Source organism: Cavia porcellus, unplaced genomic scaffold (genome assembly GCF_034190915.1).
Source record: "Cavia porcellus strain 051 isolate PalLab524CR breed Dunkin Hartley unplaced genomic scaffold, mCavPor4.1 scaffold_2, whole genome shotgun sequence".
Lineage (NCBI taxonomy): Eukaryota > Metazoa > Chordata > Mammalia > Rodentia > Caviidae > Cavia > Cavia porcellus.
In genome coordinates, this window is record NW_026947485.1 from 131,077,507 (window position 1) to 131,149,595 (window position 72,089).

Sequence of the window (72,089 nt, forward strand, 5' to 3'; positions counted from 1 at the left end):
CAACCTCCTCAAAACAAACTCCAACCTTATCCTCTGCTTCAGAAATTTACAACCAGAGAAGCCAGACAGACACACAGACAAATAAAGTATATAATAACAGTGTAGTGTGAAAGTAGTGTAACAGAGAAACACACCCAAAAGGCCCAGCTAACTCTGCCTGGGAGATTCAGTAGAGATGGCATTTAACTAGTTCTTGAAAAATGAACGAGCACTTATACTTTTAAATTGAGACATTTATTATTAAAAAAAAACCCATGACCCTAAATTATAAACATTCTTCATACTCCTGTCAGCAGTGCCAATTCATCCACTGGCAGCATAAATATTTCCCTGTCTCCAGGCAGAAAAGTAGGGTTGTAAATAATACCTTGTAAGCCAGAGAGGGAGGAATAAATAAATTGTCACATTCCCAAGTTAAAACGACCTGTAAACAATGCCCTGTTCATAATAACCTGCAGTTTCCTGAACTTAACTAGGTGTGAAATGTGCCAGGTGCCTTCAGGACTTGTCAACCCCTCAGCAGCTGTCACTTATCAGTTGGTTAACTTGAAGGTGAGAGCCTCTGCTAGACTGTACTACTGGCTTCTCAGTGAAGGGGCTACTTATGTATTTAGCGTCATATTTTGGTTAGAGTTCATTTGAATTGTGTGTTTGTGTTTGTAAAGTGTCCAGATTTCAAGCTTCTCCAAAAACTCAAAGGAGAAAGAGGAGTAGAGTGCAAATAATTTCTTCAAAATTAGTTTGGATAAGAAGAATTTGATCAAAATAAGATGATAAAGCTTCAGCAGTTAGCAGTCCTTCTTAAATGGAAAAATATTGCCCATGTTTATTGTAATAATAGTATATTATCCTGTGGCAGAAGGAATTTCTTTTAGGGGAGAGTATCAAAATGAGATCTTCACATGTGCTAGGAAAGCACTCTCCTACTTCCCTACATCCCCAGTTTACAAGTAGGTATTTCGAAGTGTTGGGAATTATACGTGTATTTTTTCGCATGCTGTAAATGTTTTATCTTATTGCATTGCATGTATCTCTGTAAATTATCTAAGATCACCTTTTAGATCAAGGTGGGAAACCAAAGAGGATATAAATGATTGAATAAATAAACAGCTCTAAAAAATAAAATCTATTTTAAGAATTTCATTGGTTATCTAACTTGAGTTAATTAAAACTGTGCAAAGTCCCATTAGTAGTTCACCATTGTTTTGCCCCAGATAAAGTAGTCATTGGAACACTTGAGCTTTGTCTTGGTTTTGCTTCCTGTCTACCTGTATAAGTCTTTTAAAAATACTGCCATGGTCCTGGAGCATTAATCCACCTCCATGGTCATTTTGACATGTGATGGTTAGTGACTCCCTTTCAAAGGTTGCATAATGTTATCAACCTACCTCAGGACTTTCTGCTACTTAAAGTAAAGTAAACCTTGTAATCTGTGAGGTATTAGTGCAAACACATTAGGCTGTGGTCAGTTTTCATTTTAGTAAACATTCCTACTCTATTTTGTTTAAAATCTGTCAGGCAAAAAAACAACTCTAAGGCAGTTGTTGGGGAGAAATAGATTCTAGATTACCTATAGATTTACCATTTGTGGGAGCATAGAACACCTTGTTTGGTATTTACGTGGTTGGATTTTATCTAGCTTTCAGAATAGTATTCTCTACATGTTGGTGGTGGGGGAAATTCTTTAGCATTCTATTTTGGTAAATTGAATTCATGTATTAGACTATTTTATAGATTATTATTAATCTTTGCTGAGAAAACTTTCTCTAAAGCCAGAAGTGGCACATCTGTAACCGAGGCACTCAGGAGGCTGAGGCAAGAGGATTGTGAGTTCAAGGCCAGTTTGAATGAACTACAGAGTGAGTTTAAGACAGGCCTGGACTACATAGCTAGATCCTATATAAAAAAAATCCCAAGCCAAGGAAATGAAAGGCTTTCTCATATCTCTATATTAGAAGAATGTGGTAGACAAAAGGTTCAGGTTCAGAGTCAGTGGCATCAAGGAAGAGAAATAAATCACAGAAACGCATATTCAGTTTCTGGAATGCAATTTGAAGATATGTATTCTATTTCACATTATTTTTTCCTGTCCAGTTGACAGAATAACAAGTAATTAATCACCCAGGCACAATCAATAAGTGTGGAGCACAGCTCATCTAGGTGGTCATGGTTAAGGGCTGGTTAAATGCAAATGAGTGACTGAGTTGGAGGAATTTTAGAGGAGGAGGGGCAGCAGCAGCAAGTTGGGTGAACTTGGATGTGGAGTGGACGGGGCGTTGGCTTAGCAATAGCACACTCTACCCAATGACCTCTAGCTCTCTGAGACATTGACCCAGATGCTGCCTCAGACCTGATGGATTGAAACAAGTACATATGGAACATTTTTTATTCCGCCATGTACTTTTTAAAATTACTTATTAAGCCCAGCTATCTACCCTTAAATATCTGAGTGATCTGCATAGAGGCAAACAATTCCCAACAGTGCCTCCATGACAATCCGAAGTTCATTGCTAATTGGGAAAACCATGAGTCAAAGAGAGAAGGCGCTCTGTTGCTGGCTAGAGGACTGCTTCCCTAAACGGTTAAAACATTCAGCTCAATAGGGCAACCACCTGGTTTGAAGAAACCTCCAACCGGCGGTGTTAGCGGTGCACATTTACTTGCTGTTTTAGTCATGCACTATCTGTGCGCAAGCTCAAAAATATAGTCAAGCCACAGACAGTCATTAATATGGGCACTCCAGGGACTTCATCACCCTCCCTAGAGACACAGTTTTACTCATGTCAGGAAACCCTCAGCGCCCAGCTAAGCCACTGCTTTTTCTCTTTGCCAGAGTTGCCAGCCTGCTCTTTTTCCCAGATGTTAAAAATCAACACTTCAGCAAGGTGGTTGCCAAATAGAAGAGGAGCATTTTATGAATGCATCCTAGGAGGATGACAGAGCCAGACTTTTAGCAGAGTCGAGTAAGGAAAGATAGGACAAAGAATATGTGAATTACATTCTGTCAGTCCCTGCTTGGATCCTACAGTTTTGATTGAACTGCATCACTGGATAGACACTATTGTTGCAGGTCAATTAAAGATTTATTTATTCTAGAAAAATATCATGATAGAAAATAACTATAAGGTGTTTCTGTTATATCCATTTCCCTTTGTTTTGGTCCAGTTAGGAAATATTGTCCAGTTCCCATCAGTCTTTCTGTTGGTTTATGTTTTGGGTGTCTTGTCCCTTGCACATGACCTTCTTTCCTTCAGGGAAGGGCAGTGGAGTTTGAATACTTCACCGCTTTGAGCAAGTGTCCTTGCTGGCTGATTACCTGCACCAGCTTTGTTGGGCACCAGGCAGATGGACTTACCAAGACACCCAGCCTGGTGAATTGGGCTGATTACTAAAAGAAATTGCTTGTTTTCAGGGATCCCCCCCCCCAACTTCTATGGTGCCAACACCATCCACTAGATGCTCAGAAGCTCTTAGTCAGCATCTTATGCAGTGGAGGAGCTTCGAAAAGCTTCCCTTTCTTCAGGAATATTATTCCCAATCCAGAGTAAGTTGGCTGTCCCCTGAAGGAAGCAGAGTAGATGACTTTCAAATTAACAGGTGAACACATGAATACTTTTTGTTTAAACGTAGAGTAGAATGCTGCTTTGGAAACTCTGGGAAACAAGCCTGAGTGAGTGTATATTTTAAAGACTGTAAACTGGCCAGGTGTGGCAGTGCACAGCCATAAACACAGTACTTGGTGAGGCTGAGGCAGGAAGATCACAAGTTGAATCATTGCCTGGACAACTCAGTGAGGTTCTGTCTCAAAATAAAAAGGCCTTGGGGTGTTGCTGACTGTGAAGTCCCTTGGTTTAATCTCGACTACTGCAAAAAAAGAGTTTTTTAAAAAAGTGAACTTGTACATACTGACGTGGAGACAATTTGATTCTAATAAGATTTACAATGCACATTCTTGACTAAGGAATCCCACTGCTAAGACTGTATCCACACACTACTCAAGCATACATGTTCAACGCAGAATTATGAGGATATTTACATAGCATTGTTTGCAATAAAAAAGATAGGAACAATCTAAATAAATGTTTCATAGGGGACTAGTAATAGAGGTTTTCATACATCCATAAAATAGACTCAACAATTGTTAAAAGATCGAGGTGGTTCAAGATGTTCCAATACGAAGAATTTCTAAGATATGCCAGGTAAATGACAGAAGGATAAGACCTGTACTGCTGTTGGTGTGAGAAAGAGAGAGAGCAAAACCTGTATGTACACAAGTGTATGTGTGTACAGTGTTTGGTGAAGAGGACTGGAAAGAGAGAGAGATATTGAAGGAATTTTTTTCACTGTTTGCCTTTTTATAAAGCTTAAAATTTTTTTGTATATATAATTCCTACTGAAATAAGCAGGTAATTAAATACGTAGTAAGTAAATGCAATATGTTAATTTTTCATCTCTCTGGGGTTGCTTCTTAGTGCTTGCTTATTACAAGAAGAATTCTCTTGCTGGGCATAGACCTTTAGCTCTGGCTCTCACTGAGTAGCTGTGCAACTCTCAGGAAATTGCTTAGTGTTGTGCATGCGTCTTTTTAGTAAAAGAAATTAATGAAATCTGGAGAGTTATCATGAGGATTAAGCAGTAATGTCTCTAGCGCAAGGCCTAGATCCTAATCCTTAAGAAGGCATTGATGAGAGCTAATTCGCTTCCCTTTCCAGCTTTGGGGAGGTAATGCTGGTGCCCTTGGCACCTAGCTGGAGCCCCAGACCTTTTCTTTTTCTCTCAGGGCACATCTTTTCTTTACAGCCTGCTGAAGATCTTATGATTTATAATGATAAATCAAAACAAAAAAGACCAAAAGAGACACATGGACAAAGCCTTCTCCCAGTGTTGTGATTCCTAACAGGTCTCCGGGAGAGTTTCCAGCCTGGGCGGGAGCATTATCACACATCTTCAGGGCTGTGACCCTTAGGCCCCTCTGGGGTCCTCTTAACTCTGGCAGCTGCTCAGCTGAGGAGAACCAAACAGCCACAGAGCTATGCAGTCTCTGAATCTCCTGGGGTCTTTCCTTTGTAGAAAACCACTTTTGTTTTCATTCTTTTTTTCTTTTTAGTTTTCAAATATACATAAAATGAGTTTTTGTTTTAGAGGAAAGAGGGTACTTTTAAAATGAAGGGCAGTATAGTGTGTGCACTTGGTGAGGTGTGTGGATGTGACTCCTCTGGAGATCAGCAGGGAATGGGAAGCAACTGAAGTGTTTTGCTCCGGTCCCCCTGTGGCCTCATCTAGTGGCTCTCTGCCACACACTGTGTAATTTTGCACACACCAGCTTTATATGCTGCTGGAGTCTGGAGTCCTCAGAGGAAAGCTGGTTTTTTAAAGCTTGGGTAAGACACCAGGTTCCCTTCCATGTTCCTCTCAGATTTTGTTCTGGGGCTCAGGCTCCCAGGGGCATCTTATTGAGGATGGATATATCTGTGCATTTGCAGACAGTGCAGGATCTTCGGCCCGTCTCAGTTTCCACTCACAGGATGGCACAGCAGCCTGGATTTGTCACATGGGATAACAGGGGGAGGTGATGGATCTAGGTAGCCTCTGGCAAGTTACAGCATTTCCCAGAGCTGTCACACAAGGGTGCAGATGCTACTTGCCTACTAGAGCCATGCCTGGTACACAGTGAGTGCTCATGAAGGGCCCTGTAAACACAGCTCCCAGGTTGTCTTTAAGTCTGATGATCAATTCTGGCTGAGCAGATATCCTCTTTCCCTATTTTAGATCCTAAGCACCCAGTGCTTTACCTAAGCACTTGAGTAAATGAATGAATGAAATTCCAAAGTTAAATTATAATAGGACTAATTTTATGACACATTTCCATTCATATTTGACTGGCATCCTTGAAGCCCCTCTTCTGATACCATTTCTTTCTTGTCTACAGTCTGTCTCTTAAAATCTTTTCCTGTCTCCATGTATCATTTTAAGGAAGTATTGTTTTCTCCCTTTCTGCTTTTATTTTTTCCTTCAAAGAAACACATCTTTATGACCAACAAAAAAATTAAAGGAAAAGGAAAAAGATCTCAGGGATTTATAGCAGACTTTGAGTATAAAGTAGGAGAAATATTTGTTTTTCAGATTTATGTATAAAATATATCCTTAGATTCTTTCCAATAATCTTGGGTTAGTTTTGAATTCTCATGCAGCTTTATTATGTACCTTCTTAACACTTAAATTCAAGGTAGGACATTACTGAGTAGGTTCGAAATATATACAGGATGATTTTCAAAGAGTATAATTAGCCAACTGACTCTTTGGTTTTTGACCTAGAAGGTTACTATACCATAGTATCTAATAAATGAGAATAATTGATATTGTGATTCTAAGGGAAGGGCCCTGAGTTTTTCTGTTTCTACTTCAGCTGCATAGAGATGATCAAACTAGGTTCTGTTACCTTATTGGCAGCTTTTGAATCAGAGAAAGAGAGAGCTGAAAGATACCAATTCAAACCCTTCCTTTTGCAGAGATACTGTGTAGATTAACCATGATTGCAGAGCTAGTTAGTAGCAGGGTAGGTATTGTAAGGCAGATATCCTAAATCATTGTTCAGTGATTTTCTTTTTTCTTTTTTCTTTTTTAAATTTTATTTAAGGAGGAAAAGAAAAAAAAAACAGAAAAGGGGTACAAGTTATACAGAATTTCAGAAAAAATAAACAGTAGGAAATCACTAGTTAATAGATTACATATTGTCATCTTAGAAATAGTTGTTCAAGTTACAAAATTAAAGCACATAAAGTGGACATTCAAACAGTGAGACTGCAAACAGTTCTGTTCAATGATCCAACAAAACACAGTAATATGGTTATCTATCTTATACTCTTAAATATACATGCAGTTATATCCTTTAGAGCACTTTCTTTTCCTCTTTTTTGTACAATGACAATTACACATTTTGGGTTTTATTACTCCCACAGTTCTTATTACTTTTTTTTTTTTGTCTTTTTCATTTTTATCGGTACCAGGGATCGAACTCATGACCGCACACTTGCAAGGAAGGCACTTATGCTGCTGAGCTAAATCCCCAACCCCCTTATTACTTTTTTTTTGAAGAGAATGAAACCAAATGTGACATAACAAAACAGTCAGTCAAATCAAAAGGATGGACATAATACACACTGTAAAAACAAAAAACAAGGTGATCAACAATGGTTACCATTGTTCAGTGATTGTTTAATGCATGCAATTGTTTTTCTTCTACAGTCAAGATGTAGAGTTTTAATTGATGCATATTCTAGTGTTACTCTTCAACAACTTGAAGATTGATGGCAGAAGATTGATTTTGATGAGGAAATCCCATTGGCATTGATGGAGTGTGCTAAAATTAGTCAAATTAAAGAAAAAATGAAGAATCAAACTGATTGCATTTGGGATCATATTTGGCATGTGGATTGACACTTTGTGACATGATTTATCATGTACTTAGAGAGACAAGTGGACTGCATGGAATAAATGAGTGGTGAACAATAAATATGTCTATTTTGTTAAGTGATTAAGTAATTCAGAGGAAATGCTTTGTGAGCATTGTGGGAGTGAAAAAATGCTAATTCCAGATCTTGAAGAGTGCATTTGGTTTGGCTAGGCAGGGCATCCATACAAGAGCAAACATCACGTGTGAATGGGGGAATGGTGGAGGATAGAACAATTTGGGAAGTGACTTGTGTATTATGGGAGGCTGGTAAGAAAGTCAGTCTGACTGAAAAACAGGTCCAAGTTGGTGGCTGCAGTCAGATTATGAAGGACCTTAAGAGTGAGATAGAAGAGGTGAGACTTACAGGCCACAGGACTCGTTTTATATTTTGGGCTGAAGTATGACTTTGTAGAGGCACACGGGCAGTTGGCAAGGTGGGTTTAGAGAGCCTAGGAGACTACGTACGGGGCATTTGACAATTTAGGCAGCAAATGACAAGATGGCAGAGGTAAGTGGAAATGGAAAAGAAAGAGAAAAATATAAATTTGATAGCTTGAGAGATGAAATTATTCTAAGTTGGGTCCAAGGATTTTAGCTTATGTGATGAACTAAAGCAGCTTGTCTGTGTCCTGAACTCCAGTTCCTTCAAAGCCCAGAGTTGGAGCCCATGGCTCTAATACAACCTATTCCTGGTTGGCAGGCTTCCTCAGCCGATGTTTCAATGTTTCGAGTTACAGAGCTATTGCAAGGCATGCCTTAGTTCCCTTAAGGAAAACAGTATTTATAAGAAAGTTGGTTGGTTCCTTGCACCTGATTTCTGATTATTGTTGACTTTGCCACTTAGTTATCTCATTGTTAAACAGTAGAGCGCAATCCCATTAGTCTTCACAGGTGGGAATGAATTTAATCTGTGGGAGAAAACAAAATTGCTTACCTGGAATGTTTGTTCTCTGACTAACCATGCAGTCATGTTGATCCACCCTCTATACCTTGTGAATTTCCAAAGGTTTTGGCAGTGAGAGGGGGCATTAGAATAATACATGACTAAGGAAGCCAGTCGGGGGACTTTGTAATATGCAGTCACTGACTGAGGAAATTGAAAAAGGTCCTATGCACAGAGGCCTGCAGATCTTTTACAGGACAATTACATTTTTTTTCTTGATCTAAAGGACATTCATTCCATATGTGACATATCTTCTTTATCCTGTAAAAGGAGAAGATACATAATTGTGCTGGAAGTTTTTTTAATGACAGCAGGCATTTATGCGGTAAAATGTTAGTGTTATTATGGAACCCTCAGCAGGTAGTAAGCTTGAGGGCAGATATAATTATCACTCCCATTTTACAGATGAAGATACTGGGAAAGGCTAGGAGAGGTACCTTGAGGTAAAGTGAGCTTGTCTTGGGCCCTGGCCATCTGACTTTGAATCCTGACTTTTTCTGATTCTGTTCTGCAGAGCTTGGGCAAAAAGTCAGGCTCAGAAAACTGCCAACCTGTTTACATGTTTTATTTTTAAATTATGTGACATTGGTACTTTATGGATTGTTTGGACTTGTCTATTACAACAACCAATTCAGGAGGTTGCATATTACTCTTCATTGCCTATTAGCCCTTGAGAACTAATTATGCTACAAAATTCAACCTTTCAAGCTTTTTAAATTATTTAGTTTAAATTCTTGTTTTGCTTCTTGCAAAGTCCAGCTTGCCTAGGAAAAAAATGGGTGTTCCATTTCTCTTTACTATATTTAGCTGCCTGGGATGACAACTTCTACCTGCTCTTTGGGACTGTGGCTTAAAGCCAAGCTCCTTGTGCAATATAAGGATGCACTGTCTAAGGCAAACCTAACTTCTCTTTTATTCAGAGATTCAGCAATTGAGACTGTGTTTAAATACCAGAAAATGGCAGATGAAAGCAAGTTTGATCCAAACTGTAACCATCTTCCTGTTTGTTTTGACCAATATATAGCCGGGTAAACTGATTATGGAGACATGAGATATTCATCAGGAGGAAGACACCAGTGTGGATTATGTGGTACTCTGGGGGAAGAGCTAACCTCATTATCCATAACTCCATCCTTTACTTGGTCTGACTTTTGAGATGGTTGAAATAAATCTGGTCTGATGTTACCCAAAGTGGAGGTGGAAATAACTTTTGCAATTTACTGTGTAAGAAATCTCTATGGCTAGGTGTGGCGGCCCACACCTGTTATCCCAGCACTCAGGAGCGCTTTGCACTGCCCACTTACTCAGCAAGGTCTTGTCTAGCCATAGGTGACTGCCTCATTCCCAACCTTGTTGTTCAGAAGCCCCGGTTTCCCATGTTTGGCAGGTGTGTCTGAATCGCAGTGGCCTCTGTAACTGTCAATGTATACTATAAGGCTTAATGAGTGGCACAGTGATTATTACAGTAGTGAAGATAAGGAAATAATGATGGGATAGACAGAGAAAGACAATTGCTATTTACTTAGCAAATATTGACTCAGTACCTATTTTGTCCCAAGCACTGGTATAGATTCTCAAGAGGATGTGCATGAATAAAACAGTAAGACCTGTGTCGTAGAAACTCTCTATCAAAGATAGACACAAAATCAATAGTTATTTTAAAGTACTATTTTTATTAAAGTATTTTTCTCAAAATTTGGAGGGCAGAAATATTTTAAGACTAATGACTAAAGAGATCAAAGATGAATTATGACAGAATACTTAGCAAGGTACAGATGTTAATGATACTTGAATTAGGAAGTGATAAATGTAATAAATAATGTAAGCAGTTTCTGCTCTAATATGAAGTTTTCATTTTCAGAAGATAAGCTGAGTGATGAAAGGCATTATAATACTTCAATTTAATCTGGGCTCTTCTAGGAAATGCAGTATTGATGAGGCCATGGAGCTTTAAGATGAATTGTGTGCAATGAAGTTTACATATGCTGTTTGACAGCGATCAGTCATTCTCAAAGGAAGCTTGGCAATATTTCGCATTCATGATGCTATGTCTTCATTGACATTTCTCAGCAGGAGCAGGAGTGAGAAGAGTTAAAGCAACAGCCGCAAGAGTGATAGTAAGGGGCTGAGACATGGCTTGAAGGTCATGACTGCCACACACCTGAGTGTCAAGCTTCTCTTATGTGGGTGGACGGGTTACTTGAGGACATTCTGGAGCAGAAAACCATCAGAGGGAGCAGAAAGGAGAGGGTTGTTTTCCTCAACCTTTAAAAATACAAATCTTTTATTTTTTTACTGAACTTATATTTTAATGTCATTGGGAATATTTTCATAAAACTGTGCCTCTGTGGTTCTATATGAGCACATTTAAATTGTATTTTAAAGTGCTAAAAAGAAAAAAGATAAAGCACAGCTCTTAAAAGAGAGTGGGAATTTACAAAGTCAGAGTGAATTCAACAAACATACTGAAATTCAGCCTGTGTCTGTTACTTTGCCCAGGCCCCATCAATAAAAATGTTGACTAAAATACACTTCTAGTTTCCAAAGAACTCGCAGTGTAACAGAGAGTGAAAGTATTGCATACAACACCAACGAAGTACTGGTTAAGATTATAGATGGTCTTTCAGGGTAATTTCTTCAAATTTCAATGGAGGAAAGGGATAGTTCCTGGTATTATCATGTTTTCTCTCTTCTTCTTTTATCCATATGTTTTTTGTGATCTTACAATTTAACTGTATGTGTAGTTTTTTATTTCCTCTCATCTCAGTGATACAGTTTAACAATTAATCAATAGTATCAATTCTCTAATAAAGTAAGGTTTGAATGCACAATACATAGTTACAGTAATTTTATTATTATACATGAATCAGCTATGAAACAAATGGGCTATTCAGAAAAGGCTAAGAGTAAATTACTTGCAAGGGGTGGCCAAGGGTCATGAGGTTTTTTTTAAAAAGGAATTATAGCTGACTAGCTTCCTTATCGACATAAACTTTCAGCTTCCTATTCTTTAGTTGCGTCTGAAGAATTTGAACAAGACTGGGAAGAGAAGGTGATTGTGGAGATACACTTTCTAGGTGGGAAAGGTTGGTAAAGAGGTTCTGGATGATAGCAGAGCAAGAAGAATGTGATCTGCTCCTGTAATTAGGGCATGACTGTTAATCATGATACCTAGATTGGATCCTAGAAGATTCGTAAAGAACACCTTTGGGCCTGGAAGGGTTGTGGAAATTCTTAGGGTACTCTATATGGTCCCTGACTCCTTTCTGCTCTGCCATTGTTTCCTAGCTATGCTTCTTGACCACCATGAATTAAACATATTTGCTCTGTCCTGCTATTTCATTATGATGTGTCTTTCTTTGCACCTACTGACTATGAACTGAATCCCTGAAACCGTGAGCCAAATTAAACTTCTTCCCCTTTACACTGTTGCAAGTATCAGGTATTGTGTGTGAGTGATGGGAAAGCTAAGTAAGGCATACGTCTGATCCCTAAAAGTAAACAACAAGTTGTGGCGGAAATTGTTGGGTAGCCACTTCCTTTTCTTTTTTTTTTTTTTTATTTGTACATGTTTGTAGTACACAATGAATGCATGCATTGTGGTTAGTTGGTACATGTACATGACGCATCTTCATTTTTTGTGTCCTTTCCCACCTCTCAACATCTCTTGGCTTCTTTCACATTTGAAAGACACCTGCTTTAAATAAAAAAAAAATGATGTATATTGTATTATAATTGTTTACTTCTCTATCATCTTTTGATAAATTTTATTAATATGGGATTATGTTTGGAATATTTAAAATTATATGTGTAAAACCTAACACTGTGTGACACATAGTTGGTATGCAAGAGAAATTATTAAATGAATTAGTAACTTGTGATGGGGGAAACAGAAAGGGAGGGGAGCAGAAAATGGAGAAAGTTGAGCTTTAATATTTTTCTAAAATACTTCTTGATATCATTGACTCAACTTAGAAGGACTGTTTAAGTACTGGAGAGTGTCTTCATTTCAAAGTATACATTTATCTGTATGTTGATAGGCTGATTCTTAATAACAGTGCTCAAATTTGAATGATAGGTTCCTTTTTAGTCTTAGAAATAAGAGCTCATGGCAAAGATGTGGAATATCAGACCAAAATATATTTCTGTTACCTAAAACGCACGAAATCCAATAAGACTATTGCCTCTCAGGCACCCTTGGCATTCATGCCTGCCCATTTGATATGGAGTAAGTGATGCAGCTCCTTTCTGAAAGTGCTTACTTAATTCATTTGAATTAAGTGGGAATAACAGGCAGAAGAGCTTTAACCACAGAGATAAAGTAAATTACAAAGCCAAGAATTAGTCCAGATTAATGGACACACTTTTAGGAAAGACACTGTAAAAAGGCAAAGCAAGGGTCTTCCAAAAGATCACGGATTAGTGCTGTGAAAATATAATAACACAAAGAAAAGCATTAGGAACATAAAGCCATTTTCTAAAGCAGCCATTCTCACCTGGAACACACAGATACTTTCAGCTAGAGTGGCTTTTACCTTTGCCAGGTATCACAGAGCCGAAGCCCTGGCAGACAGCTGCACACAGCTCCTGCCCTGCAGGAGAGCCAGCCCGGAGAGCTTCCAGAGCATTTGCACAGGAGACCAGAAGGCTCAGGTGCCTGATGTTCTACTTAAGGAGATTCATCCTCATCAAGCATCCTCTTTTTTGGCTCCTGGTGACTCCAGAGATAGTAGCCCTGTTTATCTCAGTTTGTTACTTAAAAGAAAATGTTTGAAGAAACTGTTATTAGGTCCCCATGACTGATGCTATAGAGGCCGCACCCCAAGGAAATGTCAGTTCACACCTTGTGTGATCCCTATTTCATATCCTACTAGTCTGACTTCTTAGGACCTCCCAGAATTTCAGAAGGCAATTCCAGACATCAAAGAAACATTTTTAAAGAAAGCAATATTTTTCAACAGAGAACATACTTTTAAAAAAGAAAGAAAAACAGTTTGACCATGGCCTCTCGGCAAAGGTGCAAAATTTTTAGACGGTAAATAAACAGAAGGTTGTCTGAGAGTGCAGCAAACCTAGAGAAATAGTCTGGAGACAAACTGGAGAGCGGGAGGGAAAGTGGAGTGGCGAGGGAGCTGTGACCCAGAGGGGCAGTCTGCAGCCCGGGGACCCGAGATGGTCTCTCATTCCTTCGACTGACAATCCGAGCTGTACTGTTCAAGGGTTCCCAGGATATTTGCGTGCATTTTGAGGTTTGAGAGCTTGGGTAGCTCTTGGAGACAGGAGAGGCAGGATTCTGAGGATTTTGCAATGCTTGGAACTTTCAACCTTTTGTATATTTCAGAATCGTCTGGGGAAGTTGTAAAGAAAGCAAGCTAATAGCCCAGAGCAAGGAAGTCCTGATTCAGTTGGCTTGTGTGGTATCTCAAAAATTTGTGTGCATGTATATGTTATACAAGATAGATGATTCTACTGTATTACTACTGATCTGTGTAATTTCATTAAAAATCAGCTTGTGCTCTCCTTGTTTGACTGTTTGATTATTTTTATGCCTAAATCTTGCAACCTGAACAACTACTTCTAAGATAACAATATATAATACACTAACTAGTGTTAATTTCCTACAAAGTTTTAAAAACTATGTGTCATTTCTAACTTTTGTTTTAAAAAAAAAAATCCGAATTTCTAACAGACTTCCCAGGGCTAGTGACACATGTGGTTAACTTGACCACACTTTGACAAACCTCTGCCACCAATGCAAGATCTGTGGAAGGAAGTCTATGATTCTTAAATAAAGTCTATTGAAGCAGCAGGCCTTAAATAGCTCCCTGCTTGGGAATAGGGTGGGGGGGGGGGTTTCCTGCCTGAGACATCAGAACTGGTTTCAGTCTCCCCAAACACTCCTGTTTCTAACTAAACCAATGTTTCAGTGATGCCACTCTTTGCTGCTTCCTAAAACTCAACATTTACTGTTTTCTGTGCCCAGGTTTCATGGTCAGAAAGACTGAGTTTGGATCCTAGTTTTAAGGCCGATGCAGTAGTAGTTTTGTCGTGTTGGGCTAGTGACTGGCGATCTCTGACACTCAGTTTCCTTGTGCCAAGTAAGTTGTACAGTGTAAAGCACATGCCTTGGAGGGATTATTGCAACAATTACAGAGAAATAATGTGGATGAAATATAACATTCAACATAACATTAGCAAACATTTAGAACATGACCACAATAGTTTATAGACTTTTCTAGCTGAAAACTACTTTTTGTTTTCTGCTCTAAGACGTAACTGTTCTGTAAAGGTTTCTTGACTAGATCCCCTCATCATCACCTGCATTGCTCACACATTTGTTTTCTCGTAGTAGTTAAATATTTCTCTGTTTTCCTTTTGACATTTTGTTATTGGTGTGCTCTCCCTCTTGCTACTGAACTGTAAAGTCATGAAAACAAACAAAAAGGGGCTGGGGATTTAGCTCAGCAGCATAAGCACCTGCCTTGCAAGCAGACAGTCGTGAGTTCGATCCCTGGTACCGATAAAAATGAAAAAGACAAAAAAAAAAAAAAAAAAAAAAAAAAAAAGAGCAAACCCTGTCTTCTCCCTTTTTTGGAAGTTTAACACCTAACTCACAATCATAAAGGCAAGATTCTAAACACTTTTAATGCATTAGCTCATTGAATCCTTGGGACATTCTTTATGAGGTGAGCATTGCTATTATCTCGTTTTATGGATGGGGAAACCGAAGTACAGTAATGTTAAGTAACTTCTCCAAGGTTACACCGGTAAGTGATAGACCTTAATTTGAACCCAGTAGTCTGGTTCCAGAGTTCAAGACTGGAGACACTTAATGAACACTTGCTGAATTACATGACCTACTGAGTATATAAACCTCAGGGGAGGTCATCCCTGTCCAGGTAATGATATGCTGAAAATCACTAAGGCTCTAGTCAAGTTACTGGTCGGTTTTCTAATTGTTTTATTAACCTGAACCAGAATCAAAACGAATCACAGATATAAAATGTTTAGTGGATCCCTTCTGAAAAGAAACCTTGAATTTCTTTCGGACTGTGGAGGTAAGTATTCAGATTATTTCAAAGAGAAAAATTTTGTAGAATAGTAGGAGTGAATGAAGAATTCCTGACATGGAGATTTCTTATTTTTTTTACCTTTATTGAGGTATTATTCACATGTAATGAATCTCACTCATTTCAGTGTACAGTTTGATGAATTTTAATAATGGCATTGTACATGGCAACATAAACGCTACCAGAATTAAGATGTAGATAAATTCCATCTCCCCAAAAATACCTTGTCCCTTCCCCTTGACCTCTGATTTTAGGCAGCTATTGATCTGCTTTCTGTCATCATGGTTATGTCTTTTCCAGAATGTTACAGAGAAGGAACCAAGCAATATTATATTCTTTGGAGTTTGAGTTTTATGTAACATAAAGCTTTTGACATTTACCTGTATTTTTGTTTTAATCAGAATTTTCTTCCTTCCTTCTTTCTTTCTTTCTTTCTTTCTTTCTTTCTTTCTTTCTTTCTTTCTTTCTTTCTTTGTTTTTATGTCTTTTTGAGACAGGGTCTTACTTACTATGTGGATCAAGTTGCCTTGAGCTCACTTTGTAGCCCAGACTGATGTCAAACTTGGAATGATCCCCTCCTGCCTTGGCCTCCCAAGTACTGGAATTACAGTCATGCACCACCACACCCAGTTTATTTTTCTTGCTTATTGATAAGTATTATTTCACATTATAGATAAGCCTTGGTTTGTTTATGCATTTACCAGATGATGGGGGTACAATCGTCTTGATTATTTGCTGCATTCTGTTTATTAGTATCTCGTTGAGAATTTTTTCATCTATGTTCATTAGGGAAAATTGCCTGTAGTTCTCTTTATTGGTTGGGTCTTTCTCTAGTTTTACTGTCAGGGTAATACTTGCCTCCAGGAATGCATTAGGGAGGATTGCTTCTCTTTAAATTTCATTAAAGATTTTAAAGAATATTGGCATTAAATCTTCTCTAAATTTCTTGTGGAATTCAGCAGTGAGTCCATCAGGACCTGAGATTTTCTTTGTTGGTAAGTTTTTAAAATTTTTTTGTACCAGGGTTTGAACTCACAATCTTGCGCTTGCCACACAGGTGCTTAGGCTGCTGAGCTACCACCCCCCCCCCGTTGGTAAGTTTTTTATTACATTTTAAATTTCGTTAACTGTTGCTGAATTATTTGGAATTTTATGTCTTCTTGATTCAGCTTTGTTAATTCATACATATCTAGGAATCTGTCCATTTCTTCTGTGTCTTCCATTCTATAAAAGTAAATGTTTCAAAATAGGCATTGATGATATTCTGTATTTCCACAGGATCTATACTGATTTCACCCTTTTCATTGCTCAATGCATGAATTTGAGTGTTTTCTTTCCTTGTTTTTTGATAAGATTGGTTAAGAGTTTATCAATTTTTATTTCTTCTTTCAAAGAGCTACCTCTTTGATTCATTAATTCTTTGTGTTGTTTTCTCAATCTCAGTTGTATTAATTTTTGCTCTGATATTTATAATTCCTCCCTTGTATAGATTTTGGGCTTTGCTTGCTCTTCTTTTTCTAAAACCTTGAGGTGCCATATTAGATTTATTGTTACTCATTCTGTTTTCCTGATATGATAACTCCCCACTATAAACTTCCCTCTTAGGACTGCTTTTATTGTGTCCCAGAGGTTCTAGTATATTGTATCATCATATTTGCTTAATTGTAGATATTTATGTAGTTTTTGCAGTTTCTTTTGCAATTAATTTCCAATTTCATTACACCATGGTCAGATAACATGCATGAGATAATTTCATTTCTTTTGCAATTACTTAAGTGTGTTCTATGGGCTAATGTTAGGTCTATTTTAGAGAAATGTACAGTGGGGAAGAACATGTATTCTGATATCACAGGTTAGGTTTAGCTCTAATATTTCTTTGCTGATTTTTTTTGTCTAGTTGATTATCTCTTTGTGACTCTGGGGTATTAAGGGCCCTCATTACAATTGTGTTATTGCATATTATATTTTTGTGTCTATTAATAGTTGTCTTATAGTTGGGTGCTCCCATATTTGGTGCATACATACTTATGATTGTTATCTCTTCTCTTGAAGCTTTCCCCTAACAAGTATGTAGTGACCTCCTCTATCTCTTCTGATCATTCTTGGTTCAAAGTTCACATTGTCTGCAAACAGAATAGCTACCCCTGCTTTTTTCTGGGTTCCTGTGGCATGGAGTCTTGTTTTCCATCCTTTGTCTTTGAGTCTCTATATTCCTTTTTTGAGTTAAATGTGTTTCTATTATACAAAATATTGTTGGATTTTGTTTCTTGATTCATTCTGTCAGATTGTTTCTTTTAATTGGTGAATTGAAGCCATTTACACTGATGGTTATAACTGATGTGATTGACTTCTCTTTGTCATGTTATTTTCCTACTGTTGGTTACCTGTTTTGCCCCTCTGTTTACTTGCTTGCCCTGTCTGGTAGCTTCTTTCTGTTGTTGTTCTTGGAATTGTGGCCATTTTTATCCTTGTCTAGAATATCTTTTAGTACCCTTTGTAGGTTTGGTTTGCTGATCACACATTTCTTTAGCTGTTCTTTGTCATGGAAGTATGAGATTTTCTTTATAGGCTGTCTGTTTCTTTTATCTAATATTTTAGCATTAATTTAATAGCTTTTAATATTTTGTTCTTGTGTGGAATTTCTGAAATCTTGATTATTATACATCTGGGTGTAACTTTACTTTGATCTTGTCCAACTGGAGTTCTAGATTCTGTTCTTGTGTTTGGGAAATTTTCTGCTGTCACTTGTTATTTCCTGCTGTTCTGCAAATAGTCTTTTTATGTCATTTGCATTGAATCCCATTATTTTCATTGATACCTGACAGCCTTATACTGTTTTCCTTTGCATCATCTTGCAGCTGTTGAATTGTTATTTTCTGATCCCTTGTTATTTAAGAGATCTTTCCTTTCCTGTTTGTTAGCTACAATCTTGTCTTTAAGGTCAAAAAGTTTTATTTTAAGTTTCATTCAAGTGGTTTTCCAGCTTTCAGTAACTTTAATTTCCTGTATATCTCTTTGAATCTATTTCATGCATTATATTCTTTTATTATATTAATATTTCACATTTTCTTCAGTTTTCTATAGTCCTATAAAATTTTTTAATCTATCTCTACTCTAGATTTGATGAATATTTCCTTTATGATTGTTGTCATTCTTTTTTCTTTTAACCTGAAAGATTATTTCTGATCTGATTTTCTCTATAGCCTCATGGATTTGTTTCTTTACTTTGATTGCTATAATTTCAGAAATTCAGGCTTGCATCTTCTGTTTTCATCTATCTTGTTGTCTAATGGACTTGTTCTGGGTGGGATGGAAGTTTGAGATTGTAGTTTGCTTCTGCATCTTCTCATTTTCTATTTAAAAATTTTTTATTTTCTGTGTTGATCCTTATTTTTATAATAAGTAGCTATGTCATTAGTATCAAGTTCTCTCTAGAAAAATTTATTCTTCAGTGATATCTTCTGTGTGTAGAAGGTTACTGATTTGTGTTTGTCCTAAGATTCTACCTTCCCAATTAATCAAGACTGAGATCTTGGTATCTGATTGTCTCAATCCCCAGTTCTTTGTTGTTGGGCTGTGGTGAGGTTATTACTCCAGCAATTGCTAGTACTGTTACAGAAGGAAGAACATCTGATCACAAAACATATGACATCCTAGCTAAAGTAGTACAACTAGCAATAACAATAGCATCAAGCACAATTCAGAAACTGACAGATTGTGGTAGCTATTGATTTTGTACGTTAGACTGAAGGAACAGAGTCCATAGTTATATAACAGTACAGATTGTAAAATAGGAGTTTCTATGCAAAGTGTTTCCCCTTGGTAGAATGCTTTTTTACCCTGCCATGGGAAATTTTTTTTTGTTTTTGTCTTTTTCATTTTTATTGGTACCAGGGATCGAACTCACAACTGCCTGCTTGCAAGGCAGGTGCTTATGCCGCTGAGCTAAACCCCCAGCCCCACCATGGGAAAATTTAAGAAGGATAGTGAGTAAAATAAAGATAACTGAAAAGAAAGTAGAAGCAAGGCTGGAGGACAAAGGATGATGATACAAACTTTGAAACACTAGTGAAGAGGGCTAAAGAGAAAAATGAAGGAGTAAGCAAAGGATTATCTGAACTTGGTCTCTGGGTTTGGGAGATGGGATTGGGTTTCTGTGGCTGGAGTTCTCCCCAGCTATTTACACACACACACACACACACACACACACACACACACACACACACACAGAGAGAGAGAGAGAGAGAGAGAGAGAGAGAGAGAGAGAGAAGAAAAAGTAACAACACAGAAAAAATTAAGAGAAAAGGAACAGCCCTCCCTGCCTGCTTTTATTCCTTGTGTCTTTGTCCCCAAGCATGGCACTGGTTCACCTAATTTACCATTTGTTGGCTTGTATTGTCATTGTTGCTCTGAATTTTCCTGTACCTCTAATCCTGCCCATGCATCCTGTGCACCCTATGTGGGATCCTACTATGTTGGTGGTGTTCCCTCTGGTTTCTGGGTCTTCCGCCTGCAGTTCCCCTGGGTTGCAGTGGTAGTGATACAAGGGAAAAGAAGTCATGTTTTTTATTTTTCTTATGTGTGCTTTTTTGTGTGTCAAAGGAATTTTTGTGTAATCTGTATCAAAAAGGTTTTCTTCTTTAGAAGCCTAATACGTTTTTACATGTAGGTCTACTGTCCATTTACAGTTAATCTTATGCATCCCATGGAGACTTAATCCTGCTAGCATCTTTGTGCTGATGTCTTATGCTGTCAGGTTAAACATCACCAAGTAGAAACTAGTATTAGAGCACGTGTGGGTGTGAGAGTCAGGGAAATCTTTTAAAGCTGGTAGTTGTTCATTCTTAGGTCCCACAATAAATGGTATTGTTTAATTTAGGTTTTGACTTTTCCTGTGGGATGTGCAGAAAGAAGGTGAGGAAAAAAATTGGTGGGAGATAAGGAACTCAGGTAATGTTTTGAAGTCATTAAACTTTGGGCAGATAAATGTGTTCCAGAAAGATTAAAGAATGATTGTAATGCCTATTTATGAATCCAAGTTTTCTTGAATGTTTTAAGTATTAGGCCCATAATATTGATTTGCTTGTTTATATTTAAAATTTTTTCCCATTTCCAGAAAGTACAAAGTCCTTATTTCAAGACAACAAACTTTTCCTTATTGCTGCAAACCTGACTGAATCAAGAAGGACCAATCCTGGGAAAAATTCCCAGCTTAATGTCTTTTTTTCCTAGCCTGTGTTTTCTCCATTACTCCTCCCACGTGTTCTGATCCTAAGATAGTCTGAAGTTTCAAAGTGTTAACAAAAAATTCTCTGTATGTAGCTTGTTTCGGATTGTTAATTATTGGTGGCAATGGATGAGTGTTCAGCACCTTGGAACTTTTGCAAAAGAAACCTAATAAGGATTCATTTGCTGTAGTTGGAAAAGTATTTAATGAACAGCTGACCTTTCAGATGTTTACAGGAGTTGAATCTCTGAACTGCTGTACAGGAGGTCCAAGTTCTAATTCTGACTCAGACACCGAATCCCTTCGTAAAGAAGTCTTTCAAATATCTTCAGCGTTGGTTTTCACATTTTTTAAAAAAGGTTAACTTCCTCTATCAATTATTGGTAAGTGTTTGCAAAATTTTTAAGTGGATGAAAAGCACTTTCTCAAGACAGCATCCTATTGTTCCCTCTCATGATATAGTTTGATATTTGCTTGAAAGTAATGGATTGGTATTATGGAAAGGAAATGATCCTTCAAGATTCTTAATCATGGAATAGGAAGACATATTTCTTTCACGTAGAGTTTGTGAATAAAGCTGCAACTGTTTGGAGGAAAAAATGAAAAAGGAAGCCCAGTTGTCTGGATTAGGTCACTTTTTATATCTTCAAAAATATTTACTTAAATCTCCACTCACTAGCCAATTTTTTGAGCATATTCCATAAGAATGTCTTCTGAATTGCATTTGGAAACCCACAGACATATATTTTATGTCCATTGTGTGTCACATGAGGTCTGCTATTCATAAATGTCAGTTGTTTTAAGCCAATCTATGTATCTAAAAGAACTAGGAAAGATTGTAGCTGAGTAATTAAGAAGGATCTCCTTCTTACCTTTGCTCTCACCCTGGGAGAACCTATTTCAGCATAATATTTTTTCCTTTGAGTCAGTTACTTCAGTGCTTGAGTGTTTCATTTAGATGAGTTCATGTGTCCCTCATCTGCTGGCTCAGTCAGCATGGAGGTCTCACCCTCACCGGTTTCACAAGGCTGCCATTGGGGTTTTGGACAGTATACAGGGATCAGGGAGCAAGTTAGGGTGTTTCCATGTCATCAGTGGAAAGTGTCATTTTGAAATTACCTTAAAAGCATCCATCGTTTCTCTGGCAGTTTGAATAGGTAGGAAACTCTCAGAGAACCATGCCGTTGCCGTACACTTCACCTGATTCTCATAAAGGGAAGACAGAGTCATGTTGTTATTGGAGACAGGTACATGAAATCAAGGGATACAGTCTTCTCTACTGGGGTCTCATCACACCTGGAAAGTATTTAGAATGGAGACCAATGGAGACTCACAATTGAATATTTTATTTCACCTATAGATTGATGCAATTTCCAACACAGTGCTTACAAAATAAAACAGAAACAAAATCATAAAGAATCCTGAGGTCCAGTATTTTTAGCATTTAAAATGCTAAAAAAATTTTAGCATGCTAAAATCGAGAGGTTTTACATAAAGATCTGGAATCTCAGCTTCACTGGAAACCTTTCTAAGTGGCTAAATGGACTAGATCAGAAGAACTGTGGCTCCTTTGGGAGTTTGAAAGTACATTGTTGGCTTGTCCTCTGGAGATATGATTTTATATATTTTGCTACTAAAAGCATGAGTGACTACTATGATACCTATTTTCTGTTCCAAGGAAAGGAATTATTTTTAGAGAATGAAAAGAAGATTTAACATGAAACATTTAGATTTTTATTCAACTGTTTATAGTTAGAAATGCACAATGTTATCCATATACGAAATGATTCACACATAGTACTTTCTTTGATTCTTCTGAGAGTACAGTGAATGTATGTTTTGTTTTATGTAAGCTTAAGAAGCAAATTAAATATTTTTCAAAACCACGTGTCAAGAGATTTCAGGCCTTTTAACTAAAACCTGAAATATGACTCCTGATTGCAAAATAAGATAATCTCCATGGCAGACTTGTGAATACCAGAACTATATTTATACCTACAAAAAGGTAAAACTACAACCAGGTATCACCAATAAGTTTTTGCACAAAAGTATTGATTAGTTTGTGAGACACTTTTTATTCTCAGATATCTTCAATTTACATCTCTCCCTTTCTCCAGGAAGTAGCAGTTTATAACGTACATAGGGAGCTTCTTAGGCTAAGCTTTCTAGCATTCCTCGTTCTTTCCCTTTAGCACGCAGACTTCTTTTTGCGGTTTTACCTCCCTGTGGTCCTAAGGAACCAAGAGGTAGTGAACCAAGCCACTGTGCACTCCTGCTAGAATAGCTCCGGGTTTTCACCATTGATTGCTAGATGTGGGGCAAGAAATGGGCAAGTGTCCTAAACTTGGAAAGCTAGACTTTCCTGGCTAATTGAATCTTAAGAAGAGTGTTCCAATATAAAAAGAAAACACAAAATAACATGAAACTCATGAATTCCAGGGATATTGCCTTGATGGCCAGGGAGTTTCTCGCCTTTTTCCTACCCTGTTTCCAAGTTGGATTCTCCATCAATTTCCTGAGATTTCCCAATATTATTTTTCTGTCTCTGGCTCTCTTTTTGTAGGGTGATTTTCTGTTGCATACTATTAAGGAGCTCTAACTGTCATATCCAAGCCCCGATGATTCTCTTTGCCTCCCTAGCTATCCCCAGGTCCACTCCCTATCATTTTTCTATAATAGAGTGCTCAGTGATCAAAGAATATATTTCTGTTAAATAAAAACAGAGTGTTTAAATATATTCTGTTTAAATCTGTTAAAACATTTATAAGTCAAATCAAATCACTCCTTCACTTCCTTGCTCAATACCTTTGATTAACTCTGAGGAAACCCAAAATTTTACAGGGCTTAGGACAGCATCCCTGGACCTGCCCTGTATTCCCTTTGTGAACTCATTTCCTGCTACCCTGGCCTTCCTTGCTATATTGCTTACCTTGCTACTTCTGTGGTAGCAGGCATACTGCAACCCATTTTCCTCTGTTTTTTTCTTCTGTTTCAATTGCTTTCTTTCAAAGATAGTTGTTTGTGTTCACTCCCTCACTTTTACTTTTAATGACCTTTGTTTAGTATCAACTACATGATAAGAACTTCTTTAATCTTCTATTTAAAATGTCAAGACACTCTTACCATTGGCATTTCCTACCTATTCAAACTGCCCCGGTTTACTTTAAATTTTATAGAACTTTATCACCATATAGAATATTGTACTATTTTCTTATTCATTTTTGTTGTTTGCAGTGCTGGGAATCAAACCCAGAGCCTTACACATGTTAGGGAAACACTCTACCACTAAGTTACACCCCTAACCCTCTCTTACTGATTTTAAAAGATTGCCTGTATATATGTCCACTGCAATGGAACCTTCAAAAGGACATGCAGAGTTTGCTGCTGTATTTTCAGCATACAGAATAGTATTTGACTCATTAATTTGCTGAACGAAATTGTGCATTTTTTGGGAGAGCAATTTCATTTTCCTTGTTTTTTATTAAATCTAATATAGTGCATGGCACAAAACAGACAGGTAATGAATTTTGGTTTTGTAGTTGTCCCTAGCTGCTATGATTGTTAAAGCGGGTAGACTCATCAGGATCAAACTATTTCATGGTTTCTTTTGTTAAATGGTTTGTAGTAATCATAGGGATTGACTCCACCCAGCACCGACTTTTTATTTGGATGGGGGAAAAGAAAGCAATCCGATCAGGACAGAACTTGTTTAAAGAAAGGCTCAGATTAGTTTCAGTGAATTTACAGTCAGTGTTTTGGAGCTGCAGCTCTGAAGTTGAATCAAGCCAAGGAATACAATTGATCATTCTAGTCTGCAAATTCCATTTGCAAGTTCAGTTCAAGTAAAAGTGGAATGGGATCATGCCATTAATTTTCTCACAGGCAAAGATTTCCAGGGTAGGAAAATGAAAGATGGGCCATCAATCCCATGTTCCCAGGGACACTCCTTGGAGGAAAACAGAGGCTGTCAGAAGGGACTAATACTAAACAACATGCTTCAATCCATCCCTCCATTCTCTCTCCTACCTCCCCCACCAATTAATCCAAATTGTGTGATATTGTGATGGAAAGACAAATATAATTTTAATCTAAATTTAGTCCAGTCTTTCAATATTTCTTTTCTTCCTTTGACAATTCAGCAATCTGATTTTCTATTCCCACCCCCAAATTCTTTCTTTTAGGCTGGCACAATTTCAAGAGGCATTATTCATAATTTCTAATTATTTAAGCTATTTCTGTGATTAATGAGAGTGACTGTGATTATAGAATGCTATTGAACAAATGAGGTTTTCAGAAAACCTTATTGGTCAGGTGTAATTTGGTTAGGAAAAAATTACAGAGACAAAAATATGTTTTGGGAGTCTATCCCTTTTGACTTCAGATTTATAGTTTATTAGAAAGAAGTAGAGGAAAAGTTCTGCTGTAGACTTTAGAGAACATTACTTAAGATAAATTCCTACATAACATGTGCAGTTTTCCTTCTTGAGCTTCAGCAATTTTAAAATGTTGAAATACTTTCATTTTCCATTATAATTGAACTCCAGAACTAAGAATTTCTTCCTCAGACTGTGAATTCCTGAACTCCTAGAATATAGTCCAAATTTATTCTGAATCTTCTTTTCCTTCATCTCAATAAAAATAACAAGTAGTCCTGGTGATATTTCATTTAGGTATATTCCAGTTAAGGTAAAGTCCAACTTGTTTAATATCTGCTATTTAAACCCAAACCACCCAGGACCTGGTTCTCTTGAATTCTTGTATTTGCAGAAACAAATTATGAGCTCCTTTAGTTGGGGTAGTGAACTGATTGAAATTTCATGTCTACCTGGCAGTTGAAGGGACAGTAACTATCCAAGAACTCGGAGCAGTTCATTGGCTTTGTTGTTCCTTTTAGCCAAGTGTACATATGGAAGATAGCACGTGTTATGTAGGTTTTTGCTGAATATTGAGATGGCAGCATTGTTCCCATTTTTATTTTATGTCAGCTTCAGTAAGTGTTTTTGTACATATGAGATCAAATAAAACAATTCTTCAACTTGGGCAGTGTGATCCTTTTCTTTATCCATGAGGTAATATGCATTTGTGGACAGTGGAGCCATTGTAAGCCTTAGATAATAGATATGATTTATATTAATTGTGTTACCTTCAGAAACTAACACAACACTAGGTACTCTGTGCATGCTTAAAGTCAATCAACTGAACTAGTAAAATGACTTCTACTGTTTCTAGTTTTTTGACCTTTTGGAAAGACATCAGTGATCTTTGTTTGTTTTGTTTTTCTAAGAGATCTCTTTGGTATGATCTATTCTAATTCCTATGCTATTTAGAGTTTCTTAGGGTACATATATTAGATTTTAATTATAGTTCCTTGATTTTGATCAGTTCTTATGAGAAATATTCGTATCTGTCTGTGAAGTCCAGACGCATTGAAGCCTAGAAGGAAAGCTATTTGCTTTACTGTTATTTATTCTGATACCTTCTCTATTTTTAGTAACCATGTGGTAGCCCTACCACATTGTTTACTTACAAAAAATTTTTCCTAAAGACTTGATAATTGATAGGGCTTAAATAATGATGGCAAACTCAGAAATAAAGTACCCACATATTTACAATGTTAGCATGAGTTCTGAGTTTTATTTTAAGTGGCTGCTTTCCAAGTTGAAGTTCATCATGATGGGAAAGTCAACTCTTCTCTTGTCAGAGATATAAGATCTGAAGTTATATTTAGTTACTTTTTCCACAAGCTGGTTCTGTCAACAATATGGCCAGTATTTATCTAATGGATTTAGTTTTTTAGAGCTATAGATTAATGATCATTAAGGTTGTCTATGTTTCTTCACACCAAACCTTTCATAAATTTTGTGGTAGAGATGGAGATTTTTAATGCCCTTAGGAAATTTTATTAATGGCAGTTAAGTTACACATTAATTATATTATTTTCTAAAGTATTTAATCTGAGATACATAAATATCTTTTTTGTTCCTTTTGGATATAATGTATTTTGAGACATATATCTTTTAAAGTATATAGTCAGCTCAGATTTAGCTATAATTTATTATATATTTCAATATCTTAAATCTAATTATGTAAACTCTTTAAAGGTAAGAATCTTTTTTGTTCTTCTTTATATTTTTATCCTATAAAGAGTGACTGGTTATTCTTAAGAAGAGTTTCATACATGATTATTTGCTTAATAATCAAAGTGGTAGTATTTCATATCTGTATTTTGTAATAGTGAAAAAAAACATTTAAACATTGATTTCATATAAATGTGAGGTAATTTAATAAGAGCAGTGCAAAACAATGTAAATTGTTTTACAGAACTGAAGGTTGCATCAGCTACTAATGTGTAATAATGTGTACTGATGATAACAGTAAACTTATCTTAATATAATTTCACTTTATGTTCTGTTACCTTGTTTATCCTGTCCTTTTGATGTTTGACTAGATTATCAATTAACTTTAATGACTAGTCTTACTAAAAGATAATCTTGGCTATCTTTTCCCCTTCTTGATTATATTTTTAAAGATTATCCCTATTGTTAGAACCAAATGTTACTGCTTCATAGGTACAAAGAGAATTTTAACTCAAGACAATTGTTTATTTGTATCACTAGTACCCATATTTTATCAAGTCAAGCTCTGATTCCATGCAGATTATTCTATGCCATTTATTTAACTCGGAGGGATGTACGACCTTTAAGAGCAAATCAGTCAGGAGGAATATTCTTCAAAATTGATGACAGATTTTACTTAACATTTTAAATGCTGTCTGAAATGCCCTTACATTTAAAAAGTGAACTTTTGAACTGCTAACCCAATGATTATGAACTCCATAAATGTCTTATTTCATGGTGGGTATGAATAATTGTAAGTTCTTATTTGTAGTGACCTCACTGATTTTTTGCAGTGACGGGCAGGCATCTGAAGGTCAGCTTTTCAAAGTTCGAAGCCAATTTAGACAGTGAGACACTAGATCAGACATATGAGTGGATTCTTCGTCAAATATAGGATATGTTGTGAGGGCTTCTAGCCTGCCTGCTTTGAACACTGGCTCTCCCATTTGCAGGCTCTGAAAGTAAAAAACTGGTTTCAATATTTTTGTGTTTGTTTTATTTTGCTCAAAAAGTGAACAAAAATAGTACTTCCTTCACAAAGTCATTGTGAACTTGAAATATTTAGCTTTAAAGTACTCAGGTAACACTCAGTAAAAGTCAGATATTATCGTTCTCCCTTTCTATACCTCTACATTTTTTCTTTGTCATCTGCGTGTCACTGCCAGGAATCACCTGGCCCAAAGGACTCTTTTAGAGTCTGTTCCCAAGGACTTGCTCTCTCTTCCTCTTCTCTTTCCTCCTTTCCAAATTGGCAGTAGTGTAGCATGCAATCGTCCTAATTTGATGTGTCATTTATTTTCAGACTTTTGAATTACTTACTAAGAGAGAGAAGTGTTTAACAGACAAGGGAAGGTGATGAAGCTCAAATTTTGGAGTTCTTATAGTTACGGTCTCTGGGATGATTCTCACTACCCTTGCAGTGATGTTGTTCTCCATTCGTTCCAAAAGTGCCGGCTGTCTCTTTCTTCCATGAAGACTGGAAGGCTCAGTGCAGAAAGTGATGAACCTGTTTCGTAGGGGTAATTGTTAGAGATTTCCTTTACATTTGGGAAAATTTTCTTTGAAAATTCATCACAAGATCACTTGTACTATTAATTTCTCAAATTCAGACAGTGTTTTTGTTAGCTCACTAGAGGATTTCTAATTTAACAAAAATAAAAAAACCCAAAACAAAACATCACTGCAAGTTTTGGAGAGAATCTATTGAAAAACAGTCTAATAATGTTGGGCATGGTGGTGCATGCCTCTAATTCTAACTATTTGGAAGGCTGAAGCAAGAGAATCCCAAGTTTGAGGCCAGCTTGGGTAACTTAGTGAGACAGTCCCAAAATAAAATTTTTAAAAGGCTGGGAGTATAGCTTAGTTGTAGAGCACTTGCTTTGCAGGTGTGAGAAAGAGAAAGAAACAAAGCCTATGAAATTTATTTTTTGTAAGGACATTGTTCAAGGTGTTTTTCATCTGTCTTTTTTGAAGGATTTTTAGAAGAAAATCCTGTCTTGCTTTATTACTCATTAATTATTGAATTTTCACATAATCATTCTGTTTTATCTTTGGCCTGCAATTGGTGAAGTTCCTCATTTTTAGCATTTTACCACATTAGCTTGCTTTTCCTCTCTGTTTTTGCAATTGCGCTTTGATTTAATGACTTTGCATTTCTAAGTATCTTTGTAAACTACCTTAAATATTTCCTGACCTCATTGTCGTCTACGAAAGCTTTATATTTGTGAGTATTCAAACTATGGCAGTCTAAAACGCTTTATTTCCTCACAATAATGGCAGTTAACATTTGTTCCTTTTTGCATACCACAGAATACAAAAATACTTTGAGAATAGCCACCGTTAACTCCCCCAACTGTGCTATGTGAAGGGTATTTTCCTTTTATAAGTGAGAGAACTAATAAAAAGCCCAAGGCCATTACAATGAACAAATTAGGAAATCAAAGTTTAAATTCAATTGGATCCGAAGCCTGGACTTCAACCTCTAGAAAACACTGATAAAGTGGATTGGTCCTCCATGCTTTGAAGGCTCCCTGACTTAATGTCTTTTTTAGGTTAGGGGCATAAATATGTTTGCTACTTCAACCTTCATTAGCAGTGGTATTTGAATAGTTCAATGACCTTAACCTTTTGCTTGGAATAGTTTAGCATTATTTGCAAATGTCAAATTACAGACCAAGCAGGGCACAATAGACACTTTTGTTTGCAATGATCTCCAGGATAATTTTTCCTTAGTTGATTTAAAATTTGTAGATGGTTTGTGAGTGTAACTTAGTGGTGGAGCACATGCCTCGCACGCCTGAAGCTCCAGGCAAGTATTGAAAATATTAAAAGCAGGCAAAGGAGAGGATTAGCTACGTTATCACAAATTATGAGTTTTATGAAATGATACAATTAAATGCTGATATAAAGACACGTGTTTATAACCAACTTTTGTCATTGTTGTTGATGTTCATCTTAAAAATGCATTGCTCCAGGTGTGGTAGTGCATGCTTCTAATGCTAGCATTCTGACAGACTGAGGTAGCGGGATTGCAAGTTGAAACCCAGTCTGGGCAATTTAGCAAGACTGTCCCAAAATAAAAAATAAAATCAGGGCTGAAATTTAAGTCCATGTGAAGACCCTAGGCTCAATCCCCAGCACTGCAGAGGACAAAAAAAGTAAATTATAAAACTGTTTGAGAAAGAGCTGATATCCTTGAGAATTGACACTTTGCTATGCCAAAAAATGGAATAATTTATTCTAAACACACCTCTTGTTGTACTGCTGAATTGTAAAGCAGAAGAAAGGACAGCCTGTTTTCTTATGCCCTTGATTGAGGAGTCCAAAGATCTAAGTCTTCTTAAGTACAAAGCATGCTTTATAGTCTTCCTATGGAATATTAAATGACGAGGAAAGCTTTCTCTCTCTCTCTCTCTCTCTCTCTCTCTCTCTCTCTCTCTCTTTCTGTGTGTGTGTGTGTGTGTGTGTGTGTGTGTGTGTGTGTGTGTGTGTTGTGTGTGTGTCTTTGTTCCCAGATCCTTTAAAACATTTTTTCCTAACAGTTTTGGAAAGCATGTTCCTCCCAGGCATTTAAAAGCTTTTTTGGCATGTAATGCTGCCAGTGTTAACATTGGCAATTGGTGCAATTTACAATTGTGCATTAAGTAGAAATCTAATTTTTATATCACTTGGTTAAAGTTGATTTGTGATAACTTTGTTGGTCATTATAGCTCTGTGTTATGAATTATTGCATGTAGAGGCCATACAGCTCAACTATATGGAAATAGGCAGTTTCATGTTAATTTGAGAAGTATTGGTGAGTCCTACAAATTAATTTTGTTGTGTCTTTGTTAGTTTTGAAAAAGGCCATGATGAGTTTTTATGTCCTTGAGTTAGGTAATTTCCTGTCTGGGACAGAGACACTGAGCAATTAAAATAAATTATTTTAAGTACTTTTTGGAAAGTCAAATTAACTTCTGATGTATCTGAGTAATTTCTCAGCCATGAGATTTTTAGGGACATCCTGGTTCTTTTTGCATGATCAAAACATTGCAGGATATGTGAGCATTTAGCAGTCAGTCTGAATGTTTTGGGTTGGTTGAGGAATCTAAGCCTGTGTGCCTTGTCCCTTTGTGAATGGGGCTTTTTTTGCTTTTCGTTGTACTGTATTTGACTTTGGTCTTGACTAGTGTTTCCTTGGCTCCAGCCCCTGCACAGTTGTTTTGCTTAGACCACTCACCTTCAGTGAGTCTGACTTTTCTCTTTGCTTCTTTAGTTCTCTGGAGACTTTTTGGCTTCTGGCTTAGTTTTTATTGTTGTTCTAGGTTCCATGCCTTTACCAAATTAGATTTCCTCCCAAATTAATCTTGCTTTTTAAAAATAGATGGTGAAAGTCATACTGTCCCCCAACCTTTCGCAATTTCAGCTGAAGTTTACATGAGAGTAGGAAGCTTTACTGGAAAAGACTGGACTGGTTGTTCTCATAGGTCTCTTACGAGTTGCACATAGGTAGTTCCCTTCTGGAAGCATAGGACAGAAATGAATTCATTATGTCTGTTGGTGCTTTTGGCCATTAAAGCTTAAGTTCCTTGCAGAATCTCAGTTTAAATCCAGTAAAACTTGCTTTAAGTGTGTACTACATAGAGGGCCAAAAGTAATACTTTCTCACTGTCCATATCATACCAGCTAATGTGTAGGGCCCCTTTAGACAGATTATCTAGTTTAGCGTAGAAATGCCCTTGAAAACTTATAAAAATATGAGAGCCATTGTCAGAGCTCCAGTGCAACTTTTGCCATGGTTTAGGTGTGGACTTAGTGTCTCCTCCCCTCCTTTCCCAAAAGTCCATAGTGATGGCACTGGATGACACTGTTGGCAGGTGTGCAGCCTTTAGGAGGTAGAGCCTTGTGTTAGGTCCTTAGCGCAGGTCATGCAATGTACTTCTCAGATGACCCTTTTGTTAGTACTCTTGAGAGAGTTGTTATGGAAAGAGCAAATCTGCCCTACCCATTCTCTTTTTCTCTGTTCCTGCTCCAGGTAAGATCACTTGCTGCTGTTTACACCCTTACCATGCTGCACTGCCATCCCCTGCCTTCCAGAAGCTGAACAAATGGGGCCCTCACTTGACTTTGGACTTTGGACCTCCATGTGGTGAGCTAAAGAAACCTTTCTCTTTGTTAAGTTAGCTACCTCAGCTATTTTGTTGTAGTAATGCCATGCTATTACAATTTTTTATCATCTTTTATTTCATTTATTTATTTATTTTTTAATTTTTCTTTGGTGCCAGGGATTGAATTTATGACCTCACCCTTGTTAGGCAGCCATTTATGCTGCAGAGCTATATACCTGGCCCCTTTGATTTACTTCTTTAAAGGTTTATAGAAGACCCAAGCTGAGTCAAGTGTGTTGATTCATCTTTTCAGCTGAAGTAAAATTCAAAGACCTTGAGACACGTCAGCTACCTGATAGAAGGAAACAAGTTCATTTTATGCTCCTGTCTATCCTTACATCTAGAATTTCTGGTTTATTGTAAGTGTATGGTAAATAGTTTTTGATAAATTTACAATGTACTCTAGATATGCAGACATACTACTTGTACTCCTGAAACATAGTTTTAGATATTTTCACTTAATATTTGAAGTGATTATAAATTGGATATGAGTCTGTTTATAATCTTGGTGAATCCCCAAACTTTTGTTAAGTGGGTAAATATGCAGACTAATGGGCTTGGGTGGATTTGTTCTGTGATTATGGTGGGTGATAGAGGCAGTCATCAACAGGAGCACGTGTTTTTCACTGGCATCTGTTGCAGGAAGTGGGATGTCCTGGTTCCTGGGCCTCTGGCTAATGCTGCACTAGAGATGGAGAGGACTTAAAATAGGATGTGCTGTCTTTCTCCATCAAGAGCTGCCATGAATTGTTGCTTTTATTGGGGAGAAATTGCTCAGTAATATGAGGACTTTAATATAAAAATGACCGTTGCAGCACAGGAATGTATGAAATAAAGATCTTGGAACCATTTCTAGATCCATTTGAAAACACTTATGCTGAAAATAAAATCAGAAATGTTTTTCTTCATTATGTGTACCAAGAACAATGTGACTTTGGTGACAGAGACTCTATGAAATCATTTGCAAAATGTAACAAGGCTTTGACAAGCAGAAAAATGTATGATTTCCAATACTATGAAGCTGTTTCTAAACAGTATTAGCTAGAATAGTATTGTCCTGATTACCTATGATAAAAATTTTATCATAGGTAAAATTTTTATATTTTAAAGAAGTCAGTAAAGCAGACATCCTTTAAAATTAGTTATGCTTAATAAAAAATTAGTTATGCTTTGTTGAAGTCAGTATGCCAATCTTGTGACATTATATACAGTGCCATTAGTGCTTTTATGAATAAATGCACAAAGTAAGAAAATTCACATATATTTAAAAAAATGAAAGAAAAGAAAAGAAGATGAGGGCAATTTTAATGGAGTGGAGGAATGAAGGAAGGTTACAGGATGCAGAAACGGAGGATAGTGATAAGACACTAAGCTTGTAGGAAAAGAAATCTTGGGGAGATCTGGTCCTCTCCAATATGTAGATCTGAAGATTCAAAGATGTCCTTCATAGGAATCAAGAACTAGAGATGCTCCCGCTGATGTCTGGGTCACATTACTTACGATCTTGAGTGATTTCCCAAGATTGTGCTAACTTCTCCTTGACTCTCCACTCAAGCCACCACCATATTATCAATTACTTAAGATAAAACCTAGAAATTTTTTAAAAACAAGGTCTCACTACATAGTGCAAGTTCTGGCCTTGAACTTGCCTCAAACTCATGGTGACCTCCTGCCTCAGTCTCCTGAGTGCTGGGGTTACCGGCAGGTGCTACTACATTCAGCTTAGGAATCATGCTTGATTTTGCCTTTTTCTTTACTTCCCATAACCAACCCATTGGAAATTCTGTAGTTCTATTTCCAAAATAAACTTCGAATGTATTTATTTGTCCTCTTCTCACTGCCATCCTTGATCCCAAGACACCATCATTTCCTTCCTGGCCAACCGCAAGAGAATTCTATTCTCCATTCTAATCACTTTCTGCTGAACTCTTGTTTTGCCATGTTCCTTTATTTCAAAGCAAAGTGATTCTTTTTGAGTCTTTTTTTGGGGGGATTACTGAGTATCGAACTCATGACCTTGCACTTACCAGGCAAACACTTGAACCATTGAGCTAAATCCCCATCCCCAGCAAAGTGATATTTTAAAGAAGTCAATAAAGCAGACTATCTTATTTAAAATCCTCTTCTGGCTTTTCATAACTCTAAGTGTACAATGTAAACCTTTGCAGTGCGGGGGGTTATCTAACCCACTGTCAAGCACCAACTCTCAGTAACCTCTAGCTATAGTGCTTTCTTTGTGTCCCCAGAACAACCATGATTTTTTCCTACCTTACAGCTTTTGTTTGTGCTATTTCTTGGATATGCTTTTCTTTTTCCTTCTTTTTCCATCCGTTTTCTTATCTTACCATATGACATCAAATACCCCTCTTTGTGAAGGTCTCACACATCCTCTCCAAAGTCGTCACTGTTTGTCACATCTTTATTTCCTTCCTGCAACTTGTAATGATATGCAACTTATTCGAGTGCTATTTCCCTTCCTACCAGGTGCAGACATTTGTGGCTGTTTCACTGCTGCATTCTCATGGCATAGAAAGATGCATGGAACATGTAGTTAGCACTCAACAATATGGATTGTTTAGTTGTAACCTTAACCAGTTTGCATTACTGTAGTAATGAAACAGCTGAGGCAGGCTAACTTTATAAATAAGAGATCTTTTGAACTCCCAGATTTGGAGGTTCAAAGTCCAGACAACACGGTATAGGCTCTGGTGAGTGAGTCCTGTGGCTGTTGATGACAATGTTCGCAGTACATGTAGGAGAAAGGTTACATCATCAAACAGGAAGCCAACAATCAATTCAGGAGTTAGTGTGGCTCATATAATATCTTGACTCGTGGGAGGTTAGGAATTTCACCATGGCGACCTCAGGGCTTTTGAGTCAGCTCTGCCACTGATCTAAGAATCTTCTACTAGATCCCATCTTATGTGTGCCATCAACTCCCATATTGCTACATTAGGGATTGAGCTCCCAAGACAGGAAATTTGGGGGGAATGTTGTCAAATGATATTCAGTCTATAACACATGTCTCTTTGTGCCTGTGGGAACCATTGACCTATTACCTCTCTCTCTCTTTCCTAATGGTTTTTGAGAAATTCACAAGCCTTGCTATCCTGTATATCATGTAGCTCTTTCTTTTTTGCCAGTGAAGATTCTGCAACTTCAGATTCATGGAGCTCTTTCTTGCTCTTCATACCAAACCAACCTGCTACAGTTTGATTCATGCAAATAGGCCTCTGGTCAGGTGTTTGTGGTGCTCTCCCTAGTTTTCTTAGGGCCCTAAGCAAGGCTGAGTACCAGTAGAGGTAGAGATTGAGATGAAGCTGCATTCTTGATGGATTTATCCTTAAATTTTGTGTTCATTGTTTATTATTTGCCTCCAAAGTGAAGTAACTTTTGAAAAGATGTGACACATCTCACAAACTTTTAGAAGGAACACTGAGATTGCATTGCCCTTCTGGAAATTAATTTTAATAAAAGGGCTTAGAGGAACTCGGAAGCGGGTGTAAGCAGCATGTTCTTGTGGGCGTACTACTGTGATACAGTTTTGCTTTTATGTTTGTAATATTTTCCTTTTGATGGTGCTCTAGACAAAGGATTCATCTGAGCATATTCTGGATCATCTGAAAAACCATGACAGAGAGCCATACACTGTCTAGTGCCTTCACATACATTGATGTTTGTGATTAACCTAACTGAAGGCTAAATGATGTTCGTTCCATTACTGTAGAGATGGAGGTTTTTTAGTTATTAGAAGAAAGTTCTGCTTTTCAATCTTTGTTTCCAAGTCTGTATGCCTACATTACTCTTTGTGGTCAGCTGTTATAAGACCTCGATTATCACATGGAGACTAAGGAGGCCTAAGGTTTCAGTGGGAGCCCACAGAGACCCCTGGGAAAGCAATGGGGAAGCTAAGCACACCAAACTCTACCTTTGCCCCTCTTGTCTTTAACAAACAACTTCCCTTTTCTCTTTTGAGCTTCAGTGTCCTGTCTAATAAGCTTGTTGACTAAAGGGAATTGCGAAACTAGTTTAAAACTCACTGACCTATATCATTGAGTTCCAGGTAAAACTTTCAAATAGCGTAAGCATTTGTAATAAAAAAAAAATTGGCTAAGATTTGATGATAGCTTGACTTCCAGAAGCAAAATAGGGGGAAATGGCACCAATTCAGCACCATAAGCACAAGTAAATTTATGTCTAAAGCAAAATACATTTCATTTATAGCACCTTCAGATCACAGTAAGACACTGCATACCTCTCAAGTTGCAGAGAATGATACAGAACATGTCAGGTACCACAGTGTACCGGGGCAGAGCCAGTGCTAGAACTGTAGGTTTTTACTAGGTTTTACTTTGTAGTCTTTCCATTATTCTTCCTTTTTCTTATAGTACTTTGTTTTCAAAATTACCTTGTCGAAAGAGACTTAATATTTCTGGAGAACATTGTTTTTTTCAGACTCTTTTTAGGAGTCCATGACAAAAACAGAAAGTGTCTTTGAAGTAGTATACACATATTTGAAACTCTTAATATTAATTTTTTCTTCTCTCTGGTCACAGTGCATTTCTTTCTATTTTATATCTTTTTCTTCAGCAGGTGCCTTGGTAAGCCTAAGGTAAGGCCCTGAAGAGATACTCTGTTCCTGGGATGTGATTCCTGCTTGCTGTCTTGATACTTCTGAAATTCTAATCTGAAATACATCAATATACTTATTGGCACGTAGATTCCTTTGTTTCTGTTCTTTTGGTAAGTTATCTTTGGTCCACATGGCTAGAGAATTTACAATAAAGTCTAGTGGGTATCCTTCAAATGCTCATAAAACTCACATTATATGCATTTATTACAACTGTGGGATCTCTTTTTATTCTTTTTTCTTTTTCTTTTTTGCACTTGCAAATTTTTGTTGACCAGGTTGGCTATAAAAGTTCCTATAGCTTTTCTTTTTTCTTTTCACTCAGAAAGAGTCCAGAAGTTTTTCCTTCTTGTGTCTATACTATTGCAAATTTGAGATAGTTATTTCTCTATTGGAGACTCACATTCTCTTTTCTTTACTTCAAATTGCTTCCCTGTCTGGCTTCCTCGTTTCCTTCAAGACACATTCACTGACACCACTTTGTGCCCGTGTTTGGTTATGAATGGCCAGATGCTAAAGATTAGATTAAGTGGCTCCCCATGTCATCTTTTATTTGTGTTACTGAATGAAGCTTTTACTGTGTTACGTGTGCTACGTGTAGAAGAGATGGCACAGCTTTTTAGTACTCTGCTAAATTTATTTCTCTCTCTCTCTCTCTCTTTTGTCTTTCCACACTTACCTAACTGAGTTTGTGTCTATTCAAGAGTACTCTGCTACTCTTGCTGACTGAATCTGGTTTCAAACATCTCCCGTGGTGCTGACATCACTGCAGTTGAATTTATTGTTTGGCGTCCTCCTGTGAACGAGCTGGTTAACTCAGAACCTCATTTTATTTTCCAAAATGCGGTGGCTCTGAATTGTTACAGTCTGTATGATTGCTTCCTAAATCATAGGAAGTCAGCAATCACATCCTCAGAACCAAAAACAGACTCACTGGGTTTGTTTCTCTCATGTATGTAGGTCATGGACAAAAATAAACAAGTTGGTGCTTTCTGTCTTGATGTTGAAAGTGGGTTACTGTGGTTCCATGTAGAATATCTTCCCATTTTTCTGTTGTGAGGATGCTGCTAGTTGATGGTCGTGTCCAGCATATCTAGCTAGACAGTGGCTATTTGTGACAGTGTTGGCATTCATTTGTGTTCTAAATACTGCTCAGTTAAACAAGATACATGACAATCAAACTTGAAGCTTTATTTTGCTTTAGTGTATATAGAGTCAAGTAGTATTAAGAGATTAAATGTAAGGATGCATCCTACTGTCCTGTGGTAACAGCTAGGTATATAAGCTTCCAAATATATTTACCCTTACACGCTCACTTAGAGAACCTTAAAAATACCTACACATTCTACATCTCACTCTGCAATTTTCTTTTGCTAATTAAAATGACATAGTCTCCCTGGGCAAATAGACATATCTCTTACTCTTTTTAATGGTTGCATAATATTCTATAATCTGTATGCATCCTAATTTATCTGTTACCCTATTGATGGAAATTAAGATTATTTATGATTTTTTTCACCACCAAAATGTTTTATAGCATGAAAGTGTTATAACATGCATGTATCTTTTCATTGTGGTACTTTCATTGCTCTAGATTCATTGCTTTAGTTTGCCCCAAAGGGCAACTGCTAAGTCAAATTATACGTGATTTTTTTTATTGTAACAGATAGTGCCCCAAATTTGCCAACCATGATTATCATGTTTCCATCAGCAGCATTGTAACAATGTTTGTTTTTCTTCACTCTTGTAAACACTGAATACTTTTATAGACCTGGTTATTTTTACAGACCAAACTGATAGTTAAAAACAAGTATCATGTTTTAATTTCTGAAATTTTCTGTTGTCTACTGATAAGGTCAATACCTTCTTTTGGTTGATTGGTTGGTTGGTTAATTTTTATGGTCATTTGGGCTTCCTCTCTTATTCATATCCTGTTTATAGCCTTTGCTTAGTCTTATTTCAAGTTGTTTTCTTCTTCAAATTTGTAATGGTTTATATTTTAGAACTAGTAATCTATGTATTTTTAAATAAGCTTCTAATGATAGAACAATTTAAATTTATAGAGCTGTTGTGGAATAGCATAGTCAATTCCTACTATTATTAACATCTTAAATTAGCAAGTATACATTTCTCAAAATAAATGAACTATCATGCTGTATTGTTAACTAAAGCCTATTTCACACCAAGATATCCCCAGAGTTATTTTTTTAACATCTTTTCTCTGCTCCATGACACCCTACAAGAGACCACATTGCATTTCATAGTCCTCTGTGTTGTCACACTGCCTTTGACTTTGCTTTTGATGATCTTGAGAATTTTGAGAAACATTTATTGGACATTTTATAGAATAGGATTTTCTGATTTTTTCCTTCATGGTTAGCCTGGCACTATTGGTTTTTAGGGGAAATATCACAGAGGTAATGTGCCAACTGTGTCATGTCAAAGGTACATTCTGTCCACATATTTTATTACTGTTGGTGACGATCTTAGTCACTGCTGAATTTGTGTTTATGTTTCTCAACTGTGCTTTCCACATTTTTTGTCTTCGGAAGGAAGTTGCAACATGCAGCCTAAACAGTGGAGAGTAATGTTTAACTTCTTTTGAAGGTGCAATATTTATGTAAATAATTTGTAATTCTTCTGGCAAAGAGATTAGTTTCTCCCTCCCTAATTATGTGGTTTTTCAATCACTTATTTCTGTCAGTGTGGATTCATGGATGTTAATTTTATATTTTCATTTATTATCTGATGCTATTTTAATTTGTTTTGTTGCCAAAATGTTCCCATTTATCCAATAATAAGACAAGTTTAGTAGGCTCTTATGCCTTTTTAGCATAAGCCCCATCAGTGTGCTTTTTTGTGCTTTCTTTTAAAAATCATTTTTTTGATTTCTGGCAATACAATATGCTCCACGCTCATCTTGTACCTTTCTTTCCCCAGTTGTAGAACTAGCCCTTTCTCCAAGGAGCCCTGGTTCTTTTCATTGGAAAATATATTAGAAAACAATCTGAATGCACTACTGGTACGCTTGTTGCTCTGGGAATGACATTGCTGTAAGACCCTCCCAGTTAATCAGAAAAGGAAATTACATACATATACATACATGGATACATTCTCTATGTGTAACCATCTGTACATAAATATGTAGTGATGCTTCCAACTCTAATCCAGTATCACATGAATAATTTCAATTTCCTCTTCTTGCTTATTTGTAATCTCCCAACTGTGACTCATTTTCTTAATCATGTCATTGTATGTAGTGGCTTTGGAATCACTAACCCCTCGTACCAGGGAGATAGCTTGTCAATAAGAGTCCAGGTTGTATGACAGTTATTTTCCTTTTGGTCTTCTGGATTCAACTCATTTTCATTTGTTTAGATCAGCACCTGTTGTCTCTGCTCCTTCTATGACATTGTTTCTTACATTCCTGTCACAATTGCATTGTTAATTCACATTCTGCATTCTATCCAGGGATCCAGGGACCTTGTGTATTATGCTTTTAAAGTTTTTATAACTCAAGGCTCATTTTTTACACTGTAAAGGGATTTAAATTTTTGACAAATTTATAGTCTCATGTATCTACCATTTTAGTAACATATAAAATAGTTGCAGTGATCTAAAATTTCCCTGACACTTCACTTATTCAACCCTTCCTCCGAACCCCTTGCTGTTTCATGGATGTTTTTATTTTCTCAATAATTTTGGCCTTTACAGAATGTGACATAGCAATTGGAGTCGTAGAGCAATTAATCTTTTCAGTCTTGATACTTTCACTTAGCAATATATATATATATATATATATATATATATATATAAAATTAATACAGTTTTTTTGGCTTTATAATTCCTGTCATCTTTCCTGGGTAATATTTCATTATATGGATACATATTGCTTACTGAAGGATTTTTTACTTGCTTTTAGGTTTTGGGGACTATAAATACAACTGACATAAACATTTCTGCGCATGTGTTTGTGTGGTCATAAGATTTCAGTTAGGTAAATACCTATGAGTAAAATTATTGTATCTTACACTAAGACTGTATTTACCTTTGGAAAATGCTGTCAAAATATCTGGCATAAGGTTGGATCCACCAACAATGAATGAGAGCTGTTGTTGCTTTGAGAGAGGAAATTATAAAGATCAGAGCAGAAATTAATGTAATGGAGACTAAGAAAATTATATAAAGAATCAATGAATTGAAGAGTTGTTTCTTTGAAAGACTAAATAACATTGATAAACCCTTAGCCAACCCTATCAAAAAAGGAAAGAAAAGACTCAAATTTATGCAATTAAGGAAGAAAAAGTTAAAATCACAACAGATACTTCAGAAACCTGGATCATCTATGCCTTTATTGAGAATTTATATTCTAATATGATGGAAAATACAGAACAAATGGACAGATTCCTAGATACATATGAATTACCAAAGTTGAATCAAGAAGATATAAAAATTCTAAATAAACTAAAATCAGTCAATGAAATTAAAGATGTAATTAAAGACCTACCAACAAAGAGGAGCCCAGGACCTGATGGATTCACTGTTGAATGCTACAAGGAATTTGTAGAAGATTTAATGCCAATATTCCTCAAAATCTTTAATGAAATTAAAAGGGAAACAATACTCCCAAATTCTTTCCTGGAAGCAAGCATGACCCTGATACCAAAACCAGAGAAGGACCAAACCAAGAAAGAGAACTATAGGTCAATCTCCCTAATGAGAATGGATACAAAAATCTTCAGTAAGATATTGGCAAATAGAAAACAGCAAGTCATCAAGAAGATTATTTAGCATGACCAAGTAGAATTCATCCCAAGAGTGCAGGGATGTTTCAACATATGTAAATCAATGAATATAATACAATATATCAACAGAGCTAAGGACAAAAGCTGTATGATCTTCTCAACAAATGCAGAAAAAGCATTGGACAAAGTACAGTACCTATTCATGATAAAAAAAAAAAAAACACCTACAAAAGATTGCAATAGAGGGGCTGGGGATTTAGCTCAGTGGCATAAGTGCCTGCCTTGCAAGCAGGCAGTCGTGAGTTTGATCCCTGGTACCGATAAAAAGGAAAAAGACAAAAAAAAAAAAAAAAAAAAAAGAAGATGGCAATAGATGATCTTTATCTCAATCTGATAAAAGCCATCTATGACAAACCAATAACTAGCATCATACTAAATGGACAAAACTGAAAGCTTTCATGCTAAAATCAGGAATAAGACAAGAATGTCTGATTGCTCTGGCTAATATCTCCATAACCGTACTGAATAAGAGTGGTGACAGCGGACATTCTTGTCTTGTTCCTGATTGTGTTAGCAATTGTGGGTCTTTTATCCTGCCATATATGCTTTTGAATCTATTTTTCAATGTCTATGAAATGATTTCTGCAATTTTGGTTGGGATTGCTTTGACGTTCTAGGCCAATCTGGAAAGAATTGCCATCTTAAGGTTTAGTGTTTTAATCTACAAATGCAGAGGATTTCTCTATTTATTTAGATTTAAAAATTTCTTTCATCAGAGTTTTATGTTTTTCCATCTTTTATATGCATATATATTTTTTGTTTGGTTGGTTTTTACAATTCTGAATTGCAGTTGTTCATTGTTGATATACAGAAAAGCAATGGACTGGTGCACCAACCTGATATTCTGTGATTTTGGCATACTTGCTGATCTGTTTCAAGAATTTTTTTTTTGGTTTTGTTTTTGTTTCTTTGAGATTTTCCAGATAGTAGTCATGGTATCCACAAGTAAAGACAGTCTTATTTCCTTTGTTCCAGTCTTTCCATCTCTTATGTCCTCCTTTTGTATCATTGCACTAGCTAGAACTTCTGGTACAAAGATGAATAGGAGCGGAAAGAAGTGCGTCTTTGTTTTGTTCTTAATCTAAAAGAGAAAACAACCAGCTTCTCGCTTGTAGATGAAAGCTTTAGGTCTTTTAGTTTTTTAAAATCAATTTGAGAACGTTCTTCTCTGTCCCTAGTTTTCTGTTTGCTACAGTTTGTAGGCCTTATCTGCTTTCTATAATTTTCTTTAATATCTTTATATTCTATTTCTTGCCATATATTTTTAAAGCTTGCTTGTTTTAATAATCTGCATTTGCTAATTTCTTCCTATGTAATGTTTCAGGTGAACTTCAAGATTCTTTGTCTTCTGTTTTTCTCCTATGTATAATACCCCTTACTATTTTAAGGTTTAGGGTTATATGAACTTAGGAGTCAGATTTTTGTGTGTTCGTCTCTTAGATCTCTTCTTAAAAATATTTCAAGTTCTCTGAGCCTCAATTTCCTCTGATATATATGTGCCCAACAAGTGGTCACTATCATATTTATTTTTTGTAGGGAAAATATATATACATATTTGTTCTGCAAAGCATTAAGATTTACAGGAGGTAGTGTTGTGGTACATCGCAGGGACAGAAGTAACCAAAATGTACTGCCATTGATGCAAACTTTGCTCTGTAAGCAGAGAAATAACTTTGCCATATTCTAGGTTGAGCCATGTTAAATCACTGTTAAAAATAAGTAATTCCTCAGTAATTATTAGTCTTAACCTAAACAACATAAAGGATATTACATTTTTCTTGCAGGGAAACTGAAGGGTGTGTGTGTAAACTTTCATTAGACGCGAATACAATGTGGTTATTCATTGGAAAGTTGATTGCCTTAGTGCTTTACAGCTATTATAAGTCAATGGAAAGCATGTTATTAAAGAGTTAGTAGAACGCAAAAAAGAATAGTTAGGGTACTGTTATTTCACTATTGACATTCAAATGGGGTTTGTATTTCAGCATTCACCTTGCCTACAGGAAAGATGTTGATGACTCCTCTACCTTTGCCACCGTAGGTTTTTGTTCTTAGATCAACATCACAAATTTGAAACCACTTGGCTAGAAATGGGTAGGGTTCTGCTGTGAAGAGGATTTAATTGGGAATGTGCTCTTGGAATTTCTGAATGCGAAGCAGTGTGTTTGTTGAAAACACACCAAGAATCCTGAAAGTAATTTGTGCTAACCACATAAAACCAGCATGTGTCCTGCACTAGTGTTTGAGTTGTTTGGGTGCTAGGAGCCCATTGTTACCCTTGCCTTAAATTGCTCAACTTTTCTTGGTTGCTCTAGATATAAAACGAATCATACTTTCCATTATTTAGGTCACTGAATGTTTTGAGAACAGAATAGAATAATGTGGATCTAACATTCTTCATTTGTTTTCCATTACATATAGGCCCAAATCCAAATTCCTTAGTAATCTCATAGTGGCTGAAAGTACAGGTTTTGGAGTCAGATGGATGATGTGTGTCCAGATTCTGATGCTGCCACTCACAGGCGTGGCCACAGACTTTGTTTGTCTATAAAGTACTAAGTTTCAATTTCTTCATCTGTGAGATGGCGGTAGTGATAGCCCTGTCCTTATCACAGTTGGGTGAAAATTAATTTGGGCAATGTATGAGCAGTGCAAACAGACTTAGTGCACTTTATGATAATGACAGATTGTGAGCCTTTTGCTATTTCATTTATGAGCTTATTTGCCATCATTATTCCCCAAAATTCCTCCCTTGTCCACTCACAATACACCACTCTATTAAACCTGCTTCACTCAGCTCCTGGCTTTTATCTGCCACTGAACAGGGACTTCTTGATGCCACAAATTGTGAATTTATTCTTAACAGGGTCTGATGCAGTTAGTACATAGTAGGACCATGACCTCTTGATACAAAAAACCATATAAAATTAAACTAATATAGAGATAATCATGAATATAAAACAATTGGTCAGATAAATTTATAATTTAGTGCCTTATTGTTTTAGCAAGCAAAAATTCTATAAAGGTATGAGAGATTTCTCTGTGGGCCAAATTAAGTATATAAACCTGTTTCACCTAGTTTCTTTTTCTTTCTTTCTATTTTATTTTTGTACCAGGCAGGAATTGAACTCAGGATATGGTGCTTGCTAGGCAGGTACTTGTGCCCAGGCATTGTCTGATTTCTTCAAGCTAAAATTAGTAAGGAGGATCTGCAATAAAAGTCTGAATTCCTGGTTTTCTTTAAGAAGGTTGGAGATTCAGCAACACTAAACCACCATTGCTCCCTAGAAATGGTTGGCATTTTTCTGTCAGATTCATTCTTCACTCAGCGATAGTGAACACAAATACTTCCAATTCTGTTTCTTTATGTGGCCACCTGCAGAAAGTTTATCTCTTTCATACCCCAAAAAAGATGATTTGATAAATTGAGAATATAGAAGATCACTGTGTCCTTACTAATTATCAGGTAGATTATATAACTGATATACCAGGAGGACCAAAAACAGATACCCATAACACATCCCAGTTTGTTCAACCAAATGTTTTAAAACACTTTTGGCCTTAATAAATTCTGTTCCTCTCTTACAATATACAAACTGGCTATTGAAAATCCTATTCAGAACTGCTATTGCTGGTTTTGTTTTGTGATTTTCTGACAAGCCGTATAGTTTGTGAAGATGAATTTGAATTATTGAATTTCATTAATTTGGTCAATGGCTATATCAGTTCCAACTGGCTATATCATATTCTATTTTGAACTTGAATTGTGTGCATTTAAATTGTTTATATTGACTAAATTGAGCATAAAATTGCCAGTCTCTTTACTCTGTGTTTTAGAGAGGCAGAATAAATAGCAGATTAGGCAAAGAGACAATATTTTTCTCAGGGCAGAGTGTGGGAGTTTGAAGTTGTTGTCAATGAAGTTCTTGAAGCCTGTAAATGTTAAATTATAATAGATCGGTTCCTCCTGGCTTTATTTGCCGTTGAATATGTTTTCTTTCTCTGCAGCCCTAATTCAGCTTTTAACACTATGTCTTTTGTAAAAGATATGGTATAGGTGCAGCAGGAAAATGTTGAATAGTTTACTTAAGGATATTTTACATCATTTAGCTCAAGTACGGGAATAAACATAATTTTTCTAAGACTTGGCAACTTGCCAGCCTTCTTTCAAAATAAAGCACATCCAAAACACCTTTATGAGGCCCTTGCTATTTCCTAGTTCTTGTGTTATTACATAATCTTATCCAGTTAGACGTTAAAACGGAAGCCCATTTCAAACAGACATCATGATTCAGGGAGATTAAGTACAGGCCTTGAAATTTGACCCACTGGTGCTACTCACAGGATGCTTGGGAACATCAATCAACATTGCAATGTTTGGATTTCAATAAGGGATAACGATTTTCTCCCCCACCTTCAACATAATGGTATTTTAACAACTTAAAGTAAATAAGTATAAAAGAAATATATAATTCAATGAAAACAGTAAGAAATAACTAGGTATTGTTGTAGTTGGGATTTACAAGGGAATAGATTTAACATAAGACACATAATTTATAAGTTTTTAAAACCACATTATCTAAAGAGTCAAATGCAAAAGAGTGTAGGAACTCTGTCCATGCACTACAGACCCAAAGAATACAGCTGAGGGCTTGGATCCCACAGCGATGTCCTGCCTGAGTCCAGCTGAAGACAAAAGACCCCATGACAATGTCTCTTGCAAGTCTGAATCAAGGATCTGCACTGGGAAGACCCAAAGGTCAGTGGTGGAAACTGGAAAGTCTGCACCAGCAGGATGAAGGATCTGTGCCAGCAAGCTGAGGACTCTGTACTGGAGCCAGGAAGCAATACTCAAGATAAGAACCAGAATTTCCCTGAAGAGAACCACAGCCATCCTCAGCAACAGCGAGGTCCCAAACTCCTCTGATGGTGAGAACAGCTGAGTTCATATAGGAAAGCAGGCATGACAAGTTCCTACAAGAGAATCAACAGCACATCATCTTCCCTTCCAGTTCTGCTTTGATGTTGTTGGCAACAATCCTCAACTAGGCTTTCCACACCCAGATCCACACGGATTCAGTTCAGCTGGATGTTCCAAGGTGACCATTAGTTAACCCATCACAGGTATATATACAGACAATATTTATAAGAGAAGGAGGAACACAGTGACTCAATCTTTATCCCCACATTTCTCAACCACATGCATTTTCTTATGTAAGCAGTAGCACACTGTGTTGGCTTCTTCCTGACTTGTGAAATGGGCTTGCTGGGTTAACTTAAGCTCCATTCCTTCAAGAGGTGGCTAAAATCTTCTTTGTGAAGCCTTCTTCAACATGCTTTTAGTCTAAACTGTAGCTTCAGTTGTCTTTGCTCTTTTCTTGGCAACAGCCCTTAACCTTTCTTACAGAATCTGTGACTCAGAGCTGCATTCTTCATTTTCCTAAAGTGAGTACCTTGCGGGAAGAATGCTACTAAGAGTACCTGGTCCTCAGATGCCAGCTCAATATGTAATTGTCAAATGGATGAATTTATTAATTAACAGTAGAATGTTGATAATCATTTACTTTAATAAACCTATATTACTTCAAGTCTATAGACATCAGAGTTTTCTATGTGCGAAATGAGGATTTGGCCTTGTTAGTAACAAAACCTTGCCTGACAGCTATAAAATTTGGCTCTATGATTTTATATAATGTAAAACATGGCAAACACATAAAGTGTTTATTGGACCTTTGTTTGGATTATGTGGGAAAAGAGATTCTGAGTTTGACTTGTTAAAATATTATTGTTTATTTTTCATATATTGGTATCTTTAGACTTATTTGTAGTTCAGAAAACATTACTAAATTATGATAAACAATTAGGAATCAGATTTTGGTAAAATATGTATTACTACAGATATATTTGGTAGCATAGCTTCTGAGGATTATAGCAAGATCAAGGACTTGGATGAAATTAATAAAAAGAAATCAAAACAATAACATACATTAGCCATCTTAATGTCCAGCAAACATCAATTCTGGCTACTAACATATAACTCATTTTAACTACATTCATGTATTTTGGTAGAAATTTTAATGCTTGAAAATTATCATTAAGAATTTTGCTATATTAACTTCAAAAGGCTCAACAGTTATTTATCACTTCTCAAGTTCAGAATCTACTGAAAGGAAAGGAAGAACAGATGAGGACAATGAAGGTTATTTTAGAGGAGAAGAAAAAGCACCTAGCCTGTAGCAGGAAATGGTTATAGGACCTTCAGGAAGCAAATGGATCTTTAAGGGCTCACGTCCAAGAAGTAGCATGCTATAACTTGCAAGAGGCGTGTTCTGCATCAGGACTTGAAGAACTTGAAGCTGTCCTGAAAGAAAAAAAGAAGGAAATGGAGAGAGTAGAAGCTATACTAAAAGGAGGAGGTAGTAATCTTTTAAGCAAAGCCAAGCTGCTACAGGAGGTATAAGATGAAAACAAATTATTCAAATCCTAGATTAAGCAGCTTGAGTAATAGAACTACCCACAACCATTTTCTTTTCCCTTTCATGAAGAATTATTAAAAAACTGGTCTCTAGAATGAAAAACAGAAAGAAATAACTGGTCTCTAGAATGAATTAAAAAAGAAAAAAGAAAAAAGAAAGAATTTTGGTATATTAAAAATTCCAGGTAGACAGTTCTGTTTCTGTGGTATTGACTTTTTTCTTATAACAAGGCGACCTCTTTTATTATGATGAGACTATTGATGCCATTTTTAAAAAAGATCTAAAAGACTGAGCAGGAAGGAGGATAAGATCTTCCCTTCTTAAAGGTCTTTTTAAGGTGCTGCAAGCCTTGTCTCTCTTTTTTCCAGACTTAACTTGCCTCGGAGAGAACTCAAAGCAGCGGGGCCTGTTTTGCTGCTGCTACTGGTATTTACAAGTATCACTAAGAGTTATATCCCAGTTGCTTATTCATCAGAACTCCTGCTAACAAGGAACCTCTGAAACATTTAGTGGTGCCTGTTCATGGAGGTATTCATCTTAGCTATTCTTCATTATCTTTCCTAATTTTCGCTGTGGCCTCTTTTCCTTCCTCCTTTCCTGTGAGCCTCGTGTGTTCCTTCCTTCATGAATGACACTGAATACTTTTTATATACCAAACATTATGTTGGATTCTGGAGATAGGGATACGTGGATATTTTCCTCATCCTCTAAATCTTACTGCTGGATACATTTTTGCAAGGCCGTGGTGTCCTTATAAGATTGGTCCTTTGCTAACGGTAGCCTGGGACATATACACTCATATTTTGAATTCTTAGGTTTTTAACTCTTAGTTTTAAATAGTTGATTCCTAAATTCTGTTAGATATCTGTGAAATTCAACCTGCTTAGCTTGTCCTTCGTCGTCAGATCATAGATGTAGTGTCTTAGCATGAGTTTTTCTTTCATTTCTCAAGTGTCAGTTTTTCAAAATGAATCTTACAATGAGGGCAATTAATTTGCAACTTTATAGTGGTAACCAGGTTTCCAGTCTTGTTTAATTATTACACAATAATTATGCTTGGAAAGGAAAATTTTTATTCAGATTGCAAGTCACACTCTTCTCTTTGGCAGAACGCTATTAAAATCCTCTCATGAGGTTATATACTTTTCTTTTTATTTCTCTTAACAGTATGGTTTGAGCAACAAAGGACATAAGAATCAATTTTAAACCTATAGAATCATTAGTAAGGGAATTAACTCAAGGTTCTAGAATTGAAGGTACAGCCAACTATGGTTATTGATTTATCTAGGTCAAAGGAGGGGGAAATATTAGGAAAGTGATATTGTAGGAAACCAAAGGAATTGGTTTATTTGAGCCAAAAATAAATTCTAGGTAACTAGAATCTATAAAAATTTGGCTTGGATAATACTTTTCAGAAACAACAAGAATGAATCTTTTGGCTTTTTCTTGTTTTGTGTCTTTCCTTTTCCCTTCAACCTCGGTGGCTTAAAACAACCACCATTTAATTATACTTTTTAATTCTCTGGGCTGACTGTGTTCAGCAGGATGGTTCTTCTGTTCCATGTAAAACTACTTGGTACTGCAGATATCTGGGAACTCAACTGGGCCAAACCACCTAAGATGGTGTGCTTACATAGTGGACAATTGGTGATGGCTAGCAGTTGTCAACCTTGATTCTTCTAGTAACTCCTATGCTGTTCCTTATGCTTGGTGACTGGATTTCAAGAAGCAGAGTGTGGAAGGTGCCAGTTTTCTTAAAACCTTGTCTAATAGATTGCAAAACTTTACATCTGCTATATTTTATTGGTCAAAGTAGTTACAAGGTAAACATTCAAGGGAGGGGGAGAGACTGACTAAATTTCTCAGCCTAGCCACTGACCAAGAAGTTGTGATTATTTCTAATGTGTTATAGGACAGCTGTGTATAACTAATCAGTGGGAAAACTTTTGTTTGGAAACAAAATAGAAGAACATAAATAGACAAAGAATTTGAGCATAAGGTCTTTCCTGAGGACCTGAAATGGAAGGAAAGAAATTTGGTATATGGCGATCACATTCAGGTAAATTCAAAAAAAGGTTACCTTAAACCAGTGGTTCTCACACTTGAGTGTTTATTACCACAAGGGTTTGTTAAAACAGGTATTTCTAAGACCAGCTTCCAAGGTTTCTAATTCAGCAGGCCATGAGTGAGGCGTGGGTATTTACATTTTTAATAAATCCCAAGATGACACTGTGCTACTGGTCTTGGGAACCATACTTTGATAACCTTTGCTTCAGATTTGTACAGGACCAGAAACAATGAGAAAATTTTTTAAAAAGTAGAAAAGGAAAGTATTATTTTTCCTCCGATGGTTGTATTTTAAAGAACCACTTGATACCATAACATCAAGTAAAATAAATAAGATGCACAAGCTTAAATAACAAATGGTTTCTCTTATGACAAACCCATAATATTAAGAACAAAATAAAATGTAGATAATACAAAGTAGGGAGACAGATCTTTTGCAAATGGGAAGAAGTACAAGAAATGGAGGGGTGGGGTAGTGGGTGAAAAAAAGAATTGAAATGTGTACTGAGCCCCTATAACAGATGTTCTCACTAAAAAAATTGAAAAAACTTACTTTAAATTTTAGACCATAACAAAAACATTGAAATGGCCAGACTTACGGTATACACCTGTACTTCCAGTACTCTGGAAGGCTCAGGCAAGAAGGACTACAAGTTCAAGACCAGCCTGGGCTACATAGTGAATCTGAGGTCAACCTGAGCCATAGAGAGACACTGTGTCAGAAAACTAAAACAAAACAAAACAAAAGCATCCCCAAACATGTTAACAGAGGGCCTCTGTGTTTATCAGGAGCATAATCCTATTATGCATCACCAAGCCCTGAAATATCATTAGCTTGGCCTGGCAAAAGTTTATTCTGACTTATGTAGAGTTCAATGTGAGTCAGTGGCTTTGCTGTCTATGGCATCACATCATCAGTGTTGCTGAGGCAGGGAAAGAACAGAGCAGAAGGAAGCAAGACATACCAGCTCTTAACTACCTGTCCCTGGCACTGACACGTTACTTTCTCTCTGAGTTCATTGGTCAAAGTCAGTCATGTGACCCCAATCAGACCACAAAGAAGCTGCCTCATGTGGGCAAACCTGGATAGTAAGTCTGTGTCCACTGCAGTACCAACTAACTTTTAGTGTCCTTACTCTGCGACTAGGCTCTGCTTGAGGGAGAGCACTTCATAAATCCTCTGAACTATACGTATACCTATATAATTATTCCAGTATTATTATTACTTTAGAAATATTTAACTTCTATGACTAACTTTTGAGTATGTTTCTAATTTTCTGTGTGATTAAACAGGGTGCCGAACAACCTTACAATCTCAAAAGAAAATCTGCATTCTTTTTCATCCACGTTATAAATAACTTGATAAACTCTCGCGATCAGATCATCTTAGGTGTTCTGTTAAAAGTGATTAAATAAGACACTCTCTCTTTTCCTGTGCTGATTTTGCTCACCACACAATTCCTTATGTAGTTGTTGAAAGGATTGTTCTGCTGCTACAGTCTAGACAGCCGGTGCCCTTTGGTGACAGGGAATTATCAGGTCTTTGAAACCAATCAGTGGACATTTTTAACAGTAAAGGAATGAAGTTATTTTTATCTCATCTATATAAATCCCACTGTCAGCTCAGTATTAGAAGATGTGATGCACAAAGTTATCAGTGAGAAATAAAGATGACTTTCATCCGTTTCTTTTTCAGATTCCTTCTCAGTGCTCTTGCCTCCCTTTGTCTGAAATTCTTTTTTTATGGTGCCTTCATAAAAATTGACACTTGTGAGCAAGGCTATTGATCAAATAGAAACTGGAGCCATGAGGAATTAGTTCTTGGTTTTCCTCTGCCTATGAGAAGACATTATTTGACAGCTAAAACCTTAGGAGCATGGTACACACCCATTTGCATCAGCTTTGAGCCAGATTGCCGTTTCAGCTGTGTGTCTTGAATTCTGCAGGTCTGATCAACGCCTTTAATATATTGAAGCAATATTATGATGAGGTGTTTCTGTAGAAACATGTCTGACTGGTGGCAGTCACCTAACTTCGGTAAACTAAAATACTGTATATCATGATTATTAGAAAGCTTCTGAGTTATGTATTTGGATGCCTTAGCTATGTGGTCTCAGTTTACATTTAGAATATTTATACAATTTATTCCTAACATTCTTTTTTTGGTAGTTACCAGATAGGCAGCTTCTTTAAATAATTAACAGATCAGCATTATTTTTACCATTGAGCTGATGAAGAAATTGATACAATTTCATGACTAGCCCAATGCGTCCTGGTGAGTCAGGGGGAGAATTAGGATTAAACTTAATTTTATATGTTTAGACCAAAGTACCTTGTGTAACTCTGATGTTAAATCTCTTAGTTTAAATTTTTGCTAGAACAATAGAATGATGTTCAGTTATAAAACCTGGAAGCTACTTTTCTGATCTGTCTTAGATGTATCACTACAATTCATTCTGGGGCTGGGTGGAGAAATGCTTGAGTATAAACTGAAGGTTTCCTGATGGAGTACAGTGAGCAAGAGGGCAGAGTGGGAAGGGCTAGACTGCAGGAGCTGTGTGACCTTGGTCATGTCACCAACCCTTTCAAGAACCTCAGCGTCTACTTGCAAAATGTAAGGCACCAGAGCAGACATTCCCTAAGGTGCAAATATTTATGGCAGAATTCCTAGACTTTTATATTTGGGTTTTAAGACATTCTTCATCAGTGAATTTTTATCTAACTAAAATGTGTTAATTTTTCAATGGCAATTTTTGAGACACGGTGTCTGTGGCTTTGATTTGGCATGTAGAAGTCTTATTTCTGTCACTAACTCTACTAAAGAGCACAGGAAAGAATTGGGCTAGGAAGTTTGGCTGTGAGGAGCTGAGTGTACAGAGCAGGCATAAAATTGTAAAGGAAAGTTCTCACCATAACCCTGCCTCCCATTCTTCCCAGGGCTGGGGGTTGAACTCTTGGCCACTTCCTCCTATCCTACAGTGCCATATTGATGGATAGAAGAAATTTTTGCACTGGGAGGGTGTTCGCTGGACTATTTTGCTAGCAGCTGCTATATCCACCCCCATCCTTGTGCATTTGGTCAATCTGTCTTGGAATGAGTCTGGGGGAATTTGCTTTTTCAGCTTCTTTCTCTCCTCCTACTCTTGCAAATGAGAGGAACATGGAACCAGCCTCACTGAAATGCAATAATGCCTTCCTGTTTCTCCCTGTCTGTCTCTGCAGAACAGAGCTTGGTGAGACTCACCAAGGGCAAAGCCTGGGGGTTGGAATCCCTTGGAAGGGTTTTCTCTGCAGAGGTCCAGGTTTATTTCTGAATATCACTGACCTGGCAGCCAGTTTCACATTCTGCAAAAATTCTCTAAGAGAATGTGTCAGCAGAACGCGCACTGCATGTCTAGACAAAGAATTGATATAAGCATCATCAGCCAGCATCCAATCTGTTAACTCTTGTGTAAGCATTGCTGTTGGTGCCTGAGGCAGTTTTGAGCTTTAAATGAAAACTTTAGCTCTAAGATTTACTTAGGTCTTTCAGGAGAAGGAATCTTAAGCTACCTTATTTCAAAATTAGTCATTTCATCAATAAAAATTTAAGTTCTCATCTTTCTTTTTCCTCTTCAGTTAAATGGTGACTGTGTTATTATCTTTATTCTATTACACATTCCAAGAAATATTTAAGAACCTACTAGGAGCCTAAGCAGGACGTTTTGTTAACACTCTGCTGATACATTGGTGAATGAAAGGCACTGCCTCCTGGGGTTTATAGCTTAATAGGGAAGACTGACCACAAACAAGAGTAACAGGATCTTTCTGTCTCAGTTTCGGCTGAGGCATCAGAGAACAAAGCAGTAGGTGTCGTGTTCCTTGGCTTTCTAAATTGAGATGCCAGTTGACTACCTCTGGAGGACTGGCAGACAAGATACTTCAGAACTCGTTCTGCCTGTCCCAGCCCATCTACCTCCAAGGCACTGACATGAAAGTTCAGTGTTCTTGGAAACAAGCACTGGTAGGGAAGACTTCCTAAGGAAAGTTGTCACTGTGCTACGTGGTCCCTCTCATCTCAGCGTGGGGAGATGTGTCACCTGCACTCAATTCTAGTAAAGAGGAGACTTCTAGGGAACCACTCAAAAAAAAAGCCCTGTGTTGCTTGGAGTTTGGGGAACATGGGGACTAAAATCTGTGGCATCAAAGGCAGTGATGGGGCAGCAGAGAGAAGAGAGAGGCATGGTGTTGGTGTTGGGAGTGCCAGCACTTTCACGCTAGGGAGTTGCTGGTGCTGAGGCAGGAGCAGACTGGGTCATCTTCAAAGCAATTTGTCAAGGAGGAACATATTGGGGAGGGAGGTGACTCTGAGAAAGAGGTGGGCCCTGGAATACAGTGGCAGAGTGGGAAGCCAGGGCAATTCTTTGGTGGTCATCCAGAAAGAGTATGGCCTGGCAAGGCAGTGATGGGTCAGAAATCCTCCAGGGTGTGGTTGTATCTCTGTTAAAACTCCAGAAAGAGCAGCACTGGGGAAGGTTGGTTGTCTGCCGTGACCATATCTGATAAGTCAGAATTATTTCCCCCCTTTCCTGTCCACTGTGCCAAACTTCAGAGGGGTGTAAATCCACAGAAAAGATGGAGGGAGATGGAGTGAGGGGAAGAGTACCTTCCAGAGAAGCTTCCAAACCTGGCATGAATCTGAGTGAGGAGACAGGAAAAAATTTAGCTTGACTTAGGGTGGGGGTTTTGACATTAAAGTTACCCAAGAAAAAGAAAGGACTGGTTGTTTATGGCCCGGAAGTGATTGTGACAGCTGAGGGATTGGTGGGGGATGTTAATCTAGGGACAGAGAAGACCATACAGGCAGGCCGCAGATTCAAAGGGGCTCAGGGAGGAGAGGAGAGAATAGATCGTTCTCTGTTTGTGTTGTACTAAGCCTGGTTCTTTTATTAGCATAATATAATTATATTATGACAGCAGGTAAATAACATATAAAAATCATAAAACTTTGCTCTTAAAGGACAGTAGAGAGGAGTGGTAGTGGTTGGGAGCTTATTTAGATAGGGTGACAGATAACTTCTCAGGAAACAATATTTAATAAAATGAATGAAACAAGAGGCAGCTAAGGGCTTGCTAAGAGCTGGGAAAGGGCATGTTTCCAGGGCCCAGGAAGAGAGCAGCAAGAGCCTGTGTAAGGTTTGCGAGAGATACAGACAATATCCAGTAACTATTTGGTTGGCTTCAGCCAAGGATATTTTCATTCTCTGTGCAGAGCACTTAAGTTAAATGCTGCATCTTACAAACAGGATAAATGCCTCCTTCACTGAGATGTGAGGTTTAATCTCAATGTTGGGGAAAAACCCACTTTGATAAAAGGTAAAATCTAACAGCTATAAAGGACTAAGAAGCTTGAGCCCTCTGTCCCTAAATCCCATTGGCCCCAGATAGCATTCCCCTGTTCTGAGTATTGCCAAGACTAGCAACCTCTCCAAGTGCACTGATATCTTTTATGGAGAGAGAGCTCCCGGGAAGGAGAGAGGGACAACCTGACTTGTTCTGGGCTCAGTTTATGCAGAAGGCTTAAAAAAGGATTATTTCTGGAAGCTGCCATTCAGAAGAGTAGAGTTAAGATGTTGACAACTCTGTCAGGGGATCAGATGCAGCTCTGTGGTGGACACACTGACTGGAAAGCCATTGCCTTCGCTGGCTGGCAGAAGTTTATTCACTTAGGAAATGAAAAGAGTAAAAGGTGGACTTGTGTCTTGGAGAAGGCCTGGGGAGAGGCCCTCTGCAGGGACATGGACTCATCCACTAGCCTATATTCTGGGCAGACAGCAACCTCAGCCAGGGCCTGTGCTGGTGGCACATTCCAGTCCTGCTGGGTTTCCATTTGACACAGTGTCCACTAGGGCATCTCAAGACAAAGAGCGATGCCCCGAGGCCTGCGGGGTCACCCAGGAGAGGTGGACTGATGAACAGCCCTGCTTTCAAGGAACTCTGGTTGGGAGAGATCATCGCATCTGTCTGTCACATATGCAAGGGTAACCCAGGGAGGTCAAGGAAGGTGAACTGTGCTTTCCATGAATATTGTAGAAGGAAAAGATAGGATGGTCTAAATTAAGAGAGAGTTCCGTGTCTCTAGCTTTTAATTTTCCCTGTTTGCTTTTCCAATAACATCTCTTTAACAGAGAAACAGGCTAGTACAGTGTGAAAAAACCAACTATTTTTTCCTCTTAAAAATAGTTTGTAAATAGAAAAGGAATTTCTGTATGTTAGGAGAAAGAGTTTGGCCTGTCTTTGCTCTCTTCCTATTTGTGAGGAGCAGTGTTTTGCCCTTCTAGGATATACATTCTTCGGAGAGGAGCTAATCTCCAACAAGGTCACCAACATACAGAAAGTACTTACTATCGGTGCAGTCAAAAACAAAGTTGAGGGATTTCAAGTTTTTTTTTTCAAGACAGGGTTCAGGCTGGCCTTGAGCTCACTTTGCAACCTAGGCTAGCAGTGATCCTCCTGCCTCAGCCTCCTGAGTACTGGGATTACAAGTATGCACCGCCATGCCCTGCTTGGATTTAAGTTTTTAAAAGAATTTTAAGTCAGAATGTTTTGTAATTAGTTGGCCTGTATGAATATCAGATACTAACATATGCTGTTTGATATTTTGTTTGTCTGTCTGATACTTCTTAACTTAGAAACAAATAATTTGTCAACAGTAGGACAAATCAGCCTTCAGATTAATGGTTCTTGTGTATGTGTCTCCCAGGCCACATATAACAGTAGAAAGAGCTTGGGCATTTGGTCAGGCAAACATAAGTTAGAATCCCAGCCTGCAGCCTTCAGAGCTGGCATCTAGAACCCTGCCCTAGATTCTTGCTTTGGAAGGTCCACTGGGTCCCTCTGACATACTCCTAGCCAGAGTCATTTGGAGGTTCAAGAACAACTCATTGAAACCTCTTGCTCATGTGTGGTTGTAGCTGTCTGGACCTGGGCATGGTAGCTGGGGTCCATGCTCATGACACAGAATGAAGCTGACAGTGGGGAGGAACCAGACAGAAGGTCCAGGAGCCTGGGGAACCACCGCTTGGGTCTCCTGAACGTCAGGGCTGGCTCCATCTCACATGGTGCTGGGTTACACTGCTGCCACTTCACTTTTCTGAAGTTCATTTCTCTTCTTTATAGAATGTGTCTAAGAATTCCTACCATATAAATTTCAATGGCCTAATTAAATTATTCTGCAAACATAGTTATAGCCATCATAGTAAACAATAAATAGCTACCACTATCCGTCTTAGCTAGTGTTTCTGGCTAGACTGAAAATGTCTGTTTAAGCCACCACAAACTGAAATGTATTAACAATTATATTGTTAACACTAGCAATGTATTATATATATATATATATATATAAAATACTATATATATAGTGTTATCTGAGACTTTTAGGGGCAAATTTTTTCAGAATTCAGAATATTTTAGGAATCTGAGAAAATTTGTAAAACTTCCTGAATATTTAAAACTATACACATAACCATATATTGCATTATACCTGGACTATTAGAGGCAAGGCTTCCATATATTATTATTTGAGGCTATTCAGTATCAAGTATTTCCACAGCAAAAACCTATTGAGTAAATATGTATGACAAGTAAAGGTCATAAGTTGATTCATGTCAATTCTTATTAATTTTTTAAAAACTAAGTTTTAGAATTTTATAATAATTTTAGGTTTATATAATAATTGCAAGGGTAGTAAACTTCCCGTACATTCTTTACACAGTTTTTCCTAACAGCATATTTAATATGATACATTTGTCACAATTAATGAACCATATTAATATATTAACTGAAGTCCACGCTATATTCAAATTTCCTTAATTTTTATTTCATGCCCTTTTTCTGTTCCAAGATCCTGCCAAGGACACCCCATTTATTTACCTGTGATGTCATGAGCTGTGACTTTGCAAACATTTCTTGTGTTTGATGAACTTGACAGTTTTAGGCATACTCTTTAGATGTATTGTAGCCTGCTCCTCGGTTGGGAGCTGTGTGGTGTGTCATTTCTCAGGTTTAGATCAGGCTAAGTCGAAGTCTTAGGACCACTGAGGTAAAGTGCAGTCTCATCAGATATTAAGGGAACGTGGTATCAACGTAATGTCACTGTGGCTGATGACCTTGCCTCTCTGGCTGAGGTGGTGCTAATCAGGTTTCTCCACTATAAAATCACCTCCCTCCCCCTTTTGTACTGTACATATGGAAAGAAGTCGCTATTCAGAGCTTACACTTGAGCAGCAGGGAGGTTTTTTCTACCTTGCGGAGGGCAGAAGTCCAATGTGAGTTATCCGTAATTCTGCATGGGAATGTAGAATTACATGTGCTTTCTTCCCCAGGGCCAGGTCTTGCTGCTGAGTGGACTCATGTGTCTCTTTTTTTCCAGACCAGAACCAGCATTCTATCTGAATGTACACGGTTGGATCACCACAGGCTTCCTCCCACTGTACCCTGCTGCTGACAGGAGGTGCTGAGAGAATGGAGAGGCTGTTCCTTATAAGGAGTCTCACAAGGGACTGGGAGGAAAGTGCACTCCTGTGCCCAGGGCCGGGATGGTTTCCTCCCGTCATCACACATGGCTTGGCTGTACCTTCCTGAACAAGCAGCGTGTTTGGCTGCTTTCACATCTGTATAACAAAGTCAGCCTGAAGGGAAATACTGGAAGTGAGGCAATGAATGGTCAGATTAACAGAAAGTTTTAAAAAAAATATGTTTTCCATTTCATGAATTTATTAGGCTTTTAAAAACCTGCCTTTTCATAGAAACTCTTGTGTTACATTATTCATGATGGGGAGGTATATGTGGAGATGGAAAGGTAGGCGGTTCTTGTTGAATGCAGTCTCTTCCATCTAACTCCCCAAATTCCCACTTCCCTCTGAGGTCCACTTCCCACCCCTGGCAGCTCTACAGGCTCCATCCTCTTTCTCTTCACCTCTTCTCTCCCTCTTCCCTGTTAGCTGTGTGGGACTGTTAAGATTCTTTATGGTTCAGATGCAATCCGGTGAGCCATGCTCTACCATGGGCTCAGGAAGAGACTCAGCAAGAAGACAAACCATGCTTTCTCTTGAGCCAGTCACTGTGGGCTGAGAAATCGGAAGAGCATTTCCCTCCTCCCCAGAAGCAACTGGCTGATTCAGAGGACTCAGGTTGAGATGACAGCAACTGAGGTGAAAGGAATAGCTTGATGCTTGTGTTGTTTTATTGACTTTGCAGACCTGGGGCTGGAGGTCTGGGCATCTATTTGGAGGATGGTGGTGTACATTGTGGCAACCATGGGGAATTTCCTTTTGTTTTATTTTTGAAATCCGCTGTTTTGCTCTGTTTTACTGTTTTGTTTTATTCCTGTGTCTGGTAACCTGAGCAACTATTTTGAAGATAACAATATGCAGAATAACAACCACTTTTAAACTCCTATCATCTTGTTTTGAAAACCTATATACTATTGTTTTTTGTTGTTGTTATCCTTTTGTTTTTGTTTTTGTTTTATTTTTTATCGGTACCTGGGATTGAACTCACGACCGCCTACATGCAAAGCAGATGCTTATGCCACTGAGCTAAACCCCTAGCCCCTTTGTTGTTTTTTAGGTTTGTTTGCTTCTTGATTTTTCTGGTTTTTCTCTTAAAAAGAAAAAAAGATTCTTTATGGTTCAACCCCAGCCCTTCTGTGGTCTCTGTATGGGTTCTGGGATTGGTTTCTGCCCATGGATGATCCTCGGATCTGGCTGGCCAAGCTCAGAGCTGTTGCTGAGTCTTTGTCAGGCACCAAGGGCCCAAGGGAAGGCGTCTCCCTGAAGGATGTTAGGGCAAGTCTGAAATGGGGGAGAACTTCACCTGTTTACAACCTGCAAAGAAGTTTTTCTGTAGATCAACCTACAGGGAAAGTAAATCATTACCAAATGTGTTTGCTATCATATTAGTCATAGACGCCTTGCAGAATTAAGCCCTAGACATCACAGGAATTATGGGCATACACACTCTCAGGGTTGGCCTTCCCACTCATGGAGTCACTTGCTGAAAGACATTCATGTCATAGGACCATCGTGTGACCTAGTGTTGATGTGTGGCTGTCAAATTTACTGCTGCAGCCTAGAAGACTATATTATTGTGGGCTCAGGGCAAACTCACAAGTTCTGGGCAGCATCAGAATTATCAAGAATAGCCTGTAGTGAAGTATTCCCTCATTCAGTCTTTGAAGGAGCTCACTAAAAAATTTCTCTTCTATGATTTCGACTGATCTCTGGCCTGTGACATCATTGCCTACAGCTGTAGGCATCTCCAGATTAGATGAGTGATCCTAACTTTTTTGACAAATTTAGAGGACTAATGTGGATATTAAGAAAGTGGTGTGAACTTCTGAGGAAAAGGAGTTCTGTGTAATTTAGAAATGAATAGTTTCCAAATAACTCCCTGAGTGTGAGTGCCAATTAGGGAAAAACGAGTATTTTTGCATTGATGAAATAAAATATTTCAAATTGCTTTCTGATTTTGGTCATGTCAGTGTGTCAAAGTTCAAAAATTAAACATAATGGACTATCTAACTAGGTTTATTATACGCTTTTTGGTTGTGCTACTTGATGAATTGATTGGAGTTCCTTAGAAACTTTTTCTCAAAATTGTCCTGAGATAACTTTGAAAATCTTAGAAAATCTTTCTAAACACAGTTTCTATGGTGCCTTTGAATTACCTGCAGGGTGGCCTTGAACTCAAGGTTATACTCTTGCCTCAGCCTCTGCAGTGTTGGGGGTAACACTCACGTGCCGTGCCATCATGCTCACCTAAAACATTTTTAAAATAAAATTTTTTTACCCATAAAAGTAATTCAACTATTTTAGTTTTTAATACACTTTAAACATTTGAAATTTTTTTCTATTGTATCCCATAACAAATCTATTCCATTTTGAAATGATTTTAGGTTAAAGTTTTTTTCCCCTTTCTAAATAGGTTTGTAAAATTGTTAAGGTAAAGAGATGCCAAAAACACTGAACGTGGTGATGCATGCCTGTTATCCCAGCACTTAAGAGCCTGAGGCAGGCAGATTGCTATAAGTTCTGGCCCACTGGAACAGCACAGTGAAACCCTGCCTCAAAAAAAGATGAAAACAGGGAAGGAGCAAAGATGATGGATAGATAACAACTAGCTACAGAAGCTCCCTGAGATAGTCAACTTAGAATTCAACATAATACAGCGTGGGGAGCCCCAAACAGAGAGAGATGAATTCTCTCGTCCCAAGAAGAAATTAAGGCAACTTGCCAACCATCCGAGGTCCTGCTGCAACTGGCCAATGCTGTGACTTGCCGGGGTCCTGTCACGACTTGCTGGGGTCCTGCCGTGACTGGCTGGGGTCCCACCGAGACTTGCTGAGTGGTCTGAGGTCCCACCATTTCGACTCATAGGAGGCGCAGTTACATTGAGTTCAGGGATCAGAGAGCCGAATGGACAGCTGAGTTGGCGGGGAGTCTACATCAACCTGTGGTGAGTGATGGGAGTGGAGTTATTCCATAAATAGTGGGGCCCCGGCAGATGACATTCTGGGATTGGGCAGAACTGGCTAGTACAAGGGGCAGCAGTGACTTCAGTCAATTGTTCCCTTTCCGAATGGGATTGGTAGAATGAGCTTGACCTGGATCATGTGACCTGGCTGGGACCTAATAGGTTATCCGAGGTCAAGTCCCCACAGTGGTGGTGCACACTAACCACACTGGCCCAGTGGGGCCTTGGAGATTTGGCTGATCTGGAGGGAGGCAGAGCAAAGTAATACAGTAGTACAGGCCACAGCAGATTGACTAATCTGGAGGGGAGGGGCCAGCATGTGCTGTCCCTGTCTGCAACTCAGTAACACATGGCAGTGTGAAGGGTCATCTAGCCAGCATGCTTCAGAAGAATTGTAACCAACAAAGAAAGAAACCGGGGCCTCCTGGAAGAAGCAAAAAAAGATGAGAAGAGGAAGCAACAACAAAAAGTCCCTAGGCCCCAACCCTGAGAACACTGACCCAGGACAAAGGAGAATGAGAACAGCAAACATGCAATATCAGACATAGCACCAGTGGACATAAAGAGATATATTTGGGACTTCATAGATGAGTTCAAAAGTGAGATATTTACCCAAATAAAGCCAGATATATAAAGATTAATAAAAGAGATACTAAGCACCCTTCGAGCAGACATAGACAGAAGAAGGGAAGAACTCAAACACAGGAGAGACCCATTTGGTGAAGAATATAAAAAAATATAGAATACATAAAACAGATTCAAAGACATCACCAGGAAATTAAAAATTCTATAGGAAAATGGAAAATCAGCTTGAAAGAAACTAAGGATAGATTATCCAAACTGGAGGGCAATTTTGCAATGTGGGAGTATCAAAGGGAAAACTTTTTAAAAATAACAAGGAAACAAGCAGTAACAATACAAAGGCTAGAAGATGACAAAAGGATCTATAACTTGAGAATCAAGAATGTAAATGAAGAAGCTGGAATAAAAACAAAGGAACTACAAAGGTTATTCACAGAAATAATTAAGGAAAACTTCCCAAACATAGAAAAAGGAAATGATATTCTGATATATGAGGCATACAGAACGCCAGCCACCTACAACCAAAACAGAGCTATACCCAGGTTTATAATAATCAAGATCCAAGAAATTCAATATAAGAACAGAATATTAAAAGCTGTTAGAGACAAGAAACAGATAACCTACAGAGGAAGGCCCATTAGAATAATGGCAGACTTCTCAACACAAACCATCAAGTCAAGAAGAGCTTGGAGTGAAATATTCCAAGCCCTGAAAGAAAATAACCTCCATCCCAGATTGATATACCCTCATAAACTGTCTCTAGAAATTAACGGAGAAACAAGATGCTTCCAAGACAAAGAGGAACTTGGGAAATTTGCAATCACCAATCCAACTCTACAGAGAATACTCCAGGGCATTCTAGAGAGAGAAAAAAGTACTAGGATTCCAGGAACAGTGGCAGAGAGGCCTCAATGAATGGAGCAGAAAACAGAATGAAGAAAATAAGCAGACAACTGATGGCACAAAACGAGCATAACAGAAATGAGGCAGAGAAGATTTTATTCAAAACTGATATGATTGATAGTATCAAGTCTGAGAGTATAGGCAACTACACTGAAGATGACAAGACTCGACGATACACATTCTGGTTTGATAACTGCTGGTTTTTGAAGTTCTATACTATATACAAAGTTGTGTTTTTATTAATACTGTTATGTACTGACATTCAATTATACTATGTCTTATGATATAGCCAATTCTATTGCAGATAACAAGAGACAACACAGGAACTATGGTAGAACCATTCATACAATGGTCTTATATGTTTATTTCATTTGATGTGTTTATAGGAATATGTTTTGTTTTGCCTTGCTTTGTTTTGCTTCTCTCTCTAATATAGAAAGGATAGAAATACATATTAAGACTCATGCATGTGTAGAATCTATAAACAGTTTATGAGAACTGATCATATGACACATGATGAAATGAACAGATAGTCTGAAGAAAAAGAGACACTAAAATACCCAGTGCTGATCCTGGAGTGTCATAATGTGAAACCCAGCAATAGTATTGTTCTTTGTTCAGAGTGATATTAGCCTGATTGGTTTTATTCAATCTCACCATAATTGAAGATATGGATAACTACATGTATGTTTAAGTGTATAGGATTGATAACCATATTTCTAAGTTTTTGTTGGATAGTTGATCAGAACTGGTTGCAATCTCACCGTTTGAATCCCCACTTTATAAGCTCCACTTTAGTATCTTGAATGACTATTTATAAGCAGAAAATCTGTAATCATCAACTAGTGATTTCTTACTGTTTATTTTTTTTCTTTGAAATTATGTATTATTTCTACCCATTTTCTGTTTTGTTTAATCTTTCTTTAAATTAAATTTTTTAAAAAAGGCACTACAGTACCCATTGCTGATCATGGAGTGTCATGATGTGAAATCCAGCAATTCAGAATGATTTTAACCTCCTTTAGTTTGTTTAATCTAAACTTAAATGAAGCTATGGATAAGTGCATATATGTTTAAGTGTATAGGATTAGCAACTAAGTTACTAAGTTTTTGATGGACAATTGAACAGAACTGTTTGCGGTCTTGCTGTTTGAATTCCCACTTTACATGTTCCATTTTTGTATCTTGAACAACTATTTATAAAACAACAATATGTAAACATCAACTAGTGATTTCTTACTGTTCATTTTTTTTTCTCTGAACGTGTGTATTATTACTACCTATTTTCTGTTTTGTTTAGTCTTTATTTAAATAAAATTTTTTAAAAAGATGAAAACAAACAAAAAGTAATGCAAAACAAAACAGAAACTCTATTTACAAAGGTTTTTTTTCTCTGATTTTTTTTCAGCAAAGACCTGGAATCTTACTTAGTTTTGTGCCTGCCTATGGGATCACCACAAGCACTTAGCTTCCATGGACCCTTGTTATCTGCACAGCAGTAGTTGAGATAAGATGATTTCTAAGATCTCTCTAGCTTTATAATTGGATGATAGGATTTAATTTGACAAAACTCCCAAAAGTATTTGACCAAAGATGTTATAGATTTGAAAAGATGTCTTTTTAGGAAATTTCTCAAAGAGAAAATCTTAGTGGTGGACTGAAAGGGCACCTGTCTGTAACCGTGCTCTCTCTTTTGGAGTGTCAGGAGTCCCACTGCAAAATGCCACCCCAGGGCATTGTGGCAGTAGGTCTGGTTATACAGTTAGAATCAGGAAGCTGTCAGCAACAGTAATATTCACACAGAGGACCTGACAACATTTGGCCTTCTCATTTTTCTCGGTTGCTTTGTGTTAAAAATCTTTATTTGATTTACTGCAACTTTGAGTGCAGGCCATGGTATTTACAGAAATAAATGTGTAAAAAATAAACCAAAACATCACTTCCTGTAAACACATTGTAAGCTACTAATTGTGCTAAATGTTTTCTTTACTCAAGCAGGTGGATTTAGGACTTGACAGTAATAATAAGCATTTACGTAAAGAATAGATTTTGATCAAGGAAGTCTCCCATTGGCTCCATCTGTAATCTTTACTCTGTTGGTTTTCCCAGGGCAAAAAAAAAAATGTACAGAGGAATAAACCACAGCTTTTGAAATGTAATATCAGTAAAAGAAAGCAAAATAAAGAACAAATCAAACAAAACCTTAGCACAAAAGCTAGCCTAACAATGCAAGCTACATTTTAATAAGATCCTGCCACACCTAGCCAGACACTCACATCCAGTCCATATCCTGGAAAGACTTATGACTAAGCAAAGAAGAGAGACCATCAAAAGAGTCAGTCATGGATCTTAAATTTCTAAGCACAGACTGGTCTAAGAAAACTTACATTATTTTTATTCTAATGCCTCTTATTGGAGCATGCTTTATTTTAATCATACAATCTGTGTCCATCAGCAGCAGCCTTCGATTGCTTCTTTAGCCAATATGAAATGCTAGGAGGATCCTTGTTTAACTAGTTCCTAATAACTGATTTCTCTGCCACCCTCACCACCATTTCATTTGCATTCAGTATCTGAGTCCTTTACCCACAGATATTGTGTTATATCTGTAATGATATAATTAAAGTGTGTACAGCGCAGTAATTATACAGGAAGTGAAAAATCTAGAATCTTCTATTCCTGTTACAGGCAAGTATCAGAGATCACTCTTCTGCCACAGTGGGCCCTGTTCTTGCGGGAGTATTGTTCTGACGATATTGGTAACAACACATTTGCTATGTTGTGTAAAAGACTCTTACATTCATGTTTATGTCTGTCATATTGAAAATGCTAATGTACAGGAAGCATTGGCATCTAATATATAGACAGCTGCAGGAACTGTGGTTAAACACACTGGAAGATTTCCCATGAAAAATTGATAAATGTGTATTTATGAAAATGAATGTCAGCACTGCTCTGAGTGAATAGCGCTGCCCTAGGTAACAAGAGCATAAAGTAAATGTCAGTTGTTTTATTTTGTGCTATGGTTTTTGGGTTAAAAGTTAGATTAGTTACCTTGATTAAATTCTTTTTTTTTTGTCTTTCTTATTTTTATCGGTACCGGGGATCGAACTCACGACTGCTTGCTTGCAAGGCAGGCGCTTATGCCGCTGAGCTAAATCCCCAACCCCCTTGATTAAATTCTTGATGACTAAATTGATTTAAAACAACTTAAAACTTTGCATTTTATAATCCTCCTTTGGCTCTGGCCAGTTATTTTGCTTGCCAGATGTGTTCAAACTGGGAAAAGGCAAAAATGCAGGGGCCAGCTGTGGACTGATGTGAATTTTCCTTTAAGCTAAAGAAGAAAAATCTTAAATCATGAAATTCCACTATGGGGAATAGAGTGTCCTTTTTGAATGCTAATGCAATGCCCTCTGCATGTTCAAGGCTAAACAGGCAGAGAGGATAAATACAAACTGGTCAAGACATTTACATCTTTATTCTCTGCAGCCTAAGCACTTTCCAGACATGAGTCAGCACACTTGCTATCTTTCTGTCCCTTCTGCCCTGGGATGTTAGGGTGGGAAGGACCGGCCTTGCTTGTGGGGACTGTAGGTAGCTTTTCTTAAAATGTTGCTGCTCCTTGATCATTGTAACAAGCAAAGCAATGCTTAGTTGTATAAAGCAGAACAATGAAATGATATGTAAAGCAAAAGCTACTAATCTTCTTCCCTCTCTGCAACTTGAGGAAACCAGGGCTCTCTTCTGCCATTTATTGGGTCCTTGCTCTTAGTTCCACAAACATATAGGCAAATATGTACATATGCAGATTTTTGTTTAGAACTTTACAAAGGTGAGAGTGCTGGTTACTTTGTATTTTTTTTTTTTTGCAACAATATAACCTTTGTGTAGGCCAGTAGTTAATGATACACTTTCCTTGTTTGCTTATCATAGTTATAGATGAGTCTACTCTTTCTTACCATAATTCCGGTTTAGGACATCTTTCCTGCCCCCAAAGAACCTTCATACCTATTAGCAGTCACTCTATATTCCCTTTTGTCAGCCCCTAATAACCAGTAAGTTACTTCCTGTTTTTATAGATTTGCATGTTCTGGCCATCTAATGTAATCATACAATATTCCCCTCTTTTGACTGGCTTTCTTCGTGTGGCATATTGATTTCAAGTTTTTTCACGTTTTATATTTATCAGTACTTCGTTCCTTTTTATTGCTCACTAGCATTTAACTGAACAAATGTACAACATTTTCTTTATGCATTTATCAGTTGATTGGCATTTGTTTTGTTTTCATTTTGGAGCTACTTTGAATAACACTGCTGTGAATATTTGTATACAAGGTTTTTTTAAACATATGTTTTCAATTCTTCTGGATGGTATGTGTAGAAGTGGAATTGCTGGACCACATGATAGCACAATGTTTAATATTCTGAGAAACTACCCAACTAATTTCCTTAGTGGCTACAGCAGTTCACTACTACTAAAATGTGAGAATGTGGAGACATTCTCACTAACACTTGCTATCGTCTGTCACATTAATTTTAGTTAAAAACAGTTAGCTCAAATATGTCTCCATTGGGTATCTTTATATTTTATTTGTATTAAGATCTTTTGCTTTTTGTCCCTTGTTTGGTCTTTTTATAACGTCTTTTATAACATATAAAAGACTGCATGTAAATTTATACTGCATATAAATTCCTCATCTGATACATGGTTTGGAATTATTTTTACTCTTCTGTGTTGTCTTTTAATTTAACTTTTGTGTTGGGAATTGAGCGCAAGGCCTTCATGCTAAGCTAAATCTTGGGCTCTTTTTATTTATTTTTAAAATATTGAGATAGGATCTCTTTAGGTTTTCCACACAAAGCTTGAAGTTGTAATCTTTCTACCTCAGCCTCAAAAATGCTGGGATTAGTATATTTTTATTTACTTAATGGTTCCTTAGAACTTGAAAGTTTTGGAAATTTTAGGAAGAACAATACTGTACTTTTGATATCATACCTAAGAAATCATTGCCTAAAATCATTTCTTCCTTTGTTTTCTTCTCAGTGTTTTATAGATTTAGATCTTCTGTTTAGACTAGTGGTCTGTTTTATTCATTAGCAGATAAGTTAATTTTGTACATAGTGAGAGGTAAGGTGTTCAATTCCATTCTTTGCTTGTTAATATTGCTCAGTTATAAAATTTCTTCATATGTTAGCCCAAAACCATTTGTTGAAGTGCTATTTTCTCATTGAATTATCTTATCAGCCTTGTCAAAAGTTAATTGGCCATAATCAGAGTGGCTTATTTATGAAATCTCTATTCTATCATGTTGAGCTATGGGGATGCTTGAATACTGTAACCTTGCCAATTTTGAAACTATGAAATATGAAATATGTATCTTTTAACTTGGTTCTTGTTTTATAAGATTATTCTGACTGTTTTTGGATTTCCATATTAACTATAGGATCAACCTGCCAGTTTTACCAAAAGATAGCTGAGGATTTAATAGGGATTGCATTCAATGTATAGATTAACTAAAAAAAAATTGTTGTCCTAACCATATTAGGTTTTTTAATTTGTGAGCTTAGGATGTCTTTCCATTTATTTCTTCAATTTTCAGTTTGTTGTGGGTTTATCAGGGTATGACCACATTGTAAATTGAGTAATATTTGTACAGAAATATAATTGATTTGTATATATCAACCTTGTATCTTGCAATCTTACTGAACTCATTTATAATTTCCAAATTTTTCTTGTGAACAATTTTGAATTCCTATATATAGTACATGATATCAGAAAATAAGAGATATTTGTACTTCTTTTCCAAAGTGGATAACTTTCTTTTTCCTCCATTAATTGCATTGGCTAGAATCTATCATGCAATGTTATATAGAAGAGGCACTTTGTTCGTGATCTTAGGTTTAAAGTATGTAGTTTTGCATTATAAATTAAGTCAACCATAACTTTCCACTAGTGCCCTTTATCATGAAAAGAAGTCTTTATATTACTATTTTGTTGAGTTTTTTATTCTAATAACATGTAATATATTGTTTGATTTTCATACATTAAATAAACTTTGTATTTTGAAGACAGTTGATTATGGTATATAATACCTTATATTGTTTTGAGTTGATTTGCTTGTACTTCTTAAGATTTTTTGTGTTTGTACTGACAAGGACAGGTCTATAGTTTAAATTCCTTATTATGTTTTCATCTGGTTTTGTTATGAGTACAATTTCTTACAATGAGTTAGGAAATGTTCCCCCCCCCTTTTTAGAGAGAGGGAAAGTTGTAAAGTTTTGGATTTAAATCTTTCATTGTTTCATAGAATTCAACTGTGACCATCTAGTCCCAGGCTTTTCTTTGGGAGTGGCTTTGAAATTACTAATTCAATATCTTGTTTTCTACTTCAAAAAATTCTATTTCTTCTTGAGTCAGTTTTGATAATTTGTCTCTTTTAGGAACTTGTTCATTTTACCTAGGCTATTTTACCGAGGTTCATTGGCATACTAGTGTTGATTGTAAACTCATAATAATTTGTTTAGATGTTTGATAAATCTCCTCTTTCATTCATAATTGTAGTAATTTGTATCTTTTTTCTTTATCAGTCTAGCTATAGTTTTCTCTATTTGCCATCTTTTTAAAAGAATTAACTTCTGATGTTGTTGAGATTCCTTATTGCTTTTCTATTCTATTCACTAGTTAATTTTTGATAGACATTCAAGCTGTTTCCATTCTCCTGCCATAATCTAAGCCATAATGAAATCCTCGATCATAAATCCTATATTCTGATACTTTTCAAATTCTGCATTACAGATCATAAAGTGAGATCACTATGAATTTTTAAGTTTTAACATATTATTATTTTACTTAATGATATTCCTGAAAATATGTTGCTAACTCACTGTGACTGTCTGGCCATTGTGTCAGAAGATCAACCAAGTAATCAGGGTCACCTTGGAAACATATTTAGTCTTGACCTTGGGGTCATAATATTTATGATCTTTTTAATACTTATTTTTGTTTAGTGTGCAATCTTAGGTCACTCACTTAATTTTTATTTATTTATTTATTTATTTTAAAGAGGGTAAAACTAAGCAAAATAAAACAGACTAAAGCCAATCAAAGCAAACCAGTGTAAGTGATACAACTTCAAAACAATAGGAAGTCAACATTGGTTACCAAGTTAGCACTGTGCATTTCAAAATAACTGCAGGTATCTTTAAACATAGTAAAAATCAAACAAAGCAAAACAAAATAGAACCAGTAAAAACAAAACAACGAATGCAGTAAAGAACTTCAAAACAAAAGTAGACCCAAAATGGCTACCATAATATATCTTGTTATCTTTGAAATACCTGCTCATGCTGTTGAATATAGTAAAATCAAACAAAACAAAACAGAATAAAATCCAATTCAACAAAACAATGAAAATGATACAGGACTTCAAAACAAGATGATAGGGAATTAACCATGTCCACCATCTTCAGAAGGAGAGCCCTGTAGATGCTACATTGTGTATTGTTTTCCTCTGAATGGATGATCAGATTACTGGCTTTAGACCTGCAATGTCAGTGAAACACTAACCACTACAAGCATTAAATTGTATTTTACGTCAGTAGCCATCATCAAAGCCTATATTCACTCAATTTTATAGCCTCTATTTCTTTTTCTTTGACAAAATGACTTCTGCTGACCCCATAAGGTTGTTGTAAAGGTCAAATATATCAACAGCAGGGTCCTTACATAAAGTCTCTTAAAAGTTAATACTATGGATTTGAATTCTGACTTCGCTGTTTATAAACTGCTTAACTTTGGGCAAACTATGTTGTATTTCTGTTCATCATCTGTAAAATGGGCATGATGTATTACTTTAACTCACAGGAATGTCATAAGAATAAAATGAGTTAGTATATTTAGTACATAAAAAAGACTAGTGCCCAACTCCAACAGTAAGCATTTAAAAAATATTAGCTAAAAGATGTATTTTTGATTGCTTCTTCCAATCTCTGTCTGATGTGCTTGTATATGGAAGAAAATATATTTAACTGAAAAAATTTATTGAGCATATTTGTGTACAAAGTAAGAGAAAGCTAGAAAAAAAAATCCCTTTCCTAACAAAAGTCTCTGACCGATGAGACATATTCAGCTATCAATGTAATAGAAAGTAGAAAATGTCAACTGCTACAAAGGGACAGATCTGAAGGGCTCTTTCTTTTGGGTTTAAAATGAATCAGTATTTGATGTGTAGCTTCATTGGGTTCTAGTCTGGATAATTGGACTGGCTAGTCCATTTTGCAGGAGAGTCAGAAAAAATAGAACCAAGAAGGAGTAAGATTTTCTGGAGTAGGCATTGCAACACAAGGCCAGGAAGAGGGCTGATGGCCTGTTGAAATCAGTTTGCAAATATTTATTGCATATTCACTTTGTGCTGAATGATGTGGATACAGGGACAGGGAAGACTTGGCCTTGGTGCTCCTCCAGTCTGGAATTTACTTTAGTGGGGATCAATGACAGTGAGTGTATGAAAGAGTGTGGAGGGAGAATAAGATGGAGCAAAAAAACCCAAACGAAACAAAACAAAAACAAAACAAAAAACTGGTAACTTTAGGTGGTTATGGTCATGTCTTGGTTTGGCTAAAGTACGCAGAAATGCCTGATATTTTCCTTGTCCTCTCTCTCCTATTTGACTGAGTTTCTGAGTTAGGTAGAAGTAGCAGCAGTTGTCCAGAATGGCCAGGATCCTGCATGGAGAGGGTGAAGGAATGGCAGTGGAAATTAGTCGGCAGCCATGATAGCGGGATGGGACATGAAGAACTGGAATTCTGGGGAGAGACGGTTCTGTATTCTTTACAAAGAAGTTGCCATTTAATGAATATCCTTGTATCTATATCTATCTATATCTACATCTATATCCATGTCTGTATTTGTTTTGAGAAGGCTAGTAGTGGCTGAGAGGAAGCGAGGGCTCTATGAAAGACTGGGGAAGTGGGTGATGGAGGGGCAAGTGAGTAGAGGGATCTGACAAATCAGCAAATTCCTTCCTTTTCCCCTGTTAACTGAAGTACAGAGAAATCATACTTGGGCTGGTGGTGAGAAAAGACCAATGAGATGGAGAAGGGTGATATGGCAGGACCCAGAGGCACAGCTGAACTACAAGTCTCTTCACTGGG